This window comes from Puccinia triticina, chromosome 1A (genome assembly GCF_026914185.1).
Source record: "Puccinia triticina chromosome 1A, complete sequence".
NCBI lineage: Eukaryota > Fungi > Basidiomycota > Pucciniomycetes > Pucciniales > Pucciniaceae > Puccinia > Puccinia triticina.
In genome coordinates, this window is record NC_070558.1 from 7978914 (window position 1) to 8039861 (window position 60948).

A 60948-nucleotide genomic window follows, 5' to 3' on the forward strand; every position below is an offset into this window, starting at 1 on the left:
CACAGAAGAATTAACTGTTGGAGGGTGGGGTGGACAAACTCCACATTTGGAGGACATGGGGGACAAGAGGAGGTTGAGGTGGAGTAATACGCTCAAGGGTTTTTCCACCTACAGCATTAACCACCAACAGGAAGGCAGAATCTGATCTGTAACTTCATTTTCTCAGGGCTCCAGTGCAACACTCCAAAGCCAGTGACTGTACAATTTTATTTTTGCAAAGTGATCAAAGTTGGTCATGACAAAAAAGTCTGTGGTTAAGTGAAGGGTATGTGTTATTGAAGGGGGTTTTACCCAGAAAGTAGTGAATTGGTGGACCATTTTGGTATGGCTTACTAGAGAGTATGGTTCAGGCTCAGCACAAGTATGGGTTAGATCAGAGCTGACTGTAGCACACCAATCTTACAGGTTTTATGGTACATGTAGTACATATCCTCCCTCACATTTTTTTATTGCACACTAACCCAATACGCAGAAAGAAGTACAGTCCAGGCCATGTGCATGGATGAATTAAAACATTTCTCATGAGTGAAGGCATAATTTTTGAAAAAAATGTCCAGATTCTGATTCTTTTGGTTACCCAAGATCTTCAATAGACACAAAGTAAGATGATTGGTTCTGTGATTGTAAACTATAACAATAAGGGTATGAGACCTTCTTTGGACTGACTATTCCATTGGTGTATCTAGCACTGCCAAAAAACCCCAACTCAACTGGGCAAATTTTAAATCTGTAACCCATGATGCCCATACATAGTTTTAATGACATTGCCATCCCCGCCTAAAGATGTCTGTCCATCCCTATGGATTGTGCCCAGTGAAGCTAAGCTGAAAGAAATTCTGAGTGACAAGTGATTACACTAACATCACTTACCTGAGTTATTTTTTCTTCAGAATTGTATAGTAACAATCAGATTACATGAATTTCTTGTGTCTAAATTATAACAGGTGATGGCCACAATCATTGCCAGATCTATGTACATAGGTGGTGAGTGTGAAGTTACACACCTAAGTGAACAACCTCAATCTCATCAATTGAGAAAGAGGCCAGGATTGCACCCATGGATACAGGTAAGCAAAGCAAACCTTGTACCACAGTCAAAAACCGCTGCAGCCGGGCAGAAAACACTGATTACAGTTGCAAGGGGCATATTACTGTACGGCCTCGCCCGCAAAATCAGATCTGAGACGCAGGCCAAATTAAGCCCATGCATATGAAGGTTGTTTTTCCTAAGGAGTGATCCTGTTTGATCGTGTGCAACAGATTGGGATGATGCATTAGTTCTCATCTGTATCTGCTTGACATCCAGGGACCCAGCCACTTACCTTTGGTGCTTGCTGTGGTTATTCTGCCTGCAAGTGACTGGTAGCCAGGATTTGCCACAATCTTAATCTTCCTGCTTGCGTGAGTGGCACCTGCATGCATCCAAGGGATGTATGTACAGTTGCGAGGGGCATATTACTGTACAGATTAAACCCCCGGGGGTCCCTGGTTCGGAATTTTGGGATCTGGGAGGAAAAAAAAACAACAGGAGATTCAGCCTACTTTGGCAGGATCTGACACTGATTTTCTGAATGAGCAACCTCTTGGATGGTCTTGAGTCTCAAAGAGAAGCAGTTGGCAACAGCCGCGTGTGGATCAAAATTGTGTGAAGGGTGCTGAGAGGTGAAGAGGGCACTCAGACTCTGTAGCTATGGGCTGATGAGTGCTTGGACAGGCTTGGACCCCATGGCTATGGGTTTATGAGATCCATAGTCATGGAGTTACAGGTTATAAACCCATAATTATGGGTTTATGGCATGTACTTAGCATTGGGTTTGTAATGTAGGGGCCAAAAAAAAAAAAAAAAAAAAAAAAAACTGGCTGGTCAGAAACCTTAGCCTGGATAGAACTAGAATCTACAGCCTCCAAAAGGCCCAAAACTATCACTTACATGTTATGGATAAGGAAACAAGTTTGTCCATCATCAGGTGTTCATCCTGATTTGATTTGCTAATTATTCAATGGGATTATAATTAATGGTACTTACACATATGTAAAGCTCATCTTCCTAGGCCTCAAAATCATCATCATCATGACCAAAAAAACAAACAAAAGAAAACATGAAAGAAAGCAAAGGATTTGGTTGGTTGTCTCTTGTGGGTGTTTTTGATAAAAAAGAAAGAGAAGAAGGAGGGTACAAATGAATGAAAAGGGGGAAGGGTGGTTGGAGAAAACCTGGCCTGGGTATTAGAGATTGGAGTGTAGGGCAAAGACATGGGTCTTTTTTCAATAACAAAAAAAGGAAACAAAAGTTCAAAAACACCTGGCTGACAAAAAAACATTTGAAAAAAGTGGGATGTTGTTGGTTCATTTAGTTTGTTTTGTCTTGAAAAAAGGAGAAAAAAATGGGATCCATCAAACAAAACAAAAAAGAAATGATCCATCTCAAAGTAAGAACAAAAATCAGATTTTTTTGGTGTCTTTGTGTGTGTGAAGGGAGAAAAGGGATGTGTGTGATAAATACGTGATGTGATCAGATGATGATGATAATTAGATACTAGTCAAAAAAGGGGTCATGTGAGAGAGGCAGAGAGAACATGAGGCCGGGGTTATTTTCTTTTGTGGGATGTCTGGACGGAGGGAGGGGAGGTTTTGAGGGAGTGAGTTTGGGGGACACGAGTGGAGGGTGAAAAGAGAGAGTCCATAGGGGCCAGGAGGAACGGGGGCCGGGGGAGCGACAGGGTCGGTCACATAGACAAGTCGAGCCACTCGGGCGCGAAGTCGGGATCAACCTCCTCCCAAACCTACACAATTCACGATAAAAGCCGTCAGAACCCCTAGCAAAACTCACAAAAAGGCGGTGGGAGTGTGTGGCTTACAGGAGAATGGTCGAAGAGCTCGATGAACTGCTGGTCCATGTTGCGCGACTTGGGGAACGCGTAGCGCCGGTACTCGTCAAAGATTGCCGTCGACGACCAATGCTGCAGTTTCCGGAGACAGCCCACTAAACAACCTGTCCGGTGCTTCACACACAGAAAAATTGACGTCGTTAAAACCGTGTCAGAAACGAAAGGGAGGTCGAGAGGAAGCTGTGACCAACTTTTCCTTTGTTGCAGTGAATCAACATCGGGTGGTTCCGGACGTCTAAGACTTGACGCAGCGCCAATCTGATCTTGTCTTCGGGGACTGCAATGAAGAAAAGGATCCGGTTAGTTGAGCTCAGGCTTAGCTGCATCCCACGGATCTGTTTCCTATGTTTGTTTTTTTTGTAGCTCGACAATGAGTGACGGCAGGTGTACACTTACTATGTACAAACGGTTCCTAGGAGGAGCAAAGGTAAAACCGCCAGACACGAGCAAGAGGTAAGAAAAAAAGGGAAGAAATGGGAGAAAAGTGGTTGGTTTTTGTTGAAAAGCAGAGATCTTCCCGGGGTGTTTTTTTGGGTGTAGGACTCGGTTAAAGACTGCAATGTGGGTGTTCTGGGTGTGGCCGATGACAATGGTGGATGGCGGTGATGCATTGAAGAAAGCAAACAAAACTAACTTTGTTTCCTGGTATGGCATATTGAATAAGTTTAATCCCGACTGATTCGTAATGTTTTACGAGTTCTAGAGGGTAAGGTTCCTGAACCAAAGTTCTACGCCGACGTGAAGAAAATCAGCCAGAGAAAGCCAGAAAGAAAAGGGGGCGTGAGAGTGCCTACAAGATTGTCCGTAGTTTGAGTTGAGCCAAGAATTGAAAGTGTTCGGGTTTGGGGAAGCTTGAGCGGAAGATTCCTGGGGCGACGATGGCGAAGTTCGGCGGGGGGTTGAGGGCTTGGGGGGAGGCTAGGTTGAGGTGGGGATGGTTGAGGGCTGGGCCGGGGAGGAGGAAGATGGGCCGGGTAGTTTTGAGAGGGTCACGAGTAGACGACGGGTTGGAGGCAGGGGTGGATAGACAGAGAGAGGATGAGGCGAAGCAGGCCGGGATTTCGGGTTCTAGCGGGTCGAGCGTATGATGGCGACAGAGCGATGGAGAGGAGGAGGAGGAGGAGGAGGGTGACGAGAGCGAGTCGGAGGAGGCGGAGGAGGAGGATGATGATGAGGCGGAGGAGGCGGAGGATGAGTTGGTGGGCAGGGGTGTCAGCCAGGGTAAGAGCTGATGGTCGGCGCTGAGGGTGCTGGGCAGGGCGGGCATATGGGCGAGTGTGGGGGTATTGTTGTTGTCCTCGTCGGCAGGATCGGCGGCAGCGGCAGAGTGGCTGAGGAGAAGCATGGCAGGGTCGGCTGAGAGGCTCAGTGGATGGTTGGCCATCGTCGCTCGGGTGGGGGGAGGGAGGGAGTGAGGTGATGTGGGCTACAGAGGCATCTTATAAGCAGCAGGCGGCGCTGGTCGTATCGTGCAGCATAAAAATATGTATGTATCTGTCTAAATAATATTCTAAAAAAAGTTCTATGGAGTGTTCCTGGTGGAGTTGGCCTGTTGACCGGTCTGGATGCGAACAGCCGAAACCCACCACGGCCATTTCACAACCCGCACAGCAGCCTGTCACGCGCCCGCTCCCCGAACAGCGCCAAGCCAGCCCCCGGTCCGACTAGCCCTCCCTGCAGGAACCATCCTCCGGCTAGACTGGCAACCACCTCATGCACAGGCTTTGTTTGCTTGCCAAACACGCTCGAGTCGACCAGAACGAGCCGGGGATTCGTGGGATGGCTTGCTCTGATCTCGGATGTGTCTGCCTGCACATGACCGCATTTGTATATGCATATTTACATCCCTCTTCAAACTTTGCAAATCTGTATCATGCCTGAGAGGACGCGGTGGACATTGCAAACGATACTTTAGAACCCCGGCCCCATAGGAAAACCGAGTTCTGTTTTAGGGAAGGCTTCTACTATCACAGTGAGTTCTACAATACATATTATTGACCTCATCATCCAAAAGAAGTCTTTCAGGTTGATTATACAAACATGCAAACATGAAATTCCGAATGCTTTTGGCTGTGATTATCTAAGGAAGCCTAAATCCCAGCCACAATTCATACAGGATTGTTTTAGGAACTTGAGTATATTACATCACCTTTCCAACCTAATCTTGAGTTTTAAACTGTAATTCATCGTCAGTATTCATATCCAGGTCCAAGAAGCTAACCTGCTAAGTAAATCCAGTGATTTGTTCTGAGAGTTTGCTCGAGGCACCCAAGTGCTCAGCAAAGCTTTTTGATGTTGTAGACCTCAGCTATTTAGTTCCCTCTTGGTATCAATTCCATGCTGCTCAATTGGCCATGATAGTTAATTGGGAGCTGATTCAGAGTTAAATCCATTCATCAACTAAATCTTCCCCTGCATTATCACTTAGAATTATATCTCAATTTCTTGATACTGTTGGGTATCAATCATGTCAAATGATTCAAAAACATTTATCCAAAATATGGTTTGATTTTGGATTGGGATTGGTAGACACTATTGATTTCCCAAGTAGATGGTCAATTAGAGCGTCTGTGTCCTTATCAAGAAGATAAGATTGTTCCTCTGGGGTCTGATTCTAGGAGGGTATCATCAGCAGCAAACCTGATGTAAAATTTGATGGAGCAATGACTGGTGTCTGCTTCGGAGCCGAGCTTCAGAAACAGCCTTTGATCTGTTGGTGTGCGCTGAAGTGCTGTCCTCTCCACAGTTTGGTGGGAACCTAACTTAACACAAGTCCCCCCTGGTGGGAGGCTCGCTGTGTAGCACTGGCTGGCGGCGAAGCCGCCCCTCCCGCAGGGAGCTAACTTAACACAAGTCCCCCCTGGTGGGAGCGCTGTGGCTGGCGGCAAAGCCGCCCCTCCCGCAGGGAGGGACTTGCGCATTATCCCAAATTTTACGCGGGAGCAGAAAGTTCATTTGGCTGAAAGGTTTTTAAAATTTTTATAGCTCCTCCCCCAGCCTCTCCACCAATATGCCCTATCTGTACCCTATGCTACTTTTCTTTCTCTACAATTTGGTCTACTCAGTTTTTTTCTATCCCAATCTGTTGACCTTTTCAAAAGATCAAAAATGCACAAGTCTTCCAAATGAGGCTCCACTTGTTTGGGACTCCAGGATTTGTTTTTCTGGCTACAAGATAAATGAGTGGCTCAAATTCCTTGCAAGAACAGAACCTACAACTCTGTGTATTCAGATTTTCTATATTGGTTGGGATTTTTAGTGTAGCAGATCCTTTCTGCTCCTGCTTAAATCAAGACATAACTCATAAGCCTCTCCTGCGGAGAGCCCTCCGGGCGGGGTCCCCTGGAACCTCCGCTCGAGAGGCTTTGTTAAGCTAGCGCAGGGAGGGACTTGTGTATTATCGCAAAATTTAAGCGGGAGCAGGAAGTTGGTTTGGCTGGGAGGTTTTTAAATTTTTTATAGCTCCTCTACCAGCCTCTCCACAGGCCAGATCCACGTGCGTCCTGTGCTACATTTTTGTCCCTACAATTTGGCATCCTCCGATTATCTCTATCGCCATCCGTTGGCTTTTTATAATTTTTCAAAAAAGAGCCATGTTGAAGTTTTCGAAGTGGGGATCCACCACGGATTCACAAGCCTGATGCACTTGTCAATCCTGTGGATCTATGTATACATAAGCCATCAACCGTGCAGATCATCTTATCACCTGGTTTTACGTGAGACCATCACCACATCACCGCCGGAGTTTTGCCATCCATTGCCATCAAAACTCATCAAGACCAACAGCTATCCAAATCTATCCTACTTCGCGAAAACACTATGTTACCGGATACAAGGTGGCCAAGGCAACCTGTCATTCCAGAACATGCTCGACTGATGAGTATCTGCAAAGTGATCCAACAACATAACTTAACCCCAAAAAAGTTCTTGCTTGGATTTCTCAAAAACCGTCATCCAGCTGTTGCCAATCGGCGTAGATTGTGGCACAATGCTGGATTAAGCACAACTATGGAGCTCCTCGAGAATATGGCTGATAAACTTAAGAAGACGCCAGAAGGGAAGCAAGCATGGTCTTCGTATGTTCTACAGGAAGTAAGTAACATTCATATTCCATTATTACCCCTGCCACTTTGAGGTACATATTTGAACTAGCATCCACTCTTGTTTGCAGGCTATCCAGATTGTTGCGTCCCAGTCCCCCCCGCACGGCAATTATCCACAAGGAGGCTTCATGAGTAGTACAAAGATATCGGCGGAGTTCTTGGGTCAAGCTGCAAAGAAACATGATAATGCTCGTATTGCAGAAAGTATGCCATTCTTACATAGTCTTCTATCGACTGTCCTACAGCAGTTCATCGAACACAACACCACTGAAGGCGATGAGTCCAACAATGTTGGGTTGGGCGCAATGGACGAAGACCCTACGGAAGCTCGAGGGCTCAACCTTGAAGAAATTGGGTACCAAACGTCCTTGAACTCAAATGAACGGAGGAACTTGCGAGCTGCTAATGTAGGTGCACTGTGGAAATGCCAGACTTAAAATTTACTGACAAACCTGTGTATAGATTGCGCAAATGGTTTGCAGTGTTGTGGCTTTTGTTCAAAATCGTCGTTGTAATGGCTTCCAGCTTCGAAACGGGATTCAATTTCTTGCTGGCGGCGTGACCGAGCGAGTTAATCAATACCTCCTGTACTACGGTTTGGCATGCGGACGGCGGACGGCAGTTACGGCTCTTGAGACACTCACCTCGGAGGCAAAGTCAAAACTGAAGACCGCTTTCAGTCGTCAAGTGTCGCAAGTGATCTCCCCAGTCATTTGTATTGATAATCTCGACATTGAGCAGCATGTCCATACACAATCTATTGGCCACAGTACTCGTATGTTTCACGGAACATGGGGATATGCCCAGTTCCCATCGGCTGAACTCCTCGAAACACTAGACGCTTCCGAACTCACAATGGATGCTTTCAACGAGGCAATGAAGAAAGTACCATCATTCCAGATCGAGCCGCGGATGTTTCTACCAACTCCCGAATCTGAGGAGTCTTACAAGGCTGTCTGGAAGAGTCAGATTGCCCGTGTATTGCATGAGTACATTGCTCAACCTCAAAGTACTGTACAGGCTGTTCCCCTAGACCCCCCTCCAGTTGAGAAAATTTCGTCAACACCACCGGAAATCCAGATGTTCATGCTCATGGATGCCCCAGAGAATAGTGCCGAGGGGATGGGACAAGTCTTGGATTCGATTGCACTTCAAACTGGCCTCAACACCAACGACTTTTTTGGTCGCTTGCAACTAATGGACGGCGATTTGGCTACCTGTCGCAACTTCAACTGTCTCCGATCTCTCCGGACACCAAGTAGATACGCACAGCACAGCCTTCACAATATACATTTTCAGCTCGGCGCGTCCCACACTTTGTGGAACATTGCAAGCAGTATCTTCAAGGCTCATTTTGGCGACAACCAGAATTCAATGGATACTGGTGCGTGGCGATGTTTGGAGGCACTTGGAATTCCAAATGCAAAGGCCTTCCCCAAAAAGGACTTCTCCTTGATGATCAATCACATTGAGAAAGTTCACGAAGCTACCATATTATTTGGATTGAAGTGAGTCTAACAAAAGTTATGTGTATAAAAAACCAAGAGTCATATCTTAAATGTGCATCAATCTCACCAAAATGCAGGAAAATTATGGGAACAGAGGAAGACAGGATGAATGAATTCGACCCCTCCAACCCACGTCCAAAAATTCCGACTTCCAAATGGAACTCTATCATTGATGAGTTCTACAATCAATATTGTACCGGTCAGGCCCGGCACCAAGCAGCCCAACGGAAATCACCTAAGCTCCATAATCTCCTGATTCGGCTTCAGGAATTCTCCACCGTCGTAGAAGCCAACCGAGCCATGAAGGCGGGTGACATAGGTCGCCTCTTAAATATATGGAAGACTTGGAGTGTAATGTCGCAGTCGTTAAAGGGCTTGCGCAACTACTCTTCTTATCTACCTTGTTTAGTGCTGTCTCTTACCGAACTGCTACCACCATCTCTTGCTAAACTCTTTCGACATTCGTTATTATTCTCACCAAGTGGGCGCGAGAATCATTTTGTAGCAAAGGATTTCTATCTCGAGCTGCAAAACTACTGGCTCAAGTTTTTCTTTAATCAAACGGGCACTGGAACTCAAGTGGAACATTTGAAAAGGCTGTATTCAATGAATATCCAGCTGGTCAGTCCAAATGATAATTTTCTCCTTCCAATATAAATTAATGCTCTTTTTTCCTCAGCTCCGAGATATGATGCACTCGATTCGCCTCGACACTGGGGCTACTGTTTTCACCCAAACACACAAAAACGTCATGACTGCAAAGTCATTGAATGTTTTTCTTCAAATGGCTAATAGCTACGATATCTTGGGTGAAAGTGATGCGGAGATGATGGATGAGGATAGTGATAGTGATAGTGGGGAAAGCCATACTTCTGAGAAGGTACAAGAGACTAACGATAAAATGAAGCGTGTTGCAAACTCGTATCTTCTTGGGTTCAAGAAAATCCAAAAGGAAATCGGTGTCGACCCTCAACTAAGCCGGTTCAAACTACATATGCCTTGCTCGTACGATTCGGAAATTGATGATGAAGAAATGGCCAATCCGACCGATGATATACCTCGATATGAGCTATGATAACAGTACTAGAGCAGACCATGATCCCTTTTCACTGCAGCCATTATTTCCGCTTGCGCAGCTAGTCGTTTATGTTTAGCCAATTTTTCAAGTCGTCGTGCTTCTGTCTTTTCCTCTCTGATCCTTGTTTGCATCGCCGCCGCTTCGTCTCGCTGCCGCTGGACCTCGGGGGATACTGCATTCTTTCGAGGTCGCTTTGACGGCGTAGTAGATGCCAGCTGTTGAACGTCAACTCCAAATCCTACTTCTCCATCCTCCACCTGCATCTTATGTTCAATTGCCTGCTCTTCCCCACCGTTCGTACCACGAAAATCAACCTGCGGCCACGTCCCGAAATGATCCTGCGGCCTTGTCCCCGATCGAAACTTCCTGATCGTGTTCATCAGCATTGTCAGCTGCCCTGCAAGCGCCTCGCCTTTGATGATACGTCGAAGGTCGCTGTCAGATTCAATCTGGCCATAATACTTGACGATGGCATTCAGCTCGTCTTTGCCAAAAAAATCTGAAGGTACCGCGCTCTCTCCTTTACGCAGTGTGGCTTCAAAGAATGCTTGGAAATCGTTTTTCAACATTTGTTTGAGGGGTGCTAGCCTGAGTCGCTCTTGTTTTTTTGTTACTGGTCCGTTCCTAGTCGTTGTGTACTTTCTCTTGTGTTGTACGGTAGGCCCAACCGCTAGTGAAACTCGATTTGAGATGTAATCGGTAAAATTTTCTTTATTCAACTGTTTCATAATCTGCACCAAGACAGTAGCTTCATTCTCCATGCAATTGGAGCACATGCAGAGTGGGAATCCGTTGAGTCGTTCGCGTTCAACTTCAGCTTGGTAAAAAGGGTCCTTCTTGTCTAGGGGGATGTATCCATTCCTGAAGTACATGTAGTTTTCAGTTAGTTCGTAAACACAACATACACCACTCTTCAGAAAAAAAACTTGCAGGTTATCCATTGAAAAAGCTATCCGAAGACAAACAGGCGTCACTGCGAGCGCATCCATCCGGTCTTCGTCTGACTGCTTCTGACCAGGCGTGAAGTCAGCAACACTGTTCTTCCCTTTTGGGCGGTTTGGCTTGACAAATAGGATGGCCAACCCAGGACGACCATCACGCCCGCATCGTCCTACCATCTGGCAGATGAGTGAAGGATCTCCACGCCCAATATGGACAACCTGGCGCACAAGCTTCCAGTTCTGCCCCATTCCGAGGGCCAGGGTGCACGAGAGGATCGGGACATTTTCTTGAGCAAAATTGAGAATAGTATCCTGTTTGTCCAATTCGCCCGTGCAAGCGTGGTAGCGGCGAGCGAGGGAGTTACGAGGGTTCAGATGGTTCCCCGGCGTTCCGCGAGCTCGGTCCAACACCTCAAGAACTTGAAGGGTGCGCTGGCGTGTACCAGTGTAGATCAGGGATGGGACAAGTTCTTCATCAGGATTGTCTTCCTTAGAACCGTAAAGCTTCAAGATGTCGTCACATGACTGGATGGAGTCTGTCATTGGTAATCTAATGATCCTAATTTCAGGACGAGTGAGTTCCCCGCGGAGAATATCAATGTGAGTGTCGAGTAGTTTTAAATTCTTCTTGATGGCGGTGATTGCTTCTGGCCTACAAGTGGCAGACATCAAGAGTAATGGTGCACCGTTTCTGGTTAATAACGGAATTGCAAGGCTGCCATAACAAGGTCGAAATGCGGCAAAATCCTGGTGGCGTACTAGAGTTTTCAGTTTCTTCTGGCCGCTCTCAACCAAGCCCCATGAATAAATCATATGAGCTTCATCCACAACAACTAACGCAAGCTTGCTTTGGAACTCAGGCGAGAAGTAAATGTCGCTAAACATTTGGTTATCGAGGAATATCTCGGGAGACAGGTAGACAAAGTTGTAGACACCCTTTTGAACGTCACGACAAGCCTGAGCAGTAAAATTTGGTTTCGTGAGGTTTATAGCTGTGAACCCGGCGGCCAATTTCTCTGTTACTTGATTGTCGCCGAGTGCGTCAAGGGGGTTTAAGACTACAACAACACCGATTGCAGTCCCCAGTCCGTCTTTTGGAAGCATGCCGAAATAGATCTCAGATATTCTTGACTTGCCAAAACCGGTTGCTGCTAGGAGAAAAGTGTTTCGACCGCGAAGTAAATTCATCACTGTTTTGACTTGAAGAGGCTTGGCTTCCTGGTGGTACGTTTCCATTGCTTTGGTTTCAATTAGTCTCTTCAGCTCGTCATTGTCCGATCCCTGGACTTCCGCGGTCTGAATCCGACGCATCGTTGGACTGGAGTAATGATGTTGTTGGTTTTGCTTCCGGCACTGGGCAGTCAGCAGCCCCTTCTCTCTCCCGCAGGTGCACTCATATAACGACATATGACAAGATGGGAACCATGCTTGAGCATGGGAGGAAAATCCATCTCTGTATGCGACAAACAGTGCACATCCAGAGGACAATTTTCCGAACTCAAGAGATGACTGGTTGTTTTTTTTGTGGTAACTCGAAGTCATTTTTGATGTCTTTTGGGACTCAAAGATGCATTTCTTTGACTACAACACTGAGCAGTAGCTCAAATTCTTCGCAAGGGCCAAGCCTACAATATTGTCTAGTCAGATTCTTTTTATCAAGTTGTGTTTGCTTTGTACAAGCTGTTTAGTGCTTTTTGAGCTTGCAGATCCTTTCTGCTCCCGCTTAATTTGAGAGATAACTCATAAGCCTCTCCTACGGAGAGCGCTCCGCGCGGGTCCCCCGGACCTCGGTTCGAGTGGCTTTGTTAAGCTAGATGCTGAAGGTCAGACTCATTGCAGATCTCTGAAGATTAGCAGAACATAGTGGTACAGAGCAGAAATTATTGGTGGTCACCCAGCACAGTACACATTTTTGAATACAGGCGGAATTGACCATTTCTTACCAGGACCATTATTAATTTACGGATGTACTTTGCGCACTGCGAAAAACTCGTCGCGCACTGCAGGGGGCGTCCACTTGACGTCCCGGCCACAGTGCGCAGAAGCTCAAAACACTTCGTGCACTGCAGAAAATAAACCATGAAATTCTCATTTTTTTTTCTGCCAGCCGGCAGAGGGGATCTTTCTTGCCCCTCCTCCATTTTCTTGGGGTATTGGAGAACTTCCCGTCGGCATTTAGAGACCTCTAGATGCCCCTCTAACTCCTAAATTAAGAGCTCTACCAAATCAACAATCAGTGCACATGAAAGTCATGAGCTGTAGGGTTAGGAAATCATTTTCCCTTCTACCAAAAATTAAGAGCCTGGGTGTGTAAATTGAGATCTGGGAGGCTCCCAGACTCAATGGGAAGTCCTCCATTTGGACCCCCCAGCATGACATAAAAAAAGGATGATAAAAAAATACAAAAAATAAGCGGAGCACCTCCCCGGGGCGCACCCCCCGGGGATTTTTAACCTGCTAAAAAGCCATGGATCGGGTACCCAGCCCCTCGAAAACAGAGTTCGAGGGGCAGAAGTACATACCCCATGACTTCGCCTTGCGGATGGCCGGCACAGGCTGGTCCCGGAGCGGAGTACATGCACACTCCCCCGATGACCGGCCAGCACGCACGTGGAGTGCAAATCACCGGTCATCGAGGGGATTACGCATTCCTCTCGATGACCGGAACGGTCCCGCTTATCGAGAGGAGTAAACACATCTCTCGATGACCGGAACGGTCCCGGTTATCGAGAGGATTGAATACACCACTCGATGACCGGAACGAACCCGGGCATCGAGAAAATAATCATCTTGATGACCGAGTCTGCTGCGGTCACCGAGTAGAGAAACACTCCCTCAATGACCGGAGCGAACTGTTCAAGGAGAGGATTGATGAACGGTTCGCTCCGGTCATCGAGAGGAGCACTTAATCCCCTCAATGAATGGAACGGACCCGGCCATCGAGAGGAGGAACACTCTCAATGACCGGGTCTGTTCCAGTCGTTGAGAGGAGCAGTGTTTACTCCTCTCGATGACCGGAACAGTCCCGGTCATCAAGAGGAGTAAACACTCCCCTTGACCACTGGAACAGACCCGGTCATCGAGAGTGTTCCTCCTCTCGATGTCCGGGTCCGTTCCGTTCATCGAGGGGATCAATTGCTCTCGATGACTGGGACTGTTCCGGTCATCGAGCGGAATGCTTAGTCTCTCGATGACCGGGACTGTTCCGGTCATCGAGAGGTGTGTTTACTCCTCTTGTTAACCGGAACCGTTCCGGTCATTGAGAGGAATGTGTAATCTCCTCGATGACCAGTGATTTGCACTCCACGTGCGTGCTGGCCGGTCATCGGGGGAGTGTGCATGTACTCCGCTCCGGGACCAGCCTGTGCCGGCCATCCGCACGGCGAAGTCATGGGGTATGTACTTATGCCCCTCGAACTCTGTTTTCGAGGGGCTGGTTACCCGATCCATGGCTTTTTAGCAGGTTAAAAATCCGCGGGGGGTGCGCCCCGGGGAGGCGCTCCGCTTATTTTTTGCATTTTTTTATCATCCTTTTTTTATGTCATGCTGGGGGTCCAAATACCCCAAGAAAATGGAGGAGGGGAGAGAAAAATCCCCTCTGCCGGCTGGCAGAAAAAAAAATGAGAATTTCAAGCTTTTCATTTGCAGTGCGCGAAGCATTTTGAGCTTCTGCGCACTGTGGCCGGGACGTCGAGTGGACGCCCCCTGCAGTGCGCGACGAGTTTTTTGCAGTGCGCGAAGTACATCCGTTAATTTATATACTGGTGGATTAATTTCCAGTAGCTCAGATTCACTGTGGATTTATTGAATGATACAGTTGAGAAGACAGAGTATTAATTGAAAGATTTCAGACAGCTAAAAGATGTTATTTTTGATTAGATTCTGGACAGCAGGACAACTTCTAGTAACATTAAACTAGAATATGTATTGGGATTTAACTGAGAGCAGGCAATATACCTACTAAGAAAGATAAAAGTGAGATAAAAATGTATTTGCAATAATGAAACTATGGCACATTGTTCAGAGAAAAAAAATATTAAATTTAAATTAATCTCAATGAACAGTAAGTTTCTCACAAAGAGCTTGCACTTCATATTCAACAAAGCTTTTTCCCCAGTGTTTTACTTTTACATGAAAAGAGAGTTAATCTGACAAAAATACATTTTTTGTACATGTCTGTGTTTCAAGGCGTGGCTGGGAAGCTTTCAGGTTCTCCTAGTTCCTGCAGATTTATTTTGACACAAGTGTCTGGCTCAGCTGTACAGAACCAGTTTGACAATGCGGTTCAAGCTTTCATTTTTTCCTGGTTGTTGCGCGTCGGAAAATTCTGTTTGATAAATATAAGATTTTTGTGGTACAATGATGTGGTTATCCCTGGTTAACCTGAATATGTATGGACTTGCAATTCTAGAGTGTGGACAGGTACCACAGTTTCAAAAAAGGTTTGCAACAAGGCTCATGGAGTTTCCAAGAAACAGTTGAGGTAATCTATATACCAGTGAAGTACATTAGTTCTGATTTATTTGATGTGTTCTGATATAGGAATCTTGAGTCCTTACGCTCTTTGGTCCTTAGGGTCCATCTGGCTTAGCCTTGGCAAAACAGCTGAGGAGCTGTGCAAAGTTATCTTTAACAAGGACAAGCTCCTCATGAGCTTTGTCATAAGGAAGTTGGGATGTGGCATTATCCTCATCTAGTCAGTTTTTAGTTTAAACATCAGCTACTCACCTTTGGTGTTAGATGATATCCTTGCTCTTACTGGCTGGGGGTTGTGATTCTCCACAAGCCTGAGTCTGCTGGTTGTTGGGGGCAAACCTGCGTGCATCCAATTGATGTGTCGCAGAACCAGTTTCCAGAAATGGTTTGCTTTGCTTACCATTTTCCTCTAGATCCCGGCCGCTTTCTCAATTTATGGGAATGCAGCTGTTCACCTAGGTGTGTATTCTCACATTAATTAGGTTGATTTTTTTCTGATGTAGATGTTTGCATGGGTGATAACAAATAAAATTGATAGGGAGCTTTTCTTTCTTTTGAAATTTTGTTTTAATCTGCAAGTGTTTATGGGGCTTGAGAGCTTGCGGAACAATTAAGTGGAATGTGGAATGCTTGTTGAGATGTCCTGTGTAAAACTCCTTGTAGCTCTACTGAAGCACATGTCCGTTTTTTTTTTTTTTGCACAGCAACTGTGCATTGAAGCTTGGTCAACAGAAACCTTTAAAAAAGCCATGTGTGTCACCACAGCCTTCTTTGTGACTTTTTCTGGCAGTAAGGGTGTTCAAAGTTGACTTGCATAAAATCATGAAATTTTAAGCTGAAGAAAAATATGTACCACCCAAACATTCAAAGTAGATCAATAATGCTAATATGGTACATCAAGAATTATAAATTAGAAGGGCATGATTCTATGGTTTGAAAAATTCATGTTTTCAACTTTGAACAGATCTAGCAACACAGTGACTCTACTGTACTTTACAATATCTGGTGTAGAAATAAAGGTTGGTATTGGGTAAAGATGTTCAATTTCTGCCTCTCTTCAAGAATTTTTACAGGGCTGAGTGGTCACCAATGATGTATGCTTAACCACTATTTTCCGCCAATCTTCAGAGTTCTGCAATAAGCCTGATCTTCAGTGTAATAGTACACAAGTAATGAGCTCTGCACTCCACAAGTAAAGTCCGCAAGACATAATAAGAATGATGTTAGTAATGTAAATCTCTTCCAATAGTCTAAGTACCACCACAAGTGTAATTCCAGTAATTTGTAGTAAGCAAGATGATGAGAAGATGCTCCCAAAGAGAAAACCCATTTCACCCTTGTAAGACTCAAAAGGTGTTGTGAGACCCTTTTTCTGAATGGCAAAAGGTATGAACAAGGTGCAAACTCTGCCTTTCTGGATATCAGAAAACAAGACCACCAAGCTAAGCTTGGCAGCTTTATAAGAGGGGGTCTAACTTCTAGGGAGTTACATGAGTATCATGTGAAAACATCAATGTGGTGATTTATGTGGGAGAGCATGGTATAATGTCCACTTGGCAATAGCGCGGGCAGGAATGCACAAGCGGCTGAGCTCAGAGTGCATTTTGGTGACATAAGCACTGAGGATGATGTCAGAAAAGCATGATACAAAAGCTTACGGAAATTTGCACGTGGATGGAAAGCACAGATTGGGAATATGCGGATTGCAGACCACAGAGTTCAGATCAGGTGGTGGACTGGAGCAGACGGGCAGGGCTGGACTGCGGCATACCAAACACGGGGACTGATAGCAGCGGCGTTCCAGGACAGCCAAAGCGTGTTTCACTAGCGGGTGGAACTGGGGCGGAGGCACTGGCGGGGGCTAGGCAGAGGGCGTGGGAGGTCAGGCGTTGGAGAGGAGCGGAGACTGGGACAATGAAGTGCAGGAGTTGGGTGGAGATGACAGACTAGTGCAGGAAAGTGTCAGGTTGCGGAATCGGGTGGGAACGGAGATGCACACAGAGGGAAGGAAGGGGATGGAGGCTCACGGTTTCTCTTCTCTTTTTCCTTTTCATCATCTTACTTACTACTGATAATTTGTATTTACAACTTACAGACATACTAGAGTATTAGAAGATTTTTACGTGACCATTATTTTGCTTACTTGAATCAATTGCTATTGCTGACTTTGCTTGCGGAGTGCGGAGCTTTACCACTTACGGATTATTACACTATAGATCAGGCTCATTGTGGAGTGCTGAAGGATAGCAGAAAGTAGCAGTGCAAATCCAAGTTTAAGGACTATGGATAAGAGTCCATCACTGTGCAGTACTTGTGGGTGCAAGAGTGAAAAGGAGGCGGCCTTGTGGGCCAAATTCTAGTTCACAGGGCTGTTTATTTCAGATAGAGGATTGAGCTAGCCGGGAGAAATATGATTGCAGGGATCTCTGTCTAAGTACATGAACAATCAGAGGAGGAGAAGGAGACAAATCAAAAGGAAGGGAACAGCTTACCTAGCTGGGAGAGATATGGTTGCAGGGATTGATCTCTGCCGGCTAGGACTAGCAGGGAGAGATATGGTTGCAGGGATCTCTGTGTAAGTACATGAACAATCATAGGAGAAGAAGGAAACAAATCAAAAGGAAGGAAACAGCTTACCTAGCTGGGAGAGACATGGTTGCAGGGATGGATCTCTGCCAGCTAGGAGGGGGAATGAGGACTGAAAGTGGTACTCTAGCGGAAAGGGGGTTTGTGTTACTCCTTGTGAAACCCTGTGGTACGTGGGGGCTTCACACCAAGACATTGATAATCACTCAGCCCGGTGTGGTGATTTATATGGGCAGGTGTGGTAGAATGTCCACTTGGAGGTAGCGCGGGCGGGAATGCACAGAGTGCATTCCGGTGACATGAGCACTGACGGACAGAATTCATGGATCAGACGGATTGTGGATTGCTGATCTTGGATCGGATATTTGGACCGGAGCAGAAAGACAGGGCTGGACTGCGGCGGAATACACTTGTGGACTGGTAGCAGCGGCGCGTTAGCAGGTGAGCCAAGGCAGCCAAAGTGGGTGGAACTGGGGCAGAGGTGTTGGTGAGAGACTGACTGACGGGGGCTAGACAGAGGGTGTGGGCGGTCAAGTGTTGGAGATGAGCGGAGTCTGGGACAATGATGTGCGAGCAATTGGGCGGAGCTGACGTACTAGTGCGGGAAATTGTTGTATCTGCGGGATTGGTTGGGAACAAATTTGCGCGTGGAGTTTCATGGTTTCCCTTCTCTTTTCTTTTCTATCATCTTACAAACTACTCATTATTGTACTGACAACTTACGGATGTACTAGAGTATTAGGAGAGTTTTACGTGACCTTATCTTTTGCTTATGGAATTACTATTGCGGATTTGTGCTTGCGGAGTGCAGAGCTTTATTCACTTGCGGATTATTACACTATAGATCAGGCTCAGCAAGGATTGCTGAAGGCTAGCGGAAAGCAGCAGTGCAGAGCCAAGACACCAATAATCACTCAGCCCAGACACATATATTCTTGAAGAAGGCGGATAGTGGTCATTCCTACCTACTAACCATCCTTTATTCTCACAAGATATACATATTCTTGAAGAAGGCCGATAGTGGTCATTTCTACCCACTAACCATCTTTTATTCTCACAGCGGCCAACTTGTGGTTGAGTAGAATAAAAGGAGGGAAATAAAAGAAACAAATTAATTCATCCACCATATCCAATATCCTATGCAAAGTATCCTAGAACTGAGCATGAGTGTGAAACCGTGTGTGAAAACCTGTGTGAAACTGTCCCAGACTGGTGTGTGAAAGGTGTGATTTGTGTATCTTCTGATCCGGTAGAGATATGAGGGTGGTTTCAGTGGGTGACTAAGGTTCATTTTGGTTGTAGATTCCGTTTCTGAAGTCCATTTGGATTTATCTTGAGGTGTGTAGTGATTAAAAATAAAAGTTTGAATTTTTCCTTCTGCAAACACAGGAATAATGACTACACCCTAACCCTACTTGGTAACTAGGGTCACTTGAAATTAAAGCTGTTGATAATTTTGTTATTGGGAGTAATTTTGAACCTTTTTCTTGAGAGAAATTGAGTGATTGAAATTTTCAAACAAATTGAACAAGGAAGAAAAATCAAAAAAATCTTGTTAACCGTTCATAATCAGTGCCGGAGTAGCCAAAAGCACGAATATTTCCAGTTACATGGAAATTAATTCTAGCAAATTCTTGTGTATCATTCAATTCAAAGAAATTATTGAGATGCTCTTGAGGGATCATTTCGCTCTTGTACAGAAGTTCAACGGTTCTGAACACCAATTGCTGGTGGAAAAGGTTTTTAAGAGTTTCACCAAAACCATGCAAGTTTCTGTTTTCAAGTATTTTGCGGGCATGTTCAATTGGCATGATTTTATGTAACAAACGATTCAAACTTTCGAGCCATGCCCATGTAACCTTATCTATGACCGCATCCAGAGCATCACCTGTCAGTTTTCCTGGTTCAGGAGAGGTCCCTGCAAGAAATTCATATGGTCGGGAATCCAGTCTTTGCTCTTTTGTGTCTAATTTTCTGATTGACTCCCTGTGGCTTGTGAACTTGGAATCATCAAGCTCATTTAATCTGGAAGGAGACCGCCATTGATTAGAAATCTCAATTTTCCAAAATCAAGGGTCACATTGATCTGAATAAAATACTAACTTCATTGCTTGGGAAGGTACATTGAAGTTGAACAAATGCACTATATGACTGTATACTGAAGTTGTTAATCCCGGCAGGTGAGGTTCAAGCACCATCCGCTTCTCAGTGAACTTGAACAATCGATCTCGCCTACAACGGTCCATTCGCCGCAAAATACATCCTAGTTCTTGAAGGATTTTTTGTGACTTATTGATCTCGCTGTGTGATATTCCCGCCCACGTATACTGGTTCAAATGGCTGATGAGTTCATGACAGCGCTCAAATTTTTGATTGAGAAGTTTCAGATCTTCGTGCAACTGTTGAAATTCATCATCCAGGGCTTCTCGCTCTGGTATGTATTCAAGTGTTTCTAGCATCAGTTTCCAAAATCGTAGTGATGTTGAAAAGAAACAGAGTGATGCCATGAAACGAAATACTTTGTTTCCATTCCCGAGAGACCGCAAGCCCAATCTCTGAAAGATTTTAATCACAAGCAATCACTCTACGTTGCTTCTTAAGGTTAGGTTACTACGCGGTGACACACGTGACTGACGTTTTGGAGGGTCTGGAAGCGCGCTTGGTCGGGGATTTGAAGATTCAAGTCCGTTTGACGAAGTTCGTCCAGAACTCGAAGGGTGTTGACTATCCATAGCACCTAGACGAAAATCTGAGAAAAGAGCGGTTTCCGAGTGTTGAAGCACATCGTCAGTGAATCACATGATTGGTGTACTCCGAATGTATCATGTAGGAGAAGAGGAAACGCAGGAAAATACCTTCTACTGCTTGATCTGCTTCATAACTAATTTGCAATTCCCGAGTAGGCCGAGCTATGTAGTGAGCCGCTTCAAAGCAGCAAATTAGAAGATAGATTAGTCGTTGGCGCTTCGAAAACATGTGGTACATTGACCGGGAGGCAAATAACGAAGGACAACCCGCTCAGTCTCAATGCCTGGTGCAGCAGATGAGTTTTCCCCCTCTTGAACTTGTACGACTTAGGAACAGCTTGAGTGTCACCGATAGGCGAAGCCGGGGTTTTTCCCGGTTTCTCCCCAGTTCCTCTCGATTCTTCTTTCCTTCCTCAGTTTCAAGATCTTGCGCGTGCATATGCACGCTTCACTGTTCAGCTCCAAACCTGTGTTCACGTACAATCATCTTTTTTGGGATAGCTATATGTAACTTGTTGAAAGGTCGATGCTTTGGCTGGATGCGTACAGTGTCACAGTGTGTCGCGTAACAACCCTCCGAGGGAACTAACTCACAATTTTGGTGAGCAGTTTCTTTTACTTGCTGCATATGTATTTTTTTTGTTGCAAAATCAATGCTCTGGTACACTCATGTTGACAATGGCAAGTAACAAGCGTGAAGGTTTAGTTGGACCAACCACAACCAGTTCCAATGCATGTGGCGCGACATAGCAATGGAGTTGAAGGCATCTTAACTTCTGAAGGTGAGGATGCGAATCTGTTTGTATACCGATTCAATAGGCTTCAGTCTATAGCATACATGTTGAGAATAATCAGAGGAGAAATAGTGGGGTATTTGGTAAGCAAAAATTGAATAGATATATATATAGAGAGCGAGTAAAACAAATAAGAGGAGTTGTGGTCGATAGCATTGGACTATTTACATTTGCTTCATCTTGGGAAGACAATCCATAACTCGACTGAAAACATATTTGTCTCAAAAATCAAATGAAGGGGGTGGCAGTAACAATTCATAGTTTTACAAGAATTAATCACAATTCGCGCACATTTAGTGTTTCCAAGTGTCGATGTAAAATAGCAAAAACAGATTATCAGGTAAAATTCTTGTTGAATGAACGAGGTGAACGAGTGTGCTCTTAAGTAAAACCCGGAAATAGAGTATCTGGCGAAAGTATCTGCAGGATCATTGGACCAGGGTTAGGAGAAAGTTGGCTGGCCATCTTGGATAGCATGCTGTGGTTCAGAGGTTATGAATGATTGTGGTATAACAGTAGCTCGGGCGTTGACGACGGCTGAATTGTTTAGCATTGGTCGAGATCTGATGGAGGAGATAAAGGAGGAAAAAATCAACGTATCAGCGTGAAAGGTCATACCTTGTGAAACATGAAAAGATGTATGAAGGAGATTGGTACCTTGAATTAAGCTTTGTTTACTTCGATTAATAGTATGAATGAGTCCCTTGTGCGGGGCGGCTCCCATCCCATCCTTTGGACTGTGTCTGTGTGAAAGGGGTGCCCATGCCCGTGGGGTCTAGGAATTCCATCGCATGAGGTTGATTGGCTTGGCTGGCCTTGTTGGATGAGCCACTGAACTCGCTGTAGGGATTGGTAAAATGGAGAAGTGATTGTTCTTGAGGTTTTGTGAATGACATATTGCTTCGGACGGATGAAGTGGAAGCTGAACGATTTATCATAGGTGAAGCGCCGACGCCGCCCATCTCCTGATTCTTCGGATGGTCGAGGAATGCAGTTGATGGAATGACGATAAACGTATCGTCGGCGGGTTGCTCCTCCGTTTTATTGCGCAACCGTTTGAAGAAAAACCTCAACAAGATCAAGAACATTAGAGCGATCGCAATGGAGCTGACCCCAATGGCCACAATCATCCCCGTAGAAATATGTTGCTGAATGGGCCTCGCACCACCAAAGTTATTATCAGGTCTGTTCGCCTCCCAGACGGACCTCGAACCTGCTAGCCCAGTAGGAGTACTAACCGTTGGTAATTTCGCAGAATTTGTTTCCAAGGGAAGAGCAGAAGCCGTCGTCGTGGTAGGGTGTGACACAACGGCTGTAGCGGGGGCAGCTACTGGGGGTAAGCCCGAAGGGTGGGGATCTGTAGAGGCGACAGGTGCAGGTGGATGAGTCGCATCGACGGCGGGACCACCTCTATTAGCGGATTGGGTGGGGGTGTTATTAACCGGAACCTGATTGGGAGGGTGGGGATTGACTACTGGGTTGGCCGGCGGAGCAACTGAGCCGATCGGCTTGGGGGGCATCTCTTGTTTTGTGGGTAGGGGAGTGGTGCCATTGGCACGGTTGTGTAGGTGAGCAAGCATTTTTGCAAGCACTGCGACAGTGCTCTAGTTGGAGGGGATTGAAAAAGATTGGGTCTGGCCAAGCGGAATGTTCGAAATCGAGGATAATTTTGGGGTGTTCCGGTTCGGTAAGGTTGAAAGATGAAGAGAAAAAGCGAGGGAGAAAACGGCCTCGGGACCAAGGTTGGCTTCTGCAGTAAGACCCAGCTGTAGAAGTAAGATAGAAAGTTGAAAATTATGATGGGGAACGATGCCTGGGGAATGTTATTGAGACTATTTGTGGTACGTGGCGAACGATGAGATGGCAAGACGAGTTGAACTCCCCCTGATCTGTTCTGCCTGCACCTTTACTTGGCACTGTGTTTCGCCAGCATCAATCTGGGCAAAAGGCTCAGGCTAACGCTACATGATCCCTCCATAAGCCGCGTTGTCCTACACGCAACACGAAAGCAGGAGGTTTTCTCTCATATGATGTTGATCGAGTCCAAGAGATCTCTGACCGGTTGGACTTTTTGCTATCTTCTTCTTTCGACCAGACGGTCCGAGTCACGGAAGCTGGGAGCCAGGGCATGTTTGCCTGAATCAGTCGACGCGGGCCAATCTGCGGTTGCGTGGACATGTTGCTTGGGATCCGAGGAAAACACACAAAAGCGAACTGATGATGGATAGCAAGCTTGAGATGCAAGCCAGTTGCTACCGATATTGCGACTCAGAAAACTTGCCCGTCGGGGAACGCACCTGTGCCACCAGCTCAACTGAACCTCACCTCTCCGAGCCTCGAGGGGCGCGAACACGGAGGACCTACAGATACATATGTTTGCCTTTACTTAGCTCTGCAGTCGGTTCCTGCTTTTGTAGCTCTGATTTCACCATGATACTGAGCAGGGTGGCCGACGGAGCAATGGTTCGCAGGCCGAAGGTCATCTGTTTGCCGCCGGTTCGTGAATTGTGACCTAGTACTTTTTTTTTTTTTTTTAAGTGTAATTTCGCCTTGAGCATTGCACACTATGAATATTCAATATCTGACTACTTACACGCAGGAAAGAGGGAAGAGGGTTTAACGTAGAGAGATTGTTAACTCAGGAGAGTACGCGGTAACAGGATAGCTAACCAGAGAGGAGTGAAAGAGAAGAGAGAAGAATAAAAAGAAAAAGAAAAAGGAAAAAGAAGAGAGTACCTAGTACTTGGGCAGTCAACAATTGGCCGATAATCGGAATACGACATCACAAGGCACACAGTCCATAGTTAGAATGATTTAACCAGCAGAGACTCCGAACTGCCATCTTTTCCGAAGTTCCTTCATTCGTTCTCAGTCGAAAGATGTGCGGGGCCAGGCTCCGAAGCAAGAGACCTGGACTCAGGTCAGGCCCCGCGACTCGGGAAATCCGATCTCGTCAAGGTCGGCGGCATTTCTTGGAAAAGGTTGATGAAACAGAAAAGGTCCGTCAACATGTACCAGTTGCTTGCGAGCAGGACTTGCCCACGACAAAACATTTGCCCAATAACTGGTGAAATGCAATGAACTTTCCAGGAGAGAGGTTCTTCCGAATCCTACTAAGCCCCATTTGTTTCTATGGAGCTCCCAGTCATACATACGTGGGTGCTTCAGTCTTATGAACTAGGTATGAGAACGGTGAAAATTCAGAACACAATAACAGGACTTTCTAACACATGAGAAATCGGGAGAATTATGAATTAGATTCAGACTGAGGTCCCAAGATTGGATGTTTCATGAGTTTGCCAAGAAATTAACGATCTTTATCGTAATGGATTTGGTGAATTCGATGAGATTTAATGTGGGATTTTAGTCAAAAATGACGCTCCTTTGTCATGACCAAAAACAAGGATTTACAACAAATAACGTTGAATATTAACAAGGATTGGAAACAAATAAGGTTGGATATTCGGAACAGATATGATGAGTATTTGTGTGTTTCCAGCGCAAGAAACGACGCGTAACCATTGAATTAATGATTTCAAGCGAAGGCTTGACAAAAAAGGGATGGAAGGCTGTGTCAAATTTTACTCTGCACCCTTTCATCACTGCAGAATTTTGGAGCAGTTGACAGCAACTGCTTAGCTTCTCGTAGTGGTCTTCCAATATTCGGAGGCTTGGCCAAACGATGCAATGAAGAGAAGGTCAGATTTCTATCACATTGCATAATGTGTGGTACCAATCTCACGATGAAAACATGCTTAAAACTCACTACACCCGCGGAATGACTTAATACAAACGCGACCACATCCTGCTCGACTCCCAATTCATACAAAGCTTCTGAAGCGTTGTCGATCATTTCGCGGATGCAAACAGACCCCACTGCTGTGGGTGGGTTAGACAAGATGAAGCTGCGGAGCGGAAGCGTATTAGTGACCAAACTTATGTTGTTGTGAATGGAGGAGACGGCTACCTCATGACATTGGAAATCCGAGATGGCTTGAAGCGGGCTACTGCGCTGACTAAAGATGATAGCGCAAGGGCCAAAGGTTCGGAGTGGCGCTCTTCATGAAAGATCTCTTCGATTAACTTGACAATATCGTTCATCGGCGCGTCCGTAATGTTAGCAGCTCCACTGGCTACAACCGCAGAAAGAGCAGAAACCAAAGATTCGTGAATTTCTTTGTTATCTGTGGTTTGTATACTGCCTAGCAGCTCCACGATCAGAGGGTCGATGCGCGGCTGATGTTTCATCAGAAGACCTAGAGCTGCGATTGACTTGCTTCGCACAGTGATCGAAGTTCCATCGTTAAGAGACTTCATAAACGTTCTTTGAAGCTGAGGAAAGAATGGCTTGACGTATTGAGGAATACGCATTAGCAATATTCCCAAAGTCTGAAGGATAGCGGACTTGACTGGAGCAGGGAATCGATCGCCCATCTAATAATCAAAAGCAATGTTTTACTTTAGCACATGAATAGCTTGTCGATCAGATTTGCAGATAGATGGGACGACATACGATCCGAATCAAAGGCCCGGTGATTTGGGTAACATAAGGCTTGACATGTTCTTCGGAGGTCCTCTCTACAAGATTTCCGAACGCCAGCGCGGCTTGCTCCCGCTGCTCTGCCGTACCCGCTAGGATACCCTGCAAAAGTATGGGCATGAATGGCTTGAGCCCTGAGGGACGCGAAAGTCTGGACATACGATGTGGTCAGCTTAAACTGTTTGTCAACGTCACGACGTTCTGAAAAAATTCAAAGTGTTGTCTACCCTGGCAGATAACGACCCGGAATTCCAGAACCTTCGATTGTCCGCCGTAAGGGTATAACCAAGACATCCATTTGAGTTTTGGGCATGGCTTTGACCATCTCGTCCATCGCAAGCCAAGCCGAATTAACCACCTCTAACACGGGATCATCAAGCGAGGATACTAATTGGCGGATCCAAAGCACGTCGTACTCCGATCGATCGGAGGTATTGGAGGCGCAAAAGATCCCGAACAAGTCACAACCGTCCACTCGCTTGCTGGGCGTTGGGGACTTGGCCACTTCCAGTAAATGCATCATCAGAGAGTTGATGCTATCCAGTTCATCTAAGGAGCCAAAGATGACGCGTAGAGAGGAGTCTATGGCATCGCGAACTTCTTCATCTGCTTCAGCACACCAAGAAGATCTGAGACTATCAACCACCTTAGATATGTATCTAGCAATTGAGCCTCCAGATACCGAAACCAAGCTGGACAATGCTCGAGCGTTGAAAGCGGTAATTGGAGACTTCGTAAGAACCGGTAGAATTTGAGGCAGTATGCTCGATGCTCCAACACGCATTAATTCTTTCAGTGCAGCTAGGGAGGCTGCCGGGGTGCTTCCAGATTGTCGCAGGGCGTGCAGAAGGGCAGGCAGAGTTTCTTCGACCACTTTACTACCCAACCTTTGTTGCAGCGCATCAAAGGCTTTGGCAGCAGTGGACCTCACATCATCGCTGTCATCGAGTAAAGCAGACCTTACAATTGCGATGAGTGGGCCTTGGTTATCTTCTAGCTGCGTCTGGGAAATACTGGCGATGATGTCGATGACGGCCAAACTAACTCCCTGACGAACGCGCACATCTTCAGATTGCATCGCGTTTTGCAGAGTTTTATTGATTACAGCCAGGATGTTTTCGCCAAGCTTTTTGACCAGTTCGCCCAGCGTTCGTGCAGCAGTCTGGGTCGGTTGAGATTTTTTTGTCAGAAACTGTGGCCAGTATTGTGAGATTGAATACACGCACCTCGCGCTGCTCTTCGCCAGGACTTGCGAGGATGCGAATTAATGTTTGCACTGCAGTACATGCGATTAGCGGTTGAGATCATGATACTGGGATAAAAAATCAAGCGACTTACTCAGTGTAGGCATAATTTCACGGGCGGTTTTCGGGGTGTTCTGTAACATACAATATCGTGATGTTAGCATTCAAAATCCGCAAGCTGATATAATATGCACCTCACATTAACCAATGCCTTCCAGATGTGAACCGACGTCGTGCGAACAATAGAGGAAGAATCTTGTCTGGTGATGTACACTGCAGACAAAACCCTGTCTCGACGTTCTTTACCCAAGGTATCAACCAAAGCGACTCGTGAGGCATCAGCACTAGGTATCGTGACTTCATCCTCTTCTCCATCTTCGTTCCCAAGGTCTGCTTTGGCAGCAATTCCGGAAATGCGGAACAGGAGATCTCCAAGGAGCTGTATAGAGCTGTGTTTTATGATTTCCGAACCAGGGTGGTAGTCAGATAATTCTCATCTCATACGTATAGCCGCTATAGGATGACTAACCTTTGTCGGATTCTCCAGCTCTCGTGAAAGAGACCTTGCTCAAGTTCTGGCATGAGCAACTCAATTGCCTTGGTGCTGTGGTTGATCACAATCATCCTACCGGCTCGCATCGACGCATCCCGCACATAATCAGAGTCATCAGCCAACCCGTTCAGGACTGGTCTGATTATTCTACCAAGATATGGGGCAAATCGATCTCCATACGTCGCTGGCAAGAAAACCAATAGCGAAATGAATCCTTCACGAACAAACGCCTTAGGACTACTGGTGTTTGTGATGATGTCAGGCAGAAGATCATCGAGCTTTTCAGTCCCGAGGCCTGACATGATTTCACTGAGGCCTTGAGCAGCTCCTTGTTGATCGACACCAGGAACCTCGGTCCTGAGAGTATCGAAGAGGGAAGGAACCAATTCGGGAAAGCTTTCTTCACCTAAACGCTCGACTAAGCTGCCAAGAGCTTTTGCCGCAGTGGCTCGGGCCTCCGGCACTAATGATCGATTGTCAGCAAGCTGCCGGCAAGCTCGATGTGAGTTATTAGGAACATACCTGGATCAACCAAAACTTGTCTTACTCGGGGCATTAATTGGGGAAGGTAGGGCGAAAGATCCTTAGCTTCTGTAAGAGTTGCCAAGTTGCCAACGATCTGGGTGGCTTTTCGTTTGATGTCTGCACTTCTTTCCCGAAGACCTCTCTCAATGATAGGGACAATGAGAGCAAGGGAAGAAGTATCCACATAGTGCACGAAAGCCGTGCCCAACAGATTGTCCAACGCTTTGCCAGTTTTCCGAGCTGGGTCGACTAAGGCGGCTAAGAGAATGTTTTGCATCGCTGAGATCTCGGGGTTGGACACAACCTCTCCGAATTTCTTGAGACTGTTGTTGGCAGCGGCGCGAACTTGCGCGTGAGTATCGGTCAGTACTTCCGTTAGGCGAGGAATGATTGTCGGAAGTGACATTGAGAGCTGTTTCGGCGCTAGATACGCCATGGCGCCCATCAATTCGATAGCACCCTTTTTAGTTCTCCATTGTTTGTCATCCAATCCATTGAGCAAAGATGGCAATATCAATTTGACGGCATGCCCCGAGAGCCCACGCATGATTTCTCTGGCGGTATCTTGGATGGCTTCCCGAACTTCAGTTGCACTATCTCCAAATGCGGCCAACATAGCGGATGTTGTTGGGATCAAGTACGGTTCAAACAGACGGCCCAGCGAGCTCGCCAATATTTCGAACGCAAATAGAGCTCCTTGTCGAGCACGAGAGTTCTTCTTATCTTCCAATGCATCACGTAAGCGATCAACGATCGAAAATTCTTGTATGGACGTAATACCACGCCCTTTGATAGCCCCTGCCAATCCGTAAGCTGATCCTCTCCGCTCGGCATATTTCGGGGCATTCAGGGTATCGTCGAGAAGTCGTTGAATGAGGATAGGTACCTGCTCTCTTCGGAGGCGCACCAACGGTGGCAGACAGTCGGATACCGCGCTTTGGACCACCTCAGACGGAGTTTTGAGTGCATCGACCAAGCGCGTTATCACTTCCTTCAACCTTTCGTCATCTGCTCGAAGATGGCGAGCCACCCTTCCAAAAAGAAGAACAGCTGCTTCTGTGATGTGATCCGCAGCGTCTGTGCCAGTCCCTCCTCGGGTGAGGATATCTTCAAGAATGGAAATGAGTTTTTCAAGGTGTTCAGATCCCCTTAAATCTATTGCCGCATTGCCGGCCTATTGAATTGAAGATTCGAGGATTTAACAGGCAGCAAGCCCAACGAGAATTCCAAGTGGGTAGATAACTTACAGCAAGCATTCGAGTGCGGACCTCTTCGTTTCTGTCACCCAGAGCTTTCTGGGCAACAAGAAAATCAAACAATGGTAATATGTCATCTTTTTCCCAAGAGGGCGCGAGTAAGCAAAGCGCGTGTGCCTGTGCGAGCCGGTGCTGCCAAGGATCATTTCGGTCTAGTGATTCGGGTATGATCATTCCAAACTTATCATATTCGGGCACCAGCTCTCTTGCCTAAAAAGAATAGTAGAAGCAGATGTTAGAGCTACAAGATTGTTTTTGCAACTGGATGACATACAAGATATTCGTAGCGAGTGGAGATTTCTGCCAGTGCGACTTTGGCTAGATGCGGATAGATTTGAACAGTCTCAGCAACTGATTTTGCAGCTGCGTTTCTGATGGCAGGGGTGTGATGTTCTAAGAAGAATAGTTTGTTAATACAGGTCTCTTCAGTATTTTATTTGATCACTTGACTCACCGAATAGCTGCAACAGCGATGAAAGACAGCTTTCAGGGGTTTGGAGTCCATTTTCTAGCCACAGGTCAGAAGCTAAGTTCGCGTTTCGTTCATCTTCATCGTGACAGGCTATCCACAGCTCGAGGGACCATCCAATATCGGTCATATCCAACGGCTAAACCAAAGATATGTCAGCCCGCAGTTGGTTTGAAGTTACGTTCAGATCAGGAATATTAACTTACTTGAGCAGCTTGTAACGCGGCATATCTGGCTTGCGATTCCGCTGAAAGAAATCCCAATGCTAAGGTGTGGATGTCTTGGTCGGTTGCATCAGGCGAGGCAGCGGATACAACGGCAACGAGGGCCGACGTGGCAGCTTTAATCAGCTGTGGATATTTACCGATCACAGCAAGACAATCTTGCATCAATCGTGATCTTAGGTCCTGTATTTTTGTGGCTGGAAAAGGGTTTAGAAATAGAGATGCATTAAGCTGAAGAGTGACAATCAAATGCTTACCTTCAGGACCCGCAAAGCTGATGATGTCCACCGCTAAAGCAATTTGTTCTAAAGATTCTTCAATCTGTGAAGCCATGATGCCCAGGCCTCCTTTGGCGATAACTTGCGAAAGGAGTGGAGCAAAATAGCAAAACGTTCGGCAATCTATTGCCTGCTGCTCAGCTAACGATCTGATCTTGTATAAAGTGCGGGTGACCAGGTCTACGGAAGAAGATAAAGATCCAAGGTTACAATTTTTAGAGGTTTGGTTCCAAGCCATCGTATTGTGCTGACTAACCTGAGAGTGACTCGGCAGTCATATCGGCTGGTACCACTTTGGTTTCTAGACCTCGTAGAATGCAAATCGTAAGCGGCAGACGAGACGAGCCGAGCCGTTCAGTGCAAAAGTCGCCCATAACCTGACATTGCGGCAAATCGCTTGATCAGTTCGGTGGTTAATGTCCAGTTTCATAATATTAATGTACTCACAGAAAATGCTGAAAATCCTTCTGTTGGGTTTAAAGTGACAATTTCAAGTTGTAAGGCCTTCAAACATATATCTACGAGTGATGCCGCGTAGTCTGTGAGGAAATTCTCGGACGCTTTGCGGGCTTGCATCAGGCTATGGATCAAGCAGAATCCGTGCTTGAGTTTCGCCAAGGCCTCCTTAACTTGATCTCGCACATCCGCTTCTTTCGAAAGCTGTGCATCAACTAGAGCCTTTTCGGCTTTTGTCAAGATCTTGGCACCACCGGCTTTTTTCGCCTCGATACTCGCCCTCAGCTCTTGCTCCCATTTTTCAATTGAGTCTTGCCCACCTTTGTCTTGGACTTGATTCTTCTGTGGGGCAAGAACTGCGATGGGACATTGGTCAAACAGAAAAGAGGCTGAATAATTTTTAGTTAAAACTGTGAGAAGAGAGATGGATTGAAGACGGACCATCGTGAAACGTTTGCCCGGGCGGAGTATTCCAGACGCCTAGCTCAAACGTGCCTATGTGAGCGAATTTCTGAGGATCCAAAGATTCCCTCACATACTCTGAAATTTCAGGAAAGGCAATCCGGGGAGTCACGAGGCACATCGTGGTCACCGCCCGATAAGCGGCATCGGAGAGCTTGCTACTTTCTGAAGAGACTGCGGTTATTGAGTCTTGAATGTGTTGTGTCAAGCGTTTAAAGTTGGAAGAGGTTACTTCTTCCGGGTCGAGTGCCGCTGCACGCACAAGGCTTATCCAGAAGGAAGAAGAATCGTCTGTGGACAATGGAGATTCCAAGTCAGCATCTAAATCATGCCCACTATGTATTGTGAAAGGATGAAGCTTGCCTACGACCTGATGGTGCGACGTTACGAAGCTCTCAACCAGCAGCTCGCGCCGTACGTCTTCACTCATATCTTTGGTATTTTTGAACAATGATGCCAAAAGACTTCTCAGTCGTGCACCTAACACTGGACTGTTGAAGAGATCGTGGGTAGTACTCTACAATGTGAAACTGGAATGAATTAGCAATGAATAATACTAGCCGTTAGAAGATGCACGAAGCTTGCCTTGATTGCTTGCGTTCGCAACCCTTCCATTAAAAATTGGCAAACCAGTTGAGGATCTCGTTTGAACCATTCGCATGTCAACTCGGATATCAGTTTTCGTGTCTCATGGCTAAGGCATTCGAGGCAGAGAAAAAGCACCGCCTGAGCAAATAAGTTTCTTGAAACACAAGAATAGAAAAGAAGAGATGAGCCATATGTTGTATATGAAGTTCATGTGCACCAATACAATAATATACCTAAACACTGGGTCTCGAGCTAGCTCCGATTTAAATTTTTCAAGAATTGAATCGAGTGCCCGAGAAAGCCACATACTTTCATCCGGCGAAGCAGTCGCTTTTCGATAGATACGATCTAGAAACAAAAAGCTGGGCTTCGGAGTCCCCACTGCGAGAGAACATAGGACGGGGTTATTCTTCCACATAGTTTGAATGACTGTGTGATGACGAAGCAGTGATGAGCCGCATAAGGCAACAGCAATATATCCCTCCAAAGGGCCTCCGGCAGATGCAAGCGGATTGGTTGATGCGTTTTTGAGATTGGCTTCCAGCGCTTTTGCCAGTGGAGCCAGGAGGGAAGGATAGATCTGCGGCTGCATGGGCGTGTATGTAGAAGCTTGACGATCCTGGCCATCCGTAACTTGGGGATCATGCCGACTAGGGCGCCATAATGAGAGTCCAATCGCTGAGCATACTGTTTTTCGAATCAACGGCTTAGGGTCTTGCATACTCTTGCACATAGCTTGAACAGCTGCCGATTCGATTTCAAGTCCGGAATCAATCAAGAACTTCAGATGACGTTGGATCGTCGCACTGACACTGATGAGAGCATTTTCGTTGGTTTCCTTGCCCAGCAGGTCGCAGCACAACTTAATCAAGGACGGCGAGAATGATGTCTTGGGCTTCAGAGAGGCTAACGCATTCAACAGTGTTGCGCGGTGTTCAGGACTCGAGGTTTTGCCAGTCTTGATCGGCAAACTGATTTCTTCGACCACTTTCAGGAGTACATCAGAATCTTCATGTCCAAAAACCGTTTCAAAGAGTGCCAGAGAAGATTTCCTGGTTTCTGGATTACTGCTCTTACTAGATGACATGATCGCAGGTAAAAATGTGATGCTCACTTCTCCTGGAAGACGAAGAGTTGACATGCTTATGAATTGCGTCAAAGCTGGTAAGGCAACCTCAGGAGAACGTAAGAGAAATTTGGTGGCAGGTGCGATCACAGTCTCAGTAAAATCGTCTTGAGTCAAAATTTGCTGAGAAAAATCGCGAAATGCGGATGTTGTCCATGGAGGCAACAATGATCGGGAACCCAATATTTGGGCGATCCACCAATCGAGGATACGACTCTAAATGATAACAAAAGTATCATGAGACTAGTTCATGTTTATTCAGCTCTAGAAGACACACCTTGAAAGTCACTGCATAACCCACGCCCACTCCATCACGGGCACCTTTAACAGGTTCTTTGCCAACCCTCAGTCTCAAAGAAACATCGATGACCACGCCTAGCAAGCTAGCATTTACACTCGGAGAGGTTGAGCAGGTTAGGATTTCAAAAAGTCTGGGGATTTCTTTTTGATTCTACGCGAGAGGCAAACAAAAATCAGTAATGGCTCGGTTTGAAGGACTCCGCCAGTAAGCTTTACTTACATTCCTGATTGTTCTTCTCACAATCACAGTACCAGACTTTTGGAAGGCGGGTCGATTATCCTTGGGATCTTGCATCGAGTCCAGCAAATTGCCGAGAGCATTGACCAGGATAGTGATTGACGATGAATCTTGGGAAGATTGACTAGCCAAGTGTGAGAATGAATTTTCAAGGAGTGCCGCCGTCCATACGAGAAGAGCTAAACGAGTGCTAGCTGCACTGCAGCCCCCGCTATGAGATTTACCGCATGACTTTGAGGCTTCCTGTGAGATCCACTTGATGACAGTGTTTCTGAGTCCGAAGGAGGGGGAGTCTGATGAAATTTCGTCGCTCTTTTCGATGAGAGCAATAAGCACAGAGATGACAGCTTTCCTCGAGTCGGTATCATCGTAGCGAGGAATCGTCTGGAATAGCACCTTGAGTAACTCGGATACTTCCAGGATCGAAGGGGATTTGACTTTGCGTATCAGCGGAAGGAGTTCATCTCGTAGGAAAGGGATCCTTATTGACAACTTGGTAGTAATTATTTTTGGTCTGCCTTGCTGGATGGCCGTCTCCCAGGTGAGCCTGTCTGATACGGGTAGGTCGTCTTCGTCCTCGTCATCAACTCCAGAAGCCGATGCGGTACTTGATGAGATCCATTTTTGAATTAACTCTTTATCTGGTGGCATTTCCTGTGTCACTGCTCTGTGATTTTGTGTAAGGCGATGTATTCTCGTTGCTATCGTCGGTCGGTTTTCAAGAATATTGGTGATCGTCCACTCGACTTGTGGTTCTTGGTAATCGTCCACTCGACTTGGGGTTCTTGGGAGGTGGGTGATCGGAAGAATGGTATTTTGAATAGAAGGGGGTCAAACCAGATGCATTTTCGCTGTTGCGTACACCCCCGAGCAAGTACATACTCGAGGAGGAATTCCTGTGGGCATCTTTTATTTTAACACAACTAGAATTCTATTTTTTGGCATGGATAATTATGCCATACTCAAACGATTCATCCTCTCTTGCAAAGGGCCAAGAGAGTCAAGAAGCTCATGGTTGCATCACACACACCTTCCAGGCCTAAATTGAAAATGCCACACTCTGCCCTCTCTACGCGAGTGATGAAACCCCTGTTGCATTTTTGGAGAGTCCCTGCGGGAAAGCATCCCCATTCCAAAAATAGGGGGACTTGTTTAGTTAAGTAAGGTGGTTTCCGGGGGCACCCTTTGGTGTGAATGTGTGATCTTACATTATTGTTGACAAGGTGAGTTGATAACTTCCCTTCAGGCAACATGAGCACATAACTGATACTTCCAGCCTCCAGGAATCTTACAAAGGCCAAGGAATGATATTTGCTGCTTCATTACTTTTTCATACTTGAAAAGAACATGAATACTGACTGGATACCTGGATAACACTTCATCTAAAAAAGACTCAAGCAAAAAAACCATCTCATGAAGTGAGAAGAACAGCAACAAATCCCAAGAAAGTGAAACACTTCAAATTGGGGAGTTTCAGAGAAAAAAGAGATATAAAAAGGCTGATCAAGTTTCTGCAAGACTGTGTACACTTTGATTGCTTTTGACTTTTTCTTGTTTAAAAATATTTGTGAGTACAAGCTTAGAAATAATAAAAAACAAGATGGTCAAAGTTTAATCTCTCAATTTTTTTTCATGAAGGAAGTCTTTGATGAATTGTATAGCTGTTTCATTAGCTTCAATCTCAGCTTCACCTGCTTGGAATATTTGACCAATTATGACTTGATCTTCTAGCCAATTTGAAATGTGTGGATTCTCCATTGTAGATTTGTACAAGTTTTTGAATTCTGAAAACTTAGTCTTTGAATTTTGATGATTATTTTCTAGAATCAAATCTATCTCATGAAGCTCCATTTCTGAATTTTTATAATCAAGTAAGCTCTTAAATGCAGTATGTTCAAATGTAGTAGCTTCAAAAGCTTTCAAGTAACACACTATCAACTTGTGTTTATTTTTAAAATCCTCCGATTTTTGATGTGCATCTTCTGATATGAGTTGTACAATGCCGTGAAAACAATTTCTTTCCACAAATTCCAAGTATAGATGAATTGCATAAACCAGTTGTGATTTTGAAAATGTGACTTCCTCAGCAAGTGGTTCAACTTCAAGTGGTTTATCAAGTGTTGTTTTCAAGATCATACTTAAGTTTTTAATTAGTCCCTCTGGAGGTGGATGCATCAACCCTTGACCATTTTTTAACCTTTTGATTGAATCCATGCTATTCTTATTTGAATCATTAATAGCTTGCAGCTGTGAATGGAATCCCTGATGACTGAAGTTTTGTGTGAAAGTTTGCCATCCTGAAAATGGCCTACCCAATTCTTCACACAACATCCCACCAAAATGGTAGATTTTTTCCACTAGGAAATTTGCATTGATGTTTTTTTCCTCTTCTTCTGCAATTAATTTATGAAAAAAGCAAAATATGCCAATGGATATTCTCAGAGTCTAGAGAGAATAAATCACAAGAAAAATGTGACTAGGATTGACATACCATCAAGAGAGTACTTTGAAAAAGGCCAATTTGGAATTTGGGTAATTGATGAAACTGATTCAAATGTGATATCTTCATCTTCAGTATCACCAATACAGGAAATAGTGTAGTAAATTATTGGCTTCATCATCTTGGAGTTTTGGAAGGCACTTCTTATAGATTCTTCATTGATGAAGCCTTCCTTGAACCACAAATCCATTGTTTTGAATACATACTTCCAGAGAACTGGATTGTAGGATTTTGAAGCCTCAGTGAAATCCTGGTGTTTGTAACCAAAAAGCAATCCCTCCATTTTCTCCCATAACTTCTTGCTGTAGCTGAACCAGAAATTGTTTGATGGGAAAATTTCAATACTTTCATTAGGAAAATGTTTAAGCCATTCTCCCTTTATATTATTGTCTAAGATGAGCCTTAATTTCAGATCCGAACTAACTTGGCCCAGCTCGAATAGCTTGGCTTGTTTGATGAGAGAAGCAGACTTCCCGGCTAACTTAAGAAGACTACTTGTCGAGGAAAACTGATTATCATTTTGAAACGGATGATCTTTTAAACTCCGATCTTCCACCAGATGTTGCAAATCCAAGCGAATAAGCTCAAGCTCTTCTGACTCCTCACAAAGCGAGATAACCGTCCCTAAAAATGTGGAATCTCCTCTATCAATCAGCTATTCAAGCATCAATGAAATCAAGCAAAAGCTTACCTTTCTTTTCTTTCCAGTTCTCTATTACCATTGAACCTGTGAAGAAGATTCCAATTAATTCTAGAGTTGGTTGCAAGACTACTACTTGGCAGGGCCTAATGAAGAGACTCACGATCCTCAGATGACAAAGATCTCAATAGGGGTGAATCATCGATTAATTTCTCAAAAACCTTCAGACCTTTTCTGGAAGAAATAGCCGATGGATGTCGTTTTAAACGGTATGGTTCCCAAGAAGTAGTACTTTGTCTCTCTTGCTGGGTGAAGGTAAGCGCTATGAATGGTTTTGAGCAGAATTTGGTGTTAATCAGTAAGCATCATTGATTCCCATTGGATGAAGGTCAGCGAAAAGGAATGTACCATCGCTTATTGATGGATCACTTGTCTCCCTAGGTTCCACCAAGAGGCTTGTGGCCTTAGGTATCCCAATTATCTCCACCTCATCTGGGTCCGCTATTGATGATGGTCTGGTAATCACTCCACATGCCATTAGGATCAGGCTCACAAGGATGGACCGGGACCGCATACGCTCATAGACCAACGGTTAAACTTGAAGTAGAAATATCCCAAGGATTTGGGAGAACAACCGTGGAAATATATTGGGCGCTGATCCTAAGGAAAGCTTCTGGTATGCAATTTATGAGTCGTAGAACAGAAGATATTCTCTCTGACAATAGTCTAAGCTCAATCAAAGAAATAGGTGGTATAGAGTACTTGGTTGCTAGGATTTTTGCCTCGAAGTTTGCAACTGGGGGCATACGTGCAGGGATGAGAAGCCGTGAGGCGACATGATATTTATGGTCTGGTACGGCCGGTGTAGCTTGAAACTAAAATGTGTCTCTTTCACAAACTGAAACTCTAGGAAACGTCACATCAAGCAGCATCAGGCTCATGAGCGCAATGTGCCAAAATTGCGTTCGTGGTGTATTTATGTATGTGTTTAATGCGATGGCCTGGTCCTGAGGCGGTGGACCCAAGACATGCCACCAATGCCGCAGGCAAAAGCATCTAACAACTGAGTCACTCTGAAATTTGAGGGGGAGGCCGTCCCGCAGAGCCTTTACCAAATGTGACAAACGGTCTACTACTCCGCCTGGGGAGCGAGGGAATTAAGTTGAGTAAGAGAGGCGGTGTGATTGTGGGTGAGATGTCATTGACTTGAAACTGATCCCGGTGACACTAGGGCCTAGGCCAAGCCGGCTTGACGGTGCGCTCCAACACATACCAGTTCCCGGACCGCAGTGTCCGAAAACAGCTGGTACCGGTAAGCTTACCGGGTACTTCCAACGGATATAAACTTTTGGCTGGTGTTATGTAAATATCATCCCAAAGAATTTGAAGAAAGAAAGAAAAGAAAAAAAAGTGCTCTGAGGACCCTTTCGGCTTGTTGACTCACTGCTTGCCCTCACCAGCGGTGCTAGTCTCTAGTTCAGATGGTATCCGTGGGCAATGGACATCATATCGTGTGAGGTATGGGCCCATGTACCTATCCGAGAGTAACAGTGTCAGTTGCTCATACGAAGCTGTTGCAAACGTATTTAAATAAAAACTCTCTGCATACATTTTCTTCAGAAGGGTTTGAGTGGTCTGTCGGTACACAGTCCGGTTCGATGTTTGCAGGACAGTCTTCGGGAGTCGGCACGCCGACCAATCAGAGTAGACTGGTGCTCGATTCGGGCGGCACTGAATGGTTGAATATTGTGAGGCATGCCTCCAAAGAGCAAGCTTGGTGGTTGAACAAGGGAGCCCACTAACCCGCTTGGCTGATTGGAGCAACGGCACAGGCGGCCGGCGACGCACCCAACGAAGTTGACCGGCCATCCCTAGTCACCCTGGCCAATGAGCATAGCCATCTCGGTTATTGAAGGGGTACACCACCAACGGCTTGCGTGGTGGTTCAAGGGGAGCTGTCCGGCAGACGGCATTGGCCTCCAACCGATAACTTGAGGGTCGGAGCTTGCAGGTGTCAAGTCATTCATCCCTGGCCGGTAAGGGAGGCAGTCACCTCCAACGACCGTTGAGGCCAGTATGACGGCCAAAAAGGGATTCATCTCCGATAATGATAACGTTTTTCAACTCGAGCCCGCGGAATCGGCTTCGAAGCAGGCTGGCACTGGCTGAAGGCTGTGCGACACCCACGCCACCTATTTGTCGATGTCGGGATACATAAACAACGCAGTCAGTGATTGGATGCATACACACCAGTTTCATCTTTTTCTTCCGCTCCCAATCTTCGCCGTTCACTGACCCAGTAGCAAAACCCATTCAGACACAGAACCTTCCCAACGACGAAGGATGAATCGCAATGTTGGTGCCGAGAGGAACTATTTGATCGGAGCGATCACCGTGCTGCAGAGCGATCAGCCAAACTCACTCGTCGAGATATGCCTTGAGGAGCCACTGAAAAAACACCCATCGAGCTTGGTCGGACACTTGAACCAGCCACCGATCCACCTGATCAGACTCATCGGAACGTGGTCTCGCTTGGTCATCGAGGATCTCAAGCTGGCATCAGAGCTGAAGCTGTACCTGGACGTTTACGAACCTCAATTTAACACCGACCACAGTTGGGACTTCCACGACGGTATCCGCGCCGAGCTGCTGATTGCGAACCCTGATGATGCAGACCAAGCGGCGTGGTTTATCAAGACGATCGATATGCGTAAGGGTTTTGATCGTTGAACTTCATGTTACAAGCAAAGAATGTCCAGCTGACCCATGTGATCGATTTCCTTGCTCTTAAATCTCCACCAGGTTCACATCTTTCAAGTCATCTGTCCCTCCGATCACCCCAGCCTGGACCCGTACATAATCAAGCACACGCTTCACCCACAACCTACTTCGAATCTATGCTTTAACCCACCTCACACGAGCGCAGAGAAACGAGGGGTTTACCCGGATCACGCATGAAACGAAGCTTAGCGGTAGAGGACCTCTGGGCTGAAGACTCAACGTTTGATCATAATCGACCTGCTCTCTCAGAAAATCAATATACTCCATGCCCAAATAAACGCGTAAGAGTTGGCTCCGGGGAATTAAGCCCACATGGCTCTCACCCTCGCGGAGATTCCCGTCGATTGCACACATCGACTCTGCTTTTCTCTACCCCTGATGCTTTAACTCGTCCTGATTCCTTTAGATTCAATACACAGGTCAATATCCAGATTTCTAGACATGTATACCCACTTCTATACAGCCACCCATCATCCAACTAATTTGATGTCTTATCACAACAGCCAGCGGTGCGTTTGAGGACACTAGACGAGATAACACAGATGCAAGGAGGGCCAAGCGAGCCATTCAATGTAATAGCGATCATCGATCAAAGACAGACGGACAAATGTTATAAAGTTGCGGGAGGTGCAGCAGATTACAAGATGACGGTTTATCTGACCGACTTCTCGCGACCAATGGGCAGTAAGAATGTCACGTGCAACTTATTCTGGAAGACGGAAGAGGAGTGTGCGGCCTGGGAGAAGCAAGACTGCGACTGGAAGGTGATCTTCCTCTCAAATGTCCACAAACGGCCCGTGAATCACTACCCCGATCAGATAATTGGCATATCGACCTGCTTCCAATATGCCCTCTGGTGTCCTGGAGAGTTCTATTCCTCCAAACCGGTCCTCGAGCAGTTCAGCTCCCTCTTTGGCTCCACTTTTAACGACTTACTGGCCAAGGCGCTGGCCCTTTATCAACAACTGAAGCAACGATCCGCACCCCAACTACTCCCCCGAGCCCCCACTCCTCCGGTTCAGTCAGTTCTAAAGACAATATCTGAACTTAAGCTTGATCATCTCGGTGAAAAATTTGATCTGTGTGTTGAGGTGGGCAATTCTGTTATTATGTTTTCTCCTTATCGTGAAGAATAGGCCTGGCACTTTGGAATAACTTGAGATGATAATTTAACCTGGCTGGAATGCAATTGAGTTGAATCGGACTAAACCATCTCTGTGTTCTCGATTAGATTGTGGATATCTGGGTCGCAGACAAGGGGAATGACCGGATGACGGTAACAGATTATACGCTGAACCCAGCGCTGCGTATGAGGGAACCGGCAAACCTTTTCAGCAGTTTAACTTTACCGGTGCCGAGATTCCATCAGGAACACGGGGGTACCTCTTCTAATTGGGGGGTGACGGCGAACCGGTTGATGTCGGTCTACCTGGAGCCGTCGGTCCTGCGTGCAATTTACAGGCAGTTCGACCAGTCCGACGCAACCAAGGTTCCGTCCATGTATGACTACCGATACAAATTGCTCGCCCAGGTCGTCGGACTCAAGCAACTCGACCTCCACCCCAACGAGGATAACAGTGACATCAACTTCTATGCCACCATGGCCGCTGATTCCACGGACTCCCTCGCCGTCCTTACTGACAGAATCGTCCCCCTCAGCCCCTCGGAGCCGGCCTTTCAAAAGCTGCTCAATGATAAAGAAATCTACCGGCAGGATATGAGAGAATATGCCTGACTGCTCTATCCCCTTCACGTGCTTATATCTCTTTGATGAATTATTATAATATCAACCAACAAATATCCATTTCCTGTTAATCTCTGTTCGTTTCTTGGCGCGTCCACCCCTCGCTTGCTCTGCTATCTAATAACCTCTTCACAGCAAAGTTTTCCCTACCTCTAGCAATTCATTCTTGTTTTCTATATAATCACACTGCCCAGTTAATCTTTCATATACACAATTTCTCGCAAAAAAATAGATGGAACTTAGAAACTCTGATTTAATATTTGTGTCTGGATTGTTCAAGCACGAATATTTCAACAAAGATGTTCACATTTCGCCGACTCGCAAGTACATACACGCTAATAATTGGATGTTTTGAGGTGATGTCGGAACAGATACGAGTTTCTTTCAAGTCATGTTACTTGTGGATATAAGTTTAACTGTGGATGTCGCAGAAGCGATAAGTTAACACCGTCGGCTATTTCAAAGATGATCTATCGATACATCTTGTTTTCGAATGGGGATATTTAACAGATTAAGAAGATTTTTTAGTCCTTTCTAGCTCTTCCTTTAACTGGTCGCGATAGAAGCCGGACCAATAGACATAGCCATGAATGATCCCATTAGTGAGAGCGAAGGCGGAGAGAGAGATCGGGAAGAGGCTCAGTTTCGTCTTGGGTGGTCGTGCGAATGTGTGTCTCCATGAATCCCTCCCGTGCAAGAACAGGTATATGACACTCCAGGCTTTTGTTTTTCACGTAGTTTTTGTGACGGAGAGGCAAGAAGCAATTCAAGAAATCAGCATTGCTACTTTCGAAGGAGAAGCTTGCAATTTCTCATCGGTCATGTTGTGTTGGCAGACATACCAGAAGCTGTTCCGGAACCGTTATAGTAGTCACCTGCTGAAGTAATGTAGCTATTGTGGAATGTTAAACGGAGTACTAGATGAGCTAGACGAGTTTTTTTTTTCTAGATCAGGAGTTTACTTACCCACTCAAGCCGAAGACCATAGCCAAAGGAGTGACTTGCCACGTTGGTGCCAATCCGATGGGGTATAGTGCACCGGAGAATCGGCTACTCGTAGGTAGAGACGCCATCACTAAATGAGTATGAAAACAAGAGTAGATCAGAACACGATGAATCTAGTTGAGAGACTGCAAGACAGTGTCGGGACTGCCAGATGACTTACGGAGAGCGCTCATCGACCATGCTGGCCACGGCGAGGAAGAGCCAACAGCCAGGAATTCGGCGAGCTTGTTCGGCGGATCCTGGGCGTCGGTAGATTTCTTTACTGGATCCTCGCTCCGACTTGCTGATGCTGTTGTTGCGATAGCGGCAGAGGTTGAGGGCGTAGTGGAAGCCATAGCTAGACGGGAGAGTCCGGAGACTGAAGAGGAGATCGATGGGTACGGGCACGCTGGAGGTCCAAGGAGAGGGTCGCCCCTGCCAAATTTGCCTGGGCACTTGATCAAGTCAGGATCTGCACTCATAGCCGATGGACAAGAACTGAGTTTCCCAGAAGGACTTCCAACCTCTCCCAACGCAACGCACTCAACACCAGGAAGGTCGGCGACAGTTGCTACATGTCTGTGTTTAATTTGCAAGTTGAAATGTGTTGGACAATGAAGGGTAGGATACAACAATAGGACAGCGAGTACCACAATAGGACAGCGAGAAAAGGAAATGTGGGTTCCAACTATCAAGGCACTGAGACCAGCCCCAGGAGAAGCGCATCATGGGTGGTGCCGTCGAGATGAAGAGGCGAACCAATCCACCGAGGCGAGTCCTAGCATTCCTCCCTGTGTAGGTAAAGCTGGCCGAGTGGATAATCAAATGAACCATCACGACAATCGGGCGGTATGCCGCAATCGACGTCTGCTCGTGTAGGGGACGGGAACGCGGAATCCTCTCAGCTGGCGCACGGTCATCCGAAGATGAAAGGCTCAAAGTCCGAACCTAGTGGGAGAGCAGAGTAGGTAAGCTTAGGATACTTGCGCAGAGTGTTGAGGTGCTGTAACTTACTTTTGTGTCCCCATTATAAATTGTTCTAAGGGGAAAAAGCTGCAGGGGAGTGAAGTGATGAGACTTTATAGTGAGCTCGGTCGGCGGCTCAGTTGTGGGCGGGCGAGGATGGATATGCAATTTGTGGTGGCTGCCGAAAGGGGTGGTTGGCTGGCTGGAGTGGTGCGATCGGCCATCGGATGCTGCCCTTCAAAGCCGTCTCTTCTCCATTTCGCAGGGAACATCTCAGGAGATCCTACCATCACGGTTTGCCCGCACGATACCCGTCACGCCGTCAGCTAATTGCAGCTCGTCCAAGAAAACCGCCCCTCATGGAGAGCGCCCCAGTCGCCCACATTCACAGTTCGGCTACCAAGTAGTAAGTCTTCCATCACGTTGCAAGTGGATCTCCTGAAAAAAACTCACCGATGCGTCCCTTATCAGTGACCACAAGCCGACGTGGTATTTCGAGAACGGCCTGCGTAAAGTGCAACCTTACTTGTTCCAGTTCTCGACCTACGCCAAGGTAAATATCCGAGACTGTCGATTTGAACTACGCGGATGTCTTGCTCATCTGGATGATTTGGCATTAGGAACGGTGGCGCGGCCGAAGCGTGATTGATGTCTTTAGGTTTGCAATCAATCTGATATTCGTATTTATGGTATGGCCCAGATGAACTAAATACTTGCTCAAATTTAAATCTTTATGAACGCAGCACCGATTTCAGGTTAGCTACGATTTCCTGAAATTAGAATACATGGTTCAACCCCGGATCCATCAAACAATTTGCAACGAGCTTGCCAGCGCTGAAAACACAACTTGCGTTGACGATACCTCAAGAGATCGAAGTCCAGAATACTACGTTTGTGCTCTTACCCGTGTACATGTGCGAAGAATCAGACCGGTGCTGTTGTGGCTAATCATCCGGTTTTCATTATCTAGGCGCATGCTGTGGCCTCAGGTAGGAATTCAAACACATCACACTTGTACAATTCCTCTAGCTGGATAAGAACTCGTCTTGATTTTGATTTGAGCGAATGTAGGGGTCATCAAAATAAACGGCAAGAATATCAAGAAGGATGTCATCATCAGAAACGGCGACCGCATCACAAACACACTCCATAGACACGAGCCACCAGTGACCGGAGACCCCGTGAGGATATTGCATCGAGATGACGAGAAAGGGTTATTGGTCGTCGAAAAGCCTGGCAGCATGCCCGTGAATTATCTCCATCTTCATCCCCCATCACATCCGGCAATACAAACCAACCCGGACTTTCTTTTACAGGTACATCCTACTGGTCGGTATAACTACAATACGCTACTGTCCATCTTACGCTTCGATTATGATCTACCTCTGGTTCACAGTCAGTTTGAAACCGCCAACTTGACTCTATATAAACGATAATATTAAACCGAACGATATTTATCTCAGCAAGCAATCGTCTCGATCGACTGACTTCTGGAGTCATGGTCTGCGCTTTGACGGTCGAAGCCTCAAGAGGACTGTCGAAGTATTTCAGCACTGAAGGCGCAGTGAAGAAGGAGTATATTGCTCGCTGTCGTGGAGACTTCCCAGAGTTGGTCATGTCATCCATCAACCTGCTTCCGATACAAGCATTCGACTGATTCATGGCTGGCATACTCAGTGATGAAATAACCTGCGAGGAACCTCTGCTAACTATTGATCGGCAAATCGGACTCAACGTTGTTCATCCTGAAGGAAAACATGCCAAAACGATTTTTAAGAAACTGAGCTATGATCCAGAATCAGACTCATCAGTTATACATTGTTAGTGACAAGTTGATGACCTTACTGGAGTAAATGACTCAGACTGATTCCCTGTGCAGGTCGACCAATCACCGGTCGCTCTCACCAGCTCCGCGTACACTTACAATATCTGGGCTACCCGATTCTCAATGATACGATATACTGTAACCTCAAGGCGTGGGGATCAGCCCAGGGTAAGGGTGGGATTTTCTTCGCTCCAACGGACAAGACCAAACCTTCGACAGATGACGAACCTCCCCCGAATGATGGTGAGAGTGCTCCCCAAGGAAGCGCCTCTGTTAAGACGGATGATTCGACGACGAACCTGACGGGCCAAAAGCGGTCCTCGAAATCGAAGCTCGGAAGGAACCAGCGGCAAGGAATCTCGCAAGTGAGCGAGAAACGGCTCAAGCTGGATCCCGAGTCAGCCGAGGCGGGGAACTGCAGCGGGGTAGCCATCAACGAGCTCGCTGAGGCGGTCATCCTCGAGCTCAGGAAGGCCCGGGATATCGAGGATGACTTTGGCAGGATCAAGGATACCGTGCACATCGATAAAGCGTTCAAGTCCCCCCAGGAACTCCAGACGTCCCTCGGCTCTAACCCCGTCTCGGATCCACTTGACGGCAAGTTTTGTGCTGACTGTGGGATCCCTCTATTGCCTGATCCCAAGCCAGAACAATTGTACATCTACTTGCATGCATTCAGGTTAGCAGAAATCGAGACACCTTATCCCTGTACATGTCGCCCACACGTCCTGATTTGTGTTCATTTGCAGATACCAAACTGAAAGCTGGGATTTCAGTAGTGAGATGCCTTGGTGGGCAGATGACCAGGAATGGAAAGCCAGGAGACCAAGCCAGTAGTAGTGCAGATGTGATGTGTACCACGTTTTCTTTTTTTGTAATTCTAATGGGATTAGACGAACACATCAAAAAGATTGGTTGGATGGACTTTCAGCGGACCAAAGGCGCTAGTTCGACAGGGGCAGTGGGTGGAGGAGAGAGCCCTCGGCAGCTAGTCCCGTAATCAACTCCATCTTCTTGATTTCCCGTCGTCCGAAGTTGTTCATTTAGAAGCAAGGGCCGTAAACCTTACTTACTGGTGAAAATTGTTCGAAATCCACTTTTCTCCTGCGCACAAGGCTAGAGCCGTCTGTAGGCCACGGGGACGGGAACGGAGATGATTTAAGTCCCTCGGGCATACATTCCACGGGCTCGTCCAGAGACACTTGGCTGGTGTCCGGGATTCTGGTGTGTGTCTTGTTCGAAGGCAAATCTGAATTTGCTAATCGTGGTCTGTGTCCCACATCCCTCCGACATCAGGCTGCCAGACACCACACTACGGACCGTTCAGCTGGAAGCTTGATCAAAAAAAGGCAAATTGTCTGTACCAAGAAGTTGAATCGGATTTGCATGTCAACTGCTCACAATTGAGCCGTGGTTTTGGCAGTCCGCAAGCATCACAAATGGCCATGTACCAAGAAAAATATTTGACATTGCTGGTCCCGTCCGGGTTCCCACACACCACCATTAAAGCCATGAGAACAACCAATGATATCTGCGATGATAGAGAGAAAGGGGGATATAAGAAAACCATGCGAAAGAATGACCATAACCCTGTGATACTGATGAATGTAACTAACAAAACTGCTGGGCAAGACTGCTACTATAATACATCAAACTGCAACAAGGACAAACTAATGATAGTTGTGAGCCGGCACAGGAAACATCGTGTGTGGCGATTTTCAGATAACGTTGAATGTGACGTTCGGAATCAAGAAATATTTAATTAATTAGTCGTAGGAGGATTGTGCGTGAAATGAATTCAAGGAAGGCTACTGTCGTTTGGCCGATGTCGAACGAATCGACATGGTACGTTTGGTAGGGTCTGTAGAAAAAGATAAGAGATTAGCGCTTTGAATCAAGTGAGAGAAGCCGCAGGAGTGAGCTTACGCATCATGAGTCCTTTGGGTGGCTTGACGCTAGATGACAAAAGCTTCTTGCGGAGGAACAAGACTCTGCCACTAGCCCATAATAGGATGACGAATCCGAAAGCAATCGGAATCAACCAGAACAATGGCAAGATGCGATGACTGGCGCCGAAGACGGTTCTCAACGGGGGCACGTAAATGATCTGCAAAAATTGGAGACATAAATGCAATCAGTATGAATCCAGGAAATCGGTACAAAACCACTCTGGTACTCACGAAAGCTGCAAGTACTGCACCAGCCAAAGCACCGGCAAAATTCCACTTGTTGCCAATGGCCGCCTTTCCGAATGGGAATTTGAGTTTGGCCTTGACAGCGAACATGTTAAAGCACTGCATTAAGAAGATAGACATGTAAAACATGCCCTGCGCCTGCGCCAAGGCTTCGGTTTGATCTGTGCTATCGATAACCCGACCGCTGAGGTTTGTGTATGGAGGTGACTTGTCCGTAAAGTAAATCCCGGCCTTTTGAGCAATTTGCAAGTCGCGGGGGGTGAAGTGATTGTAATTGAAGATGACGAAGTAGGCCAACATGCATCCAACGGTTTCAATCATTCCAGCCTCTGTAATCGAGTATGCGACAGATGGGGAGATTTGAGAACATTTGCGGCGGTAGGATGAAAAAGAGAAAAAGAAGAAACAAAAACTCACGCAGGTAGGAGTAGCTGAGCAGGGAGCCATCAACCAATGCTTCACCATCAGATTTCTCGAGCAAGTCATCCCACCACCACTTGGAAAACGGCTTTTTAACATTTTGCACAACGTTGCGCACAGTGCTACCGATGCGTGATTCAGGTTTCTCATTGCCTGCTTCAACGTCCATGTGATTGGTCCTGGTTCGCCTTAGTGCCTTCTTCTTCAGCTGCATTATGGTTCGGTCAGTAACGGGCTTGCGGGGCATGGTGGTCATAAGGACTTCAGACGACTCGGGGCAATCCCACGCGAACGACAACGCAGCAAACAATTCAAATCCCTAGAGTGATCGAAATTAGCTAATTGTTGGCAATGGCAGTTTTCGGCGGGTAACTCACCAAGTCAATGACCAAGATCAGAATGGCGGACAGCGGTAATGGGATCGGAACGATGACGTAAAGAAGCTGGGGAATTACTTCAGGGACGGAATGTGTGACTGTGTACTGGATACTTCGTTTAAGATTGGTGAAGATAAGTCTGCCTTCTCGGACCTGAAACAGCGGATCAACGTGTTAGCACGGAAAGACGGTGCGGCTCGTCAGACGTTCACCGCTCACCCCATCCACTACGCTTGCAAAGTTGTCGTCAAGCAAGATCATGTTAGCGGCTTCTTTCGAGACGTCACTGCCACTGATGTTCATTGCGATTCCTGCGTGGTAGATATATGTTAGCTGTGAGATTCATCGAAAAATTGATACATCGTTGGAGAACAAACCTAGGTCTGCCTTCTTTAATGCGGGGGAGTCATTGACACCTGCAAGAGGGAAGAGAGGGAATAGAGCAATCAGTGGAAAGGTAACGTGAATTGTCAAAGGCGCATGAACATACCATCTCCAGTGACTCCAACAATGTGTCCCAGTGCTTGTGCGCGTTTGACGATTTCCAGTTTGTGCTTGGGTGACTGCAAGAATTCAACTCGTGAGCCCTGTTGTCTTGGATGCGTGTGTCTGAAGGGGTGAATGCACTAGACAATCAACTCACCGTGCGTGCAAAGACAATTTCAGTCTTGTTGAGGATTGTGTCCCACTCCCAACCTTGAAGAGAGTCAATGGCATCACCGTGGACAACGACTGCATCTACTTCGTCTTCATGGATCTCTTCAACTGGACGACCGGTGGCCTTTGCAAGCGACTCCTTCGTGTGACCAATGACCAAGTTGATTTTTCGTGCAATGGCCTGTGTTAAGATTGGATCAGCAAGTGAAGTATGAAGTAGACTACCAAAAATTGCATTACCTCAGCTGTAAGGGGGTGATCACCAGTAACCTGTGAAGGAGAGGTCAACAGGTGTTCAATGTGCTTGCTCAATGAGGAACATCGCCTAAATTACTCACCATTACGACTTTGATTCCAGCCGACCGTAGCTGACCAATAGCCTCTCGTACACCATGCTTGGGAGGATCTTCAAGGGAGACCAATCCGACAAAACACAAGTTTTCGGTGGGACAGTTGTCATCCTTCTTGCTAAATGCAAAATCGCGGGGGAATTGATCACCAGGGAGCAAAAGTTGGGCACATGCAATCACACGATGACCCCGAGAAGCCATGTATTGATATGCCTCGCCGTATTCCTTCTTGAATTGTTCAGTGATGGGGATAGATTCGCCGTTGACCAAAACATGGGAACATCGATCAAGGACACGTTCAGGAGCTCCTTTCAAGTATAGCGTCAAGTCTCCGTTAGAGTGAGGTTTCTGTACCACCACCAATGCCCATTTGGCCGTACTGTTGAAGGGGATCGAATAGGCCTCCGGATGTTTTTCGCGGACTTGATCGAATTCAAGGTTTTTCCCCGCAAAACGGGTGAGTCCACTTTCAGTGGCGTCGCCCAGGATCTCTCGTTGCTCGAAGGGGATGTCCATCTTGTCAAACTTGACTTTAGAACACAGCGTGCAGATATCGAGGATTTCGGGAACTCCTAGGTCTTCTTTCTTGAAATGCTGTACCTCGGCTTCATCGTTGTGACTTTCGAATGCACTGCTCATCTTGAGATTTGTCCACATAGCCTAGAAGTAGATATGTGGTGGGTGAGAAACAGCATGTGAAGACGAGGAGCTAAGAAATGACATACGGTGACTGTCATCTGATTTCTAGTCAATGTACCGGTTTTATCAGTGGCAAGCATTGTTAATGCACCAAGGGTCTCGACACCTTGCAAGTCTTTGACAAGCACCTTAGCTTTTGCCATGCGCTTCGCCGCAATAGACAGTAAAAGTGTGACAGTCGCCGCTACAGAAAAGCAAATATCTAGTGAACCTCTGCAAAATTACTACATCAAGAAAAACTGATAAGCTCACGTAATCCTTCAGGTACCCAAGCGACTAAGACGGAGACTGCGAAGGTGACAGTGGCGGCAATTTTTCCCTTGTAGGCTGACGCGATGAATTAAGATGATGAGTTGTTTGTTGCGAGATGCCTGGTAATGGTACTAGTACTTACTGGTCCCAATTCCAACACCGAAAAAGATTATGGCAGTGATAATCTAGACCAGACGGGTTGAGTTAGTTGAGATTGATGAATCGAAGCCATTTATACAGACACTAACAGCAATGCACGAGATTATCTTGACGAAGTCGTCAATTTCTTGGGCCAATGGACTCCTAAATTTGAGAAATGAAGTCTAATTAGTAACGAGTGACAACTTGTGAGTTGGAGGAGAGGAGATGTACTAACTTGTTATCAGCCTCGCCACCGGTAAGTCCAGCAATTTGTCCGATGAATGTGTGATCGCCTGTGCGGACAACAATTCCAAAACCTTCACCTGATACCACCAGAGTAGAACTAGAAGGTGCGCAAGGATGGCCCATGTCAGTATTTCATAGTTGGTCGAATTTCCTCGCGAGGGACTCACTTGAACAAGAGATTGCGGGCTTCGACTGGGCGGACTGGATCTCCTTCCAAAAGAACAGCTCTTTCTTGCGGCTCCGACTCTCCCGTCAACTATGGACAAATCACGTGCGATGATTAATAAGGAAACGTTTCTGTAGCGTGGTACAAAGCATACCACTTACACTTGAGTTGTCTACTTTAACATCCGAGGCTGAAAAGAGCACCAAATCGGCGGGCACTTTGTCACCCATCTTGATGAACACAACGTCACCTTTGACGAGTTCTTGGGCGGGGATGGAGCTGATTTCGCCACCGCGAACGATTTTACACGAAGGAGGCATCATTGATAAGAAAGATGCCAGGATCGCATCGGCTTTCTGTCCTTGGTACCCTGGGAGACAGAAGACAGCGCATGAGCAAGAGATGATGTGCAAATCTCGATGGAGATAACTTACATTCTATAAATGCGTTCAAAAAGGCGACGATAATGAGAATTGCACCCAAGTACTCGTTGGCTTTGTTGTTCTCAAAATCTATTGCCAGCAACACGTATTCAAGTATACCAGCGAGCATCAAGAGCACGTTGAATAAGGATAACAATGCATCAAAGTACTGCGACCGAAGCAGAAACAGGGGAACAGACATGAGTCAGTACCACATCTGAAACTTGACAAGAAATGAGATCCACGCTCACCTTTCGCAGGGCACTCTTCTTCTTGGGAGGAGTCAATTGATTCGGGCCGTCTCGGGCTAGCCTGGATTGAGCTTCTGCAGTTGTCAAACCTGAACTGGCACTGGGATTGCTAGCATTGATTGAAGTGCCCATGGCTTCGGCGACTTTTTGAGGGCTCAGTTTGTGCTCAGACTGTGACAAAGATGTGAAAAAACACGGGGTTAGTGATCGCATGAGCACCGGGTTGAAAATCTAATCACTCAACAATGTCCGCCGAGGCTCCCTCAAGGGCTTTAGCCTTCATCTTCGACTCAAGCTCCTCATAGCCGGCGTTAGCGAGCTCCTTCTCGTCGTGAGTAAGTTCTCGGCGAAGTCCTAAATCGCGCCCAGCTTGAGTGGTGGCACTCATGGGCGGCTTTGGGTCGGCAAAAGAGATACCGGCTGTCGGATTCACAGGGTTCACCTGGTTCGGGCTCTGATCATCAAGTTCATCCAAGCCACCTTTCTCGGGAAATTCCTGCGTTGACATCGTGAATAGAAGGCTTCGGGGTAGAGTTTCGTTGGTTTGGGGTGAAGTATTGAATATCGGTTCTGATGGGTGGACTGGTGTAATGAGTTCGAGATAGGTTGACGAGGAAACCAGTCGGGAAAACTGTGGTATAATATAAATGTGACTGATAATGAGTTGATTGAATGTGAGCGTGGAATCGGGTGAATCGACGGAAACTGACGGTCGGAGATGGGTGATCACGAGCTTAATAGTAATAATAGGTGTGCGGAGACGCTTGACGCAGCGTAAAACAAGTTATGTCGAAAGTTTGGAGACCTGGCGGAAATCGAGGAGGCAATTGCCTTGTTTCTTGGCAATGCGGGTGTAGTCGAGAAAGTTGTCTTATGCTATGGGGAAAAGCAAAGAGGGGCAGGCCGTAGGATGATGTGTGCGTACGAGGGAGGTCAAAGGCGCGTAGGAAGACAACGAGCCTGTACTTATATATAAATGTGTAGATGTATGTGTGTAGAATACGCGCGGACCCAAGGTTGGCGCACTTCGACACCGGTGCACTTGGAAGAGATGGACAGGGGGCGTGAGGAACTATAATCGGTGGCGATTACTCTGGCAGGATGGAGCAGCGTATTTAATTCGCAACACAACTGCACTGCACAGTGCGTATGAACAACCCGATATGTACAGGCAGAGAGAGAGTCGCAGCGATTGCAACGTTTTGAGAATTTTGGCCAAGGGTCTGCGCAGGTCTGCGCAAGGCCAGGCAAACCAAGACTGAGACTAAACTGGCAAATCTGTAGTGCATACAATCCCATGTGTTTCACGAATGAATCCCTCACTTCCTATCGAGGCGCCCGAGTAGGCCCGAGTGTCTTTGCCAAAACCGGCTTGGTCTTTCGTCACAAACCAAGGCCGAAAACACAACTGTGTACAACAACTGGCTCGTCGAACGCGCAAGCCATGAGTCGGCCTTTCGTTTTTCAAGGTCTGGGCCGGCGACGCACTGTAATATCAACAACACACAACCCTGGCTGGTCAAAGCTGGTCAAAGTCAACCCTTCTTCTGCGCGACGGACATGCAGCGCGCGTTAGAATTACAGTTTGAGCGGGGAAATTTTGAAACCGATAAAAGCTCCGGTAGCCGGTTTGCAACATGTGACATGAGTTGTAGTGTGCTCTATCCACCTGTACAGGTACTCTCGAACGTGTCTTCGCTTTGGAAATCCTTCGATGTACATACTGCGGTGAACGAGTAGCATAATACAGCTGGGGGTGGCGGTGGCGGGGTTGATGGATTCGGCGGTGGTGGGTGGTGGGTTGGTGGTGGCGGCAGGCAGGGTTTGGGTCGGCGGCAGGCAGCTCTCCTGCAGGCTCCTCCCCCGGGTTCCCCCGGGCACGGTCCGCGCGCACGGATGTCTGGAGCTGCGGACAAGTCTGGCCGCTGCGGCACAAAGTCTCGGAGTTTGCGCGCCAAGTTGCAAGCTCTCCTGGGTTAGCTGTACATTGTGCTTGTCCCGAGCGATCAATCCTGGGGGACCCAGCAGGAGTGGACTGAGCCTCCGAAACGTATGTAGCATTGGCGTGCGATTCGCCGTTGATCTGGAATTCCAGTCAGATGGCAACGCGGGGCAGGGTTCTACGGATTGGTACCCAAAATCTCATGAGCGTGGGTAAAATCTATGCGGGAAGACCTCAACAGGTTTGAGGGAGATATGCCACAATGTCCATTGGTCACTATGTAAAATGCCCCGCACCTGCGTCCTGCGTTCATACTTCCATGATGCAACACCCTTGTCATGTGGAGAATATTTCCAACATCCCAGTAGAATGGTTCACATCTGAGGTTTTAGCAACACTGCTGACAAGCTAAACACAGCCTCCCAGTGAGAGGCCCCCTAGGGTCTCTGTAGCCTGTTGAAGTTTCCCCTCTGGACTTAAGAAGCTGATACAATTGAAGCCTTGTAGCTGCCAATATGAGGCCTAGATCCTCCTGATTAAAGTTTCCAAGCACTAAGGAAAAGCAGCTGTATAGGGATTGCTGTAAAATACTGCACAGATTTATTAGAAATGTTGATATCTGAGACATCCCTCTATGAATTTCTAGAGGACTCTGTCACAGTTGTACTGGTTTGCTTCACAATGACTGTTACAACCTTGTAGACCCCCTTGTACTCGCCAGGGGTTTCCATTCCTGAGGAGGTTATCTTCAAGCTCTCCTCCCCACATTGTACATTCCCCAGTTAGCAATCAACTCATCAAGTTATAGTTATAACATATTGCTAACTCTATAAATCTTTTTTTTCGTTACCATTACTCAGCTCCGCCACCGTTCAAGGACAGCCGCCGTAGCCGGAATAGCCTTGATACGCCGTAGAACCCCACCAACCGTTGAAGGACAGCCGCCGTCGCCGGAACAGCCTTGGAACGCCGTAGAACAGCCCCCCAAAAAACCCCCTCCCCTTTGAACCGTATTCATCACCCCCAAACCTTATCGATCCTCCAGACTCTACCCTTTCGCTTCACCACCCTCCACCGACCTGACACCTTTCGTCCTCTGCCGGACACCTTTCGTCCTCTGCCGACCAATACCGCCGCTCCTCATTAGCCGACAACTCGGACGGCCCGCGGAGCAAACCCCAGACCCCTCCAGCAAACACCCAACACCGAGACGCGTCCCGAGGTTTTAGGGTACACTGTGGCAAGGGCAGCCCGTGTCATACAGCACCGAAGCCCTGCCGACGACATGGACGCACTCAACGCCCAATTGGAAGCGATGAGGCTTAGGATGGACGAGGAGCGGGCCCAACGTGTAGCTGTCGAGGAACGACTCCGTATGGCCGAAGCCCGGATTGCGGAAGCCGCCAACGTCGACAACCAGGTCCAACCTGCCCAACCTCCAGCGCCAGCAGCAGCCCCCAGCACCCTCGTTCTTGCGAAACCGAAGGCGTTCGACGGGACCCGTGGCGCCTCAGCAGAGGCTTTCATCAGCCAGATTGGTCTCCACACGATCACCTTCCCCGAACGATTCCCCAGCGACTCCACTAAAGTCGCCTTTGCGGTGTCCTTCTTAACGGATTATGCGGCAACGTGGGCCCAACCGTACTTGGAGAAGCTGGTCCGAGGCGAGGTTATCATATTCCAGAACTTCCTCAACGATTTCTCGGCTAGCTTCTACGACCACAACCGCAAGCAGAAATCCGAGATCGCCTTAAGAAGCCTCCGCCAAACGGGGACCGTGTCAGCCTACACCCAGACTTTCAACATGCACGCCCGCGCGATCGGATGGGCCGACGGTCCGCTCATGAGCCTTTATCAACAAGGGTTGAAGGAGAAGGTCCAGCTGGCGATCGTTATGAGCAGCGTGGCTTTTGCAACCTTGCAAGATATGCAGGTGTTGGCGTTGAGGGCCGGACAGACCATCGAGGGAATAGCAAACCAATATTCCACCAGACCCTCCCCCTCCACCTCCAACAACCCAGCCCCAGACCCCAACGCAATGGACCTGTCCGCTTTCCAACAGACGACCAACAAGCGCAACCCGTTACCCGACGCCGAGCGAGCCCGCCGAGTCGAATTAAACCTTTGTTTCCGCTGTGGACAGGAGGGTCACATCTCCCGCGGTTGTTCGAGCGGACGAAAGGACGGTAGGGGACGCCAGCAAGTGTCTTCGAATGCCCGCATCGCCGCACTCCAAGCCGAGATCAACACACTCCGTGCCAATCAAGCGACCCCGACCAATGAGAATGCGAGCTTGTCAAAAAATGGAGAAGCTCAGGTCTGATCAATGTGCCTAATCTGAGTAAACCCACCGTTGTTAGAGTAGATGTCGGCGCTAGCGAGTTGAATTTTAAATGCAATACAATTGACCCAAGATTATTCTTGCCGTTAGCCGTCTCAATTTCTAACGTCCCACGAGCCACATTCATTCCCTCTTTTCTCATTGATTCGGGAGCCACCCACAACGTGCTGAGTGACTCCTACGCCCGCCGCCTCGGATTGCTGCAATACGCTACACCCACCCACCGTACCGTCTACGGATTTGACGGATTGACCCGCCCCGCCTCGTTTGAACTCTCTGTCACCCTCCAAAATGAAACCGCCCCGTCCCGCATGATTGTCACCACCCTGAAAGACTCTTACGACGGCATCCTCGGCATGCCGTGGCTACGCCGCAATGGCCACTTGATCGACTGGACTAACCGCCGTCTCATTCCTCCCGATGCAGCTGTCTATACAGCTTCGTCGTCTCCGCCAAAACCCTCCCCATTGGACGAGCCCAGGAGGGAAGCTAGGATTCTGACGAGGGGGTGTGTGTCTACCCATCCAACACAGTTGGAAGACACGCTAGCACCCCCGCATTGTGAGTCTCGCCAACTTTCCAAACACCCTGTTTCAGCTAGCCAGTGTGCTCCCCCCCATCCTTTAGAACCCCCCACCGCCCGGCTGCCTGTTGCAGCTGTCTGTTCAGCTTTGTCGTCTCCGCCAAAACCCTCCCCATTGGACGAGCCCAGGAGGGAAGCTAGGATTCTGACGAGGGGGTGTGTGTCTACCCATCCAACACAGTTGGAAGACACGCTAGCACCCCCGCATTGTGAGTCTTGCCAACCTTCCAACCGCCCAGTTTCAGCTAGCCAGTGCGCTTCCCCTAATACTATAGGACTATCGACCGCCCGGACGTCTTGGTCAACTTCCGCCCGTCTGGCCGCCCGGGCCGCCGCGCAGACACCCGCCAAGTCCATTGAGGAGCTTGTCCCCGCCTCGTACCACCGGTACCTCAGGATGTTTCAGAAATCCGCCTCGCAAGGCCTACCCCCCCGCCGCCAATACGACTTTAGGGTTGAGCTGACGCCAGGCGCAGTGCCGCAGGCCAGCCGGATCATTCCCCTGTCCCCCGCTGAGAATGAGGCGTTAGACACCCTGATCAACGAAGGGCTTACGAACGGGACTATTCGCCGAACCACTTCCCCATGGGCGGCTCCGGTCATATTCGCCGGGAAGAAGGATGGCAATCTACGACCATGCTTTGACTACCGGAAACTCAACGCTGTGACCGTCAAGAACAAGTACCCCTTGCCCCTCACCATGGATCTAGTCGACAGCCTCTTGGACGCCGACACGTTCACCACGCTGGATTTACGGAATGCGTATGGTAACCTCCGTGTCGCTGAGGGCGACAAGGACAAACTGGCGTTTATCTGTCGTTCAGGGCAATTTGCTCCTTTGACGATGCCGTTTGGGCCAACCGGCGCACCTGGGTATTTTCAGTATTTCATGCAGGATATTCTGCTCGGCCGAATCGGGAAAGATGTGGCGGCTTACCTGGACGACATCATGATCTATACGAAGAAGGGATCCAATCACGAGGCAGCAGTCAAGACGGTACTTGAAACATTGAGCAAACACACCCTGTGGCTGAAACCCGAAAAATGCGAGTTTTCCAAGAGCGAAGTCGAGTATCTAGGGCTTCTGATTTCGTGCAATCGACTCCGGATGGATCCGACGAAGGTCAAAGCCGTGACCGACTGGCCCCCACCCCGAAATATCACTGAGCTACAACGGTTTATCGGATTCGCGAATTTCTACCGGCGATTCATTGATCAGTTTTCCAGAGATGCACGACCCCTCCACGACCTGACTAAGAAGGAATCAAAATTCAGTTGGTCTCCGGAATGCCAGGCTGCCTTTGACCATCTGAAAGTTTCATTCACGACGGCGCCTATCCTGAAGATCGCCGATGCGTACAGGCCGTTCATCCTAGAGTGTGACTGCTCGGACTTCGCGTTAGGCGCTGTCCTGTCCCAGGTTTGCCCAAGGGACAACCTCCTTCACCCAGTTGCTTACCTGTCACGGTCACTCATCAAAGCGGAACGCGACTATGAGATCTTCGACAAGGAATTACTGGCGATAGTGGCAGCGTTCAAGGAATGGCGACAGTACCTAGAAGGCAATCCGCACAGGCTCCACGCCATCGTCTACACCGATCACCGCAACCTCGAAAACTTCATGACCACGAAGAGACTTACCCGACGGCAGGCCAGATGGGCTGAGCTACTCGGCTGTTTTGACTTCGACATTGTCTTCCGACCGGGCCATGAAGCTGCACGCCCTGACGCGCTGTCCCGACGACCAGACCTGGCCCCGGACAAGGAAGACAAACTGTCTTTTGGACAACTGCTCAGACCCGAGAACATTCGACCGGACACATTCACCGCCATCGCCGAGTTTGAAGCCTGTTTTGTTGATGAATCAGTGGACCTGGATAACACTGACTACTGGTTTGAAATTGACGTCCTTGGTTTGGACTCCATTGCAGCTTCGTCATGCCCGACAAAACCCTCATTGACGGACAAGGATCCCACGAGGGAAGCTAGGCAACTTGACGAGGGGGTGTGTACTCCCAATGGATTCATTGGTTGCTCTTCTTTAGAGCCTAATAGTACATTAGCACCCCCGCAATGTGAGTCAGTTTTGTCTTCACTAGTGCCTGTCTCAGCTGGCCAGCCTTTTTCTTCCGGGAATATCTTGACAGACACGGAGATCATCAAAGCAATACGGGAGGCCGGGCCTGAAGATGACGACTACATGACACTGTTGAAATTGGTCGAATCACCGGCATCCAGACGCTTGAACCCTAAGTTATCTCGTTACTCAGTCAGGAACAATCTCCTCTGTTATGGTCATCGTGTGGTTGTTCCGCGTAACACGGAATTGAGAAATCAAATCGTCAGGAGTCATCACGATTCGAAACTCGCCGGCCACCCCGGACGGGCTAAAACCCTCAACCTGATTCAGCGCTCTTTTACCTGGACGTCCATGAAGCAACTCGTCAACCGCTACGTCGACGGCTGCGACTCCTGTCAACAAAGCAAACCGTGCACGCAGAAGCCTTTTGGATTATTGGAACCACTTCCAATTCTAGCAGGCCCATGGACCGATATCAGCTACGACTTAATTACTGATCTCCCGACCTCGGACGGATTCGATAGTATCTTGACAGTGGTGGACCGATTGACGAAAATGGCTCACTTCATCCCTTGCAGCAAAACACTTAACGCCGAAGGTCTGGCCCATCTAATGCTCAACAACGTGTGGAAATTGCACGGTACACCGAAGACGATAATATCCGATCGAGGATCCATATTCATTTCTCAAATCACAAGGGAACTGGACCAGCAGCTGGGAATCAGACTCCACCCGTCGACAGCATTCCACCCGCAAACCGACGGTCAATCCGAAATCGCCAACAAAGCCGTCGAACAATACTTGCGTCATTTTGTTGGGTACCATCAGACCGACTGGGCACCACTGCTCCCAACAGCCGAATTCGCCCACAACAACCACGACCATGCGTCGACCGGCATCTCGCCGTTCAAAGCTAATTATGGGTTCAACCTGTCTTACGGGCGAATACCCTCATCTGAACAGTGCCTACCGGCAGTCGAAGAACGCCTCGAACACCTCAGCCGGGTCCAAGAAGAACTGAAGGAATGCCTTCAACGCGCACAGGAATCAATGAAGCATCAATTTGACAAGCGGGTAAGGGCCAATCCGGACTGGAAAATTGGAGAGGAGGTGTGGCTCAACAGCCGTAATATCTCGACAACCCGCCCATGCCCTAAGCTGGACAACAGATGGCTAGGCCCCTTTCCTATTTCTGACATCATCTCACGGTCTGCTTACAAACTGACTCTACCATCTTCTTTGAGAGGCGTACACCCGGTATTCCACGTGTCTTTACTCCGAAAACACCAACCGGATCTGATTGAAGGCCGACAAGCAGAAACACCCAGGCCCATAACCATTGACGGCGAGGACGAGTGGGAGGTGGAAGAAGTGCTTGACCGGCGAGGACGAGGAAAGAAACAGGAGTATTTGGTCAGCTGGAAAGGATTCGGGCCTCAAGAAAACTCCTGGGAACCGGAGGACAACCTCGACAACTGCAAGACATTGGTCGAAAACTTCAACACAAGATTCCCCGACGCCGCCAACAAGCACAGAAGACGTCGACGGAAACGGAAGTAATGTAGGAGGGCAAGCTTTTTTTCCCAACAGCCAGGGTTTTTAATGCTGCCCGGGGAAACAGCGGCACCCGCCAGGGACTAGGCTTAAACGGGGGATAATGTTACAACCTTGTAGACCCCCTTGTACTCGCCAGGGGTTTCCATTCCTGAGGAGGTTATCTTCAAGCTCTCCTCCCCACATTGTACATTCCCCAGTTAGCAATCAACTCATCAAGTTATAGTTATAACAATGACATCATTGCTTTGCTTGGTCCTCAAATTTTGTTGTTGCTTGCCCTCAGATCCCCTTCCAATGATACATCAGCTCACTTCTTTGAGAGTCTTTGGAGTTTCCTTTTGGGGAACTGACAATCTTTTTTATTGTCCTTTGTCAGCATTAACACCATATTACATTATATTTACTAGCTGCTGTTCCTCTATGTTTGACATCTTCCTTCTTATTATTATTGAAGCCATCACTTGGTTTCTGGTGCTTGACTCACTTTTTCTCAACAATCCACTAATCTTTATCAGCGCTTGACTCATTTACTCCTCCCTTCCTTTCAACATCTTGACTACCCTTGTCCTTTGATTATTTGGACATCTCACTCCAGTAGATTCTCACTTGAAAAATTCATTGTCTTTCTGATTCAATCATCATCAACTGACCTTGTTTCCTTTGTCTTTTGTTTTCATTATCCTTGCGTGTTCTCTTGTGTATCCTCTTGTCCCTACTCTTGTGTTGTCTTTGCCTTAAGGTACTTTACCTTTTTCTTTTCTCTTTTGCTTGTATTTCTCTGTATCAGATTGTACTAGAAATACAAGCTGAAGTTTGACTATTCAAAAGAAAACACTACTTTTTTCTTACATAAGCTTAAAGGATTCTCAGTGAGCTTCTTTGAATTCAGCTCCAGTTCATGGGAGAGTGAAATGGGATGTGGGGGATTTGGGGGCACAAAGTTGGCCACCTGGAAAAAACACAAATTGTATGTGGGGCCCTCACACCAGGAATTCAAGTCCCTTGCTGATGGGAGGCCATACTTTGTACAAGGTGCTTCTTGCCCCTGCACTGCCAGCATATTTGGCTGGGATGAGACATCCCAGTTTCATTAGGATGCACTCAACCAATTTAAAATGGGCCAATTTCATCCAATGATAAACACAAGGGACATTGGATTCATATTTCATCAGTTGAGATCAACCAAGTTTGAATTGGTTGAGTTCTTCCCAGATTAACTGGGATAACCTCAACCCAGCCAATTATGCTGGCAGTGCTGCCCCCTGGTGGTAGAGACAAGGGTGCAACAGCTACACTACATTTAGTGTAGTTTTCAGCTAAATTAGTGAGTTGACATGCGGTAACTCTGAGGAATCTTGTGGTGTTATGCCAGCCTTACTCAAGGTTTTACTCAACCCAAGCTTCTATGCACAGTGACTGTGCCAACAAAGGCACTTGTGCATTCAGGCG

The 60948-nt window shown here is 47.2% G+C and overlaps 9 protein-coding genes across 9 annotated transcripts; 3 read left to right on the top strand and 6 right to left on the bottom strand.

The window, feature by feature from the left end:
• Positions 1-2726: 2726 nt before the first annotated feature.
• PtA15_1A876 (uncharacterized protein) lies at positions 2727-4272 on the bottom strand (the record flags this gene model as incomplete). The annotated part of the gene is made up of 6 exons (XM_053165948.1): positions 2727-2783; positions 2859-3002; positions 3080-3165; positions 3285-3300; positions 3523-3616; positions 3683-4272. The coding sequence occupies 6 exons, from the start codon at positions 4270-4272 to the stop codon at positions 2727-2729; spliced, it is 987 nt and encodes a 328-aa protein (XP_053017089.1).
• Positions 4273-9582: 5310 nt separating this feature from the next.
• Positions 9583-10449, bottom strand: PtA15_1A877 (uncharacterized protein; the record flags this gene model as incomplete). Its single annotated transcript, XM_053165949.1, has 1 exon — positions 9583-10449. One exon carries the CDS (start codon positions 10447-10449, stop codon positions 9583-9585), a length of 867 nt encoding a protein of 288 aa, XP_053017090.1.
• An 11355-nt stretch (positions 10450-21804) lies between these two features.
• Positions 21805-22701, bottom strand: PtA15_1A878 (uncharacterized protein; the record flags this gene model as incomplete). The annotated part of the gene is made up of 1 exon (XM_053165950.1): positions 21805-22701. The coding sequence occupies one exon, from the start codon at positions 22699-22701 to the stop codon at positions 21805-21807; it is 897 nt and encodes a 298-aa protein (XP_053017091.1).
• A 1994-nt stretch (positions 22702-24695) lies between these two features.
• On the bottom strand, positions 24696-37094 carry PtA15_1A879 (uncharacterized protein; the record flags this gene model as incomplete). The annotated part of the gene is made up of 27 exons (XM_053165951.1): positions 24696-24791; positions 24888-25026; positions 25089-25555; positions 25635-25812; positions 25889-26823; positions 26888-26937; positions 27000-27039; positions 27105-27354; positions 27435-27921; positions 27981-29157; positions 29231-29449; positions 29514-29632; positions 29694-29847; positions 29915-30129; positions 30190-30390; positions 30467-30587; positions 30658-31022; positions 31108-31419; positions 31492-31645; positions 31714-31870; positions 31950-33058; positions 33120-33293; positions 33363-34164; positions 35886-36504; positions 36572-36607; positions 36684-36842; positions 36929-37094. 27 exons carry the CDS (start codon positions 37092-37094, stop codon positions 24696-24698), a joined length of 8901 nt encoding a protein of 2966 aa, XP_053017092.1.
• A 1769-nt stretch (positions 37095-38863) lies between these two features.
• Positions 38864-39426, top strand: PtA15_1A880 (uncharacterized protein; the record flags this gene model as incomplete). Its single annotated transcript, XM_053165953.1, has 2 exons — positions 38864-39230; positions 39323-39426. 2 exons carry the CDS (start codon positions 38864-38866, stop codon positions 39424-39426), a joined length of 471 nt encoding a protein of 156 aa, XP_053017093.1.
• A 48-nt stretch (positions 39427-39474) lies between these two features.
• On the top strand, positions 39475-41036 carry PtA15_1A881 (uncharacterized protein; the record flags this gene model as incomplete). Its single annotated transcript, XM_053165954.1, has 3 exons — positions 39475-39720; positions 39805-40392; positions 40533-41036. 3 exons carry the CDS (start codon positions 39475-39477, stop codon positions 41034-41036), a joined length of 1338 nt encoding a protein of 445 aa, XP_053017094.1.
• A 520-nt stretch (positions 41037-41556) lies between these two features.
• On the bottom strand, positions 41557-42511 carry PtA15_1A882 (uncharacterized protein; the record flags this gene model as incomplete). Its single annotated transcript, XM_053165955.1, has 4 exons — positions 41557-41765; positions 41888-41937; positions 42012-42120; positions 42211-42511. 4 exons carry the CDS (start codon positions 42509-42511, stop codon positions 41557-41559), a joined length of 669 nt encoding a protein of 222 aa, XP_053017095.1.
• A 711-nt stretch (positions 42512-43222) lies between these two features.
• Positions 43223-45657, top strand: PtA15_1A883 (uncharacterized protein; the record flags this gene model as incomplete). The annotated part of the gene is made up of 11 exons (XM_053165956.1): positions 43223-43401; positions 43467-43548; positions 43616-43684; positions 43776-43901; positions 43966-43984; positions 44067-44242; positions 44312-44390; positions 44459-44603; positions 44673-44815; positions 44875-45499; positions 45570-45657. The coding sequence occupies 11 exons, from the start codon at positions 43223-43225 to the stop codon at positions 45655-45657; spliced, it is 1731 nt and encodes a 576-aa protein (XP_053017096.1).
• A 971-nt stretch (positions 45658-46628) lies between these two features.
• PtA15_1A884 (uncharacterized protein) lies at positions 46629-51504 on the bottom strand (the record flags this gene model as incomplete). Its single annotated transcript, XM_053165957.1, has 21 exons — positions 46629-46681; positions 46747-46927; positions 47001-47344; positions 47433-47754; positions 47813-47965; positions 48032-48123; positions 48190-48228; positions 48303-48375; positions 48456-48650; positions 48710-48739; positions 48808-49479; positions 49545-49702; positions 49771-49845; positions 49913-49955; positions 50019-50073; positions 50147-50254; positions 50325-50413; positions 50485-50693; positions 50758-50914; positions 50997-51167; positions 51241-51504. The coding sequence occupies 21 exons, from the start codon at positions 51502-51504 to the stop codon at positions 46629-46631; spliced, it is 3483 nt and encodes a 1160-aa protein (XP_053017097.1).
• Between the last annotated feature and the right edge of the window lie 9444 nt (positions 51505-60948).